At 39.7% G+C, this 72,089-nt stretch overlaps 2 protein-coding genes across 4 annotated transcripts in view; both read left to right on the top strand.

Moving 5' to 3' along the window:
* tkta (transketolase a) overlaps positions 1-16,994 on the top strand; it is a 34,908-nt gene extending 17,914 nt beyond the window's left edge. For all 3 annotated transcript variants that reach the window (XM_062052549.1, XM_062052557.1, XM_062052541.1), the window contains 10 exons: positions 1-143; positions 3,831-3,949; positions 4,027-4,223; positions 4,302-4,466; positions 8,146-8,302; positions 8,593-8,723; positions 8,786-8,869; positions 8,933-9,026; positions 11,014-11,136; positions 16,257-16,994. The exon at positions 1-143 is cut by the window's left edge and continues 49 nt beyond it. In XM_062052549.1, coding sequence (XP_061908533.1) covers positions 1-143; positions 3,831-3,949; positions 4,027-4,223; positions 4,302-4,466; positions 8,146-8,302; positions 8,593-8,723; positions 8,786-8,869; positions 8,933-9,026; positions 11,014-11,136; positions 16,257-16,444 — 1,401 coding nt within the window. In that variant the 3' untranslated portion in view covers positions 16,445-16,994. The remainder of the gene's footprint in view (positions 144-3,830; positions 3,950-4,026; positions 4,224-4,301; positions 4,467-8,145; positions 8,303-8,592; positions 8,724-8,785; positions 8,870-8,932; positions 9,027-11,013; positions 11,137-16,256) is intronic.
* Positions 16,995-28,333: 11,339 nt separating this feature from the next.
* bicd2 (bicaudal D homolog 2 (Drosophila)) lies at positions 28,334-68,190 on the top strand. The gene is made up of 8 exons (XM_062052529.1): positions 28,334-28,989; positions 44,339-44,551; positions 44,690-44,842; positions 44,945-45,388; positions 49,757-50,758; positions 59,625-59,776; positions 60,698-60,929; positions 66,899-68,190. The coding sequence occupies exons 1-8, from the start codon at positions 28,756-28,758 to the stop codon at positions 66,899-66,901; spliced, it is 2,433 nt and encodes an 810-aa protein (XP_061908513.1). The 5' UTR covers positions 28,334-28,755; the 3' UTR covers positions 66,902-68,190.
* Positions 68,191-72,089: the final 3,899 nt, after the last annotated feature.

Raw genomic sequence — 72,089 nt, 5'->3', positions numbered from 1 at the left:
GTGTGGGAAGCCATGTCGTTTGCTTCTCACTACCAACTTGACAACCTGGTGGCCGTCATGGACATCAACCGCCTGAGCCAAAGTGACAACGCACCTTTGCAGCATAACGCCGAGAAATACCAGAGACGCTGTGAAGCTTTCGGGTAACAACGTTCACACTAACGTCAAATTTCACGCATAACTAAAAGTCGGTTGTAGCAAGTTACCTCCTAAGAGATTCTAGAGCAGGGGTTAGCAACCCAAAATGTTGAAAGAGCCATATTGGACCAAAAATACAAAAAAAAAAATCTGTCTGGAGCCGCAAAAAAATTAAAATCCTTATATTAGTGTTATAATGAAGGCAACACATGATGTAAGTGTCTATATTCGTTACATTAGCCTACTATCAAAGGGTGACACAACTCTTCGTTGACAGAAATGTTGTATTTAAATTTTTATTCTACACATTTTTGCAACATTGGAAATCTCTTCTCACAGGATGAGATAACTTCTAGAAATTACTGGCTCGGAATGGCCAAAGGTATAGATGTGTGTTTCCAAGTATAAGGAAATGGCAGGCTGTCTTCTTCTAATGGATTTATTACAATCTTTGCTAGCTGGGTAACGTTTGCTGTGGTCTGGAACAACATGGCACACAAACAGCTATCAGAAATGCAGCCAATATTACATACAGATAATGTGTCATGAGACATGCAAATATAAATTAAATACACATAAGTAAAGGAAATTAAATGAGCTCAAATATACTCAATCAATCAATCAATCAATGTTTATTTATATAGCCCTAAATCACAAGTGTCTCAAAGGGCTGTACAAGCCACAACGACATCCTCGGTACAGAGCCCACATACGGGCAAGGAAAAACTCACCCCAGTGGGACGTCGGTGAATGACTATGAGAAACCTTGGAGAGGACCGCATATGTGGGTAACCCCCCCCCCCCCCCCCCCCCTAGGGGAGACCGAAAGCAATGGATGTCGAGTGGGTCTGACATAACATTGTGAAAGTTATACCTACAAACGAGGCTTAATGACGCAATATGTACATACAGCTAGCCTAAATAGCATGTTAGCATCGATTAGCTTGCAGTCATGGATTGACCAAATATGCCTGATAAGCACTCCTGCAAATCAATAAAATCAACAAAACTCACCTTTGTGCATTCACGCACAGCATAAAATGTTTGGTGGACAAAATGAGACAAAGAAGGAGTGGCATAAAACACGTGGAATCCAGTGAGCCAAGTGGGCCACTTTTGTAAGCGGAACTGCCGCTGCGGGATGAACCTGTGGCAGCATCAGAGAAAGTTGTACATGTAAACAAACTACGATGAGTTCAAGGATCGTTGAAATTGCTTGCCAAATACTCACAACAGTGAAGCATGTATAACATAAACAGTGGGATTTTTAACAATTAGGAAGGTTTGTGTCATGTTTTCTCTCCTACAGAAAATATATTAAAACAAAAACAAAACATTTTTATTAACCTTTTTCCATTTTCACAAGAGGTCCAGGGAGCCACTAGGGCGGCACTAAAGTGCCGCATGCGACTAAGCCGCTGGTTGCTGACCCCCGTTCTAGAGACATCCTTTGCCATTGAGTTGTCTGTTTCAATCAATATAGGGGACATTTGAAAGATGGTGTTTATTTTTTGCCACTATATTGCAGCATCTCAAGTTCTAAAATTAGCCTAAAATGGCAACGCTACACAAACGCGAACAGAAATGCCTTAATGAAAAACACTGAAAATAAAATGTTTTATCCCACATTTATTTTAGCACAAACTAATGCAATGCTTTATGCTAAAATTAAAATGTGGTTGCCTGTCTATCTGTGTTGACCCTGCGATGAGGTGGCAACTTGTCCAGGATGTACCCTGCCACCCGAATGCAGCTGGGATAGGCTCCAGCACCCCGTGAACCCGAGAGGGACAAGCGGTACGTAGAAAATGGATCGGTGGATGGATGGAAAATTAGGATTTAAAAAAAAATGTGTTCACCAGATGGCGCTACTTTTCCTATTCAAAGCATGCAGCAAAATATCTTACTTTAACCGTTTTTTTTGCAAGGGTGCTTTGTTACTGAAATGATAAATGTGTGTCTCTGTCAATGTTGGGTAATAGTGTTTATGTAAACGTTTTATTATTTTAGCTTTATTTATATTTAATGGATTTTTTAAAAACCAAGCGGGTTCATATAAAAACTTTAAAATACTAAAATATGCAATAATATTTAATATGTACATCTCAGACTGAATTAGATCTAAAATACTAATTTAAAGTGGATATTAGTATATAATATATGAACAGCAGTATTTTGTCAGCTGACATGTTTTGTCCGTAGTGCTTGTTTACAATCGGACACAGGAGGAAAAAAGTGTGAAAATTAATGTATCTACCAATCATTTAGCCATCTCAGGGCCTAATAATATCAACAACAACAATAATATTAATAATAATAGTAATAATAGTAACATAATAAAAGTATTTTGTGGATTTTTTAAAAATAAAATATAATTAACATTTCATTTAATTAGTATACAGGCTGACTTTTCTTTTGAGGGACTGACCTATTAAAGTAGAAAAAAGTATGACAATAAAATATTTTGCAACTTTTTGGGGGGGAAGCGTAGATTTTTTGTCCTTATGTGTGGAAAATTGATACGTCTGCCTATAACTGAGCCTAATACTACTACTAATAATAATAATACAAATAATAATAAAATATAAAAAATATGTAATGGAAATTTATTTAAGTGTAAAAGCTTTGAAGCTATGTACTTGTATTTTAGAGGATTTAAAAAATCATTACAAATCCATATAATTAATATGAATTTCAATTTCAGGCTGAATAATAGAAAAAAGAATGACAATAAGATATTTCTACTGCAGTTTTTTTCGACGCTGACATTTTTTGTTCTTATTGCTTTGAATGCTAGTTTGAAATCTGACACTGGCTTAATAATAAAAAGTAATAATACAATATTTTTGGGGAATTTTTTTTTTTTTTTATAAAATAACTTTGAAGGTATGTGAACATACTTTTATTTTAGGGCAGGATTCTCAAAAATTTTTCACCAAGTAACCCTTCAGAAAAAAACTTGTCTCTCCCAGTACCACTATCATGACAACATTAAAATGCAGTAGCAAAGTAGGCCTCAATATTCATTAAAAACAAGGCAAAGTTTTTTAAAACAAGTATATGTAAGGTTGCCACTGCAACTTTACACACTGTTTGAACAGTAATATTGTGGTTAGAAAAATAAAATACTGTTCTTTCATTAAGTGATTTTTTTGGCGTACCAGTAGATAGAGCCCGCGTACCACTAGTGGTACAGGTACCACAGTTTGAGTTTGTTTTAGGGGATTATAAAACGAAATATAATTACATATAATTATTATACATATATATTTCAGGCTGAATTAAAAGACTGACCTATTCAAGTAAAAAAAAACATTTTTACCGCAGTTTGTGGTCATGAGGTGGAAATGTGTGAGGGAATTTTAAGCCCCTATGAACTTTTATGAAGGTAAATGCGCTGTAAAACAGAAGTTCAGAGCTTTAATAAACTGATATTGAATTAAAGGGGAATTGGGTGAAGGGGAGTTTTCAGTAGATGAATTATGTTCAAAAAGTGCCCTAGAAGAAGCCTTGAGGGACACCAGCAGTGACAGAAAATTAGTGTGATTTGAAATATTCTAGTTGGATAAACTGAATTTCTATGGACACATTAGGTAATAAATTATTTGTAAGGCTATTTCATTTGGCGTCCATGTAGCATGAAATATCTGTATAATAATGTATGATAATGTAATACGTGTATGTACATACAGCTGGCATACCATCATTGCGGATGGACACAGCGTGGAGGAGCTGTGCAAGGCTCTGGGCCAACCACGCCATAAGCCCACCGCCATCCTTGCCAAAACCGTCAAGGGCAAAGGCATTCCAGGTAACTGAAAGTCATTAAAAGAAAAGTTACATACAATGTATAGACATCATCTAAGGCACTGTTGGTTGTGGCTTTAGCTGCAGAAGATAAGATGGGCTGGCACTCCAAAACCCTGCCTAAAGACATGGCCGAGATGGTCATGAAGGATCTGCAGAGTCGGATTATGAGCACCAGCAAGCACTTGTACCCGCCTGCTCCCGTAGAGGACTCGCCCCCAGTCAGCCTGAGAAACATCCGCATGGCCAGCGCCCCCGCTTACAAGCCCGGAGAAAAGGTTACCCGTCCGTCTAAGTGCACGCCAACACAAATGTACGGTATTACAGTATATTACCCACGTTTCCTTCTTTCAAAGATTGCCACACGTAAGGCCTACGGGATGGCGATCGCCAAGTTAGGCCGATATAACGAGCGCGTGGTGGCCTTGGACGGGGACACGAACAACCTCACCTACGCGGAGATCTTCAAGAATGAGCATCCCAATCGCTTTGTGGAATGTTACGTTTCTCAGCAGAACATGGTAGGATGATTCACTCCAATTCAACCATTGTACTACATTGGGCACATAATAAAAAATCCCAGTTGTAGTATATATATACTTCTTCCAATTACTCTATTAATATTTTCATATTTTACCCTATATATTATATTATTCTATTTGACTGTCACTTTTTAATGATCATTGTTTTAATTTCTTTGGGTGACTCTACTTTATTGACAATAGTCATAGTTTAGATTCATATCATATAGGCTTTTTGAAGTTAATGAATATGTTTCCTTGCCATAGAAAAGCTGCGTAAACGATTTTATACTATACCATTTCATTCTATCTTCTTTTAAATCTGGATAGAGTCTGCTTTAAACAATGTTAATTGGTTATGGTAGTTTAAAGGGAAACGGCACTTTTTTAAAATTATGCCTATGGTTCACAATCATTATGAAAGACATGACGACAGATGGATTTTTTTTTACTGCATTCTAAATATTAAATACGTTCGATCAAATATCCACTTACAATGGAGCCTATGGGAACCGTTCAATTCTGCCTATAGAGCCTCTAAAAACAGCTAAATACCTCCATTAGGGTTTTATATACATGATGTAAGTATATTTGTAATTATTTGTAATTTGTAATAATATTCAATATTTACGCATTGTGATCATTGTAAACATACGCGGTGCATTAATTTAAAAAACGCATCACAATGTTTGCTTTTTTTTCTTCATCACTGATTTCGGCTCACTGCAGACTTTATGAAAGCCAAAAAATATAATAAAATGTCACTTACGGTACAATGTCTGCTGTCATTGGGATGCCGACTGCTAGGAAGTTCATATATTTCAATATCAAAATATAAATATGTTTTAAAAATTCTAATGTTCAGATTTTTCCTATATTATTGTTATAATTTATTGTTGGTATTTTTTTTTGCTAAACTAAAAAAAAACTAAATATAAATATGTCAAAATCTAATGTAAATTATGTTTTAAAAATGTGTGTTTGTGTGTGTGTGTCTGTGTGATGCTAAACAATCACGGCAAGTGTATTCACAAGTGAAATATTAATAGGAGAAGAGGGCGACACCATCTGGAAGAAGCAAAGTCAAAAGTTGAAGGGTAGATCTGTTAAAATAGGACCAATAAGAAATTACAACATTGTTAATACAAAAAAATATTAATTATCTCGTGGTATGAATAATATCATATCCTTATAAAACCTGACTAGGTCAAAGGTTAAAAAAACCCAACAACTTTATTTGGATTTTATTGACATGACAGTTTGTATTTTGATTGATATAATTTTCCAACACTGTTTATATTTGTTTGTGTAAACACACTCTTCTATTACTCAACTGCACTTCAGAAAAAAAGTAATATTTAAAATGTGTCAAAATGGGGACATTTTAAATTTGTCAAAAGGTGCCCGCCTTTTGTGTTGGCAGTGCTATTATTTTTCTGACAAACACACCACAACACAGTTATTAAACCTCAGGACTTGAATTTTCTCACACAGCTCAACGCAACCCCCGCTGCAACTTTAGGGAGTTTGTAATCACTGCGAAATTTGGTACACGTATTTATCCAGTACAATCCAATCCAAATTGATTTGTAGAGCACTTTAAAAAACAGTGGACCAAAATGTTGTACAGAATAATATTACAATGCATAATAAAAGGCAAAGAAACTAATAAAGACAGCAAGACACAGCTAAAAACACGAGTAAAAATTAAATTAATATGTAAAAACATGGATAAAAAGAATAACAAAAATAAACCCTAATACAAGCAAATAAAATGGACTCAATGAAAATCTAAGCTAAAACCAAATAAAATATGGTTGTCCCTCCATACATTGCACTTCAAATATTGGGGCTTCACCACATTGCAGATTTATTGTGAATATTAAAAAAAAAAGTAAAGCATATTGTACAATTTTCTGGTCCTAAATTAAGCATTTGTAATCATAAAAATGGCTGAATGAACTAAAAAAAAACATTACTAAAGGAGTATAGGCCACTCGATGAGACCCAACCAATCAATATCGCGGCCACTGATTGGTTCAGCCTCAGGCAGCATTATTGGACTATAAGAGGTACTGTAAAATGACTACAGACTGGTTTTTATTGTCTAGAGAAGTGATTCTCAAACTGTGATATGTGTAGCACTAGTGGTACGCAGGCTCCATCTAGAGGTACGCCAATGAAGTCTGTAAATATGTACTTTATATGGAGTATCATTGTTGATTATGTCTGTGCATTGAGTGTAATGTGACAGTGGCCAAACATATCTAATATACTTGTTAAATAAAACCTCTGCTTTGTTTTTAATGAATATTTAGGCCTACTATGCTACCTCTTTCAGAGATGTGTGAAAATGTAAAAAGATGAAGAAAAAAATATATTTTTTGTTTTAATATATTTTCTGTAGTAGAACAAACATGACACAAACCTTCCTAATTGTTAGAAATCCCACTGTTTATATTAAACCTGCTTCACTCAAGAGAGTATTTGGCAAGCACCGTTTTGTCCTACTAATTTAAGCGATCCTTGAACTCATCGTAGTTTGTTTACATGTACAACTTTCTCCGACGCTGCCAAAGAAAGACGTGTTTTATGCCACTCTTTCTTTGTCTAATTTTGTCTAACGTTTGATACCGTGCGTGAATGCACAAAGGTGAGCTTTGATATACTTATATAGCGCTTTTCTACCTTCAAGGTACTCAAAGCGCTTTGACAGTATTTCCACATTTACCCATTCACACACACATTCACACACTGATGGCGGGAGCTGCCGTGCAAGGCGCTAACCAGCAGCCATCAGAGGCAAAGGGTGAAGTGTCTTGCCCAAGGACACAACGGACGTGACTAGGAAGGTAGAAGGTGGGAATTGAACCCCAGTAACCAGCAACACTCCGATTGCTGGCACAGCCACTCTACCAACTTCGCCTTGATGATTTTATTGATTTGCTGGAGTGCCTGATAAGCACTCCAGCAAATCACTATTTGGTCAATCCATGACTGCAGGCTAATCGATGCTAACATGCTATTTAGGCTAGCTGTATGTACATATTGCATCATTATGCCTCGTTTGTAGCTATATTTGAGCTCATTTAATTTCCTTTACGTATGTCCTCTGTGTATTTAATTTATATTTGCACGTCTCATGACACATTATCTGTATGTAATATTGGCTGCATTTCTGATAGTTGTTGGTGTGCCATGTTGTTCCAGGCCCCAGCAAACATTACCCAGCTTGCAAAGATTGTAATAATTCCATTAGAAGAAGACAGCCTACTGTTTCCTTAAACTTGGACACACACATCTATACCTTTGGCCATTCTAAGCCAGTCATTTCCAGTTATCTCACCCTCTGAGAACCGTCCGTTTTACTAATGTTTTCTAATGTTGTAAAAATGTGTAGAATAAAAATTAAAATACAACATTTTTGTCAACGAAGATTTGCGTCAGCCTTTGACAGTAGGCTAATATAGCTAATGTAGACACATCATGTTTTGCCTTCATTATAACACTTACATAAGGCTTTTAATTTGTAGCGGCTCCAGACAGATTTTTTTTTGTATTTTTGGTCCAACATGGCTCTTTCAACATTTTGGGTTGCTGACCCCTGCTCTAGAGGGTTCTCATGGTGTAAAAACATGCTTCATTTTGGATTACTTAATGAGAACATTTATTTCCCCAGGTCAGTGCCGCCATTGGATGTAGCGCCCGCGAGAGGAACATTGTGTTCGCCAGCTCACTGGCATCCTTTTTCAGCCGTGCCTACGAGCAACTCCGCATGGCGGCCATATTGGACAGCAACATCAACGTGTGTGGCTCCCACTGCGGCCTCTCCACCGGTTGGTCATGAGCAATCAATAATCAATCTCCCAACAATCTGTTTCCTCACACTGGTAGTGCTAGTTGTCACATTCTCCCTCTAATCCTGTGTTGTCTTCACAACGAGCCCTCACTTCCTTCCCTCTTTCTCCCTTCCTGGAAGCTGTCCGCAGGGAACCACGTGTTCCTCTGTTGGCGCAGGTACACCGCATGTCCAATACGTCTCCTGCATGCACCTGCCCAGACGTTAAGGATTGTCTCGTCTTCTCCACACTCAGTGAATAGAAATGATTGACAGAATGTATTCCAGGTGAGGAAGGGCCTTCCATGATGGGGTTGGAGGACATGGCAATGTTCAGGGCGCTCCCTATGACCACCATCTTCTATCCCAGTGACGGAGTGTCTACAGAGAAGGCTGTGGAACTGGCGGCATCCACAAAGGTAGGAAAGTGTCATCTTTTTCTGCAAACCCTTGCACTAATCAAGCTCTTCTCTTCCTAAAGGGTGTGTGCTACATCCGGACCAGCCGCCAAGACAGCGCCGTCATCTACAACAGCAATGAAGACTTCCATGTTGGACAGGCTAAGGTAACTAGGAATGTGCTATTAGTAGGGCAGGTGGGAAATATGATCCTCCTTTTTGTCTGCCAGGTGGTGTACCAGAGCAAAGAGGACCAGGTGACTGTGATGGCTGCCGGTGTGACTCTTCATGAGGCTCTGGCTGCAGCTGAACACCTTAAGAAAGGTACTTTAACTAAATTAAAGTGCACTACCTGGCTGCATCCAGCAGGGGCGCTGTTGATTCAGACTCAACTATCGTAAATACTACAACTAGCAACGGAACCAACTTTGGAGTAGCAATACTTTGTCTAAGAAGATGTCTATCCATCCATCCATTTTCTACCGCTTATTCCCTTCGGGGTCGCGGGGGGCGCTGGAGCCTATCTCAGCTACAATCGGGCGGAAGGCGGGGTACACCCTGGACAAGTCGCCACCTCATAATACCTCCAAAACCCAACACCAGTGAAGTTGGCACGTTGTGTAAATCGTAAATAAAAACAGAATACAATGATTTGCTAATCCTTTTCAACCTTTATTCAATTGAATAGACTGCAAAGACAAGTTGCTTAACGTTTGAACTGGAAAACGTTGTTATTTTTTTTAAATATTAGCTCATTTGGAATTTGATGCCTGCAACATGTTTCAAAAAAGCTGGCACAAGTGGCAAAAAAGACTGAGAAAGTTGAGGAATCCTCATCAAACACTCATTTGGAACATCCCACAGGTGAACCAGCTAATTGGGAACAGGTGGGTGCCATGATTGGGTATAAAAGCAGCTTCCATGAAAGGCTCAGTCATTCACAAACAAGGACGGGGCGAGGGTCACCACTTTGTCAACAAATGTGAGAGCAAATTGTCGAACAGTTTAAGAACAACATTTCTCAACAAGCTATTGCAAGGAATTTAGTAGGGATGTCTGATAATGGCTTTTTGCCGATATCCGATATTCCGATATTGTCCAACTCTTTAATTACCGATACCGATATCAACCGATACCGATACTGATATATACAGTTGTGGAATTAACACATTATTATGCCTAATTTGGACAACCAGGTATGGTGAAGATAAGGTCCTTCTTTTTTTTAAATTAATCAAATAAAATAAGATAAATAAATTAAAAACATTTTCTTGAATAAAAAAGAAAGTAAAACAATATAAAATCAGTTACATAGAAACTAGTAATTAATGAAAATGAGTAAAATTAACTGTTAAAGGTTAGTACTATTAGTGGACCAGCAGCACGCACAATCATGTGTGCTTACGGACTGTATCCCTTGCAGACTGTATTGATATATATTGATATATAATGTAGGAAGCAGAATATTAATAACAGAAAGAAACAACCCTTTTGTGTGAATGAGTGTAAATGGGGGAGGGAGGTTTTTTGGGTTGGTGCACTAATTGTAAGTGTATCTTGTGTTTTTTATGTTGATTTAATTAAAAAAAAACAAAAAAAACGATACCGATAATAAAAAAAACGATACCGATAATTTCCGATATTACATTTTAAAGCATTTATCGGCCGATAATATCGGCCGGCCGATATTATCGGACATCTCTAGAATTTAGGGATTTCACCATCTACGGTCCGTGATATCATCAAAGGGTTCAGAGAATCTGGAGAAATCACTGCACATAAGCGGCTAAGCCCGTGACTTTCGATCCCTCAGGCGGTACTGCATCAAAAACCAACATCAGTGTGTAAAGGCCCACATGGGCTCAGAAACACTTCAGAAACCCACTGTCAGTAACTACAGTTTGTCGCTACATCTGTAAGTGCAAGTTAAAACTCTACTATGCAAAGCCAGAGCCATTTATCAACAACACCCAGAAACGCCGCCAGGTTCGCTGGGCCCGAGCTCATCTAAGATGGACTGATGCAAAGTGTTAAAGTGTTCTGTGGTCTGACGAGTCCACATTTCATATTGTTTTTGGAAACTGTGGAGGTAGTGAAAAAATTAAGTTTCTCAGTTCAAACATTAAATATCTTGTCTTTGCAGTCTATTCAATTGAATAGAAGTTAAAAAAGATTTGCAAATCATTGTATTCTGTATTTATTTATGAATTACACAACGTGCCAACTTCACGGGTTTTGGGTTTTTTAATATATGTCGCCAATCAAGATATTTGAACCATCTTTTCCTGTATGTCCTCCATTGTTGATCCAGAGAGGATATCTGTGCGTGTCATTGATCCATTCACAATCAAACCCCTCGATACCAAGACCATCATCGAGCACACGCGTGCCACCAGAGGAAGAATCCTCACTGTGGAGGACCATTACTATGAAGGTAATGTTTATTGTTTATTGTATGGTAGCGGATTCATGTGTGCATGCAGTCAGGGCATCGAACCAGCATCCTCTGGTGTGTTGCGCTGGCACGCCGCCATTGGCTTTCAGAATAAGACACGATGTGCTGGCATTCTCCGATTGGCGGGCTGCACCGTGGCCTCGTTGCACACAAGGTATCGAAAGTCAGAGAGGCAGCGTGCTGTCACTTTTCCTTAGCTCAGCATGTGCCTGCAGGAGCATTTGTGACCTACATAGCACGGGCAGACGCGCCCTGCACTATGTCTGCCCAGGCAGCTAGCTCTCATTGGGATGCCACACGCTTGACTGGACATACAATATAATACATATATACAGTACATACAATCTAATTCATAAATTAAATACAGTCCCTTAAAGGGGAACTGCACTTTTTGGGGAATTTTGCCTATCATCACAATGATTATGAAAGACCTGAGGGCAGATGTTTTTTTTTTTTCATTCATTCTAACTTGTAAACAACATAAATAAAAGTCTGCTTACTGCGAAGCATATGGGAGGTCCTCTTTTTTGCCCATAAAATCCAATAAAAAAAACATCCAAAAAGCACCAACAATACTCCATTTACATTTTGTGACTTGAATATTAACCAAGTATTAGTGATATTGGTATTACAAGCGCTAACGCAGACAAACTATTTATAGCGGCGCCGTGATCACGAGCCTGTGTGCCTATGTTTACATCATCGAGTAGTCAGCTGTTTCGTCACTTCCCTGCTCCCTGGAAGTTTATTGCAGATAATAAATCATGCATCTCACTTGGATTGAAGAAGGCTGAGGATGTATTCCGACAAGTTAGTACCCTTTGACAGCCAATTTAGACTCGGAAAAGGCAAGAACGTCTCGAAAAGACGCTTGGTTTCACCTCCCTTTTCTTTGTGAGGATTATGAGTCATTCTTCATGTAAATGGGAATATATGAACATCCTAGCAATCTGCATACTAATGACAGCCGACCTTGTACAGTAAGTGATGTTTTATTATGTTTGTTGGCTCTCATAAAGTCTGCAGTAAGCAATATTCAGTGAACGTTGTGATGCGTTTTTTAAATTAATGTGCCGCGTATGCTTAAACTGAGCAAAATACGTAAATATTAAATGCTATTATAAATGTGCCTGTTACTACATTACATTTATACTTCACAATGATTCCAAAAATGTGCAGTTCCCCTTTCATACAGTAAATACAACATAATACATAAATACAGTAGATACAATATACTGTAATACATAAATACAGCACTCAAATACAGTACTCAAATACAGTATACAAATACAGTACAGTACATACAATATAACAGTGTTTTTCAACCACTGTGCCGCGGCACACTAGTGTGCCGTGAGATACAGTCTGGTGTGCCGTGGGAGATAATCTAAATTCACCTATTTGGGTTAAAAATATTTTTTGCAAACCAGTAATTATAGTCTGCAAATGATGTGTTGTTGTTGAGTTTCTGTACTGTCTGGAGATCGGCAGACTTACCACGTTATACTCTTCCATATCAGTAGGTGCTTTGTAGATGTCGGAAACAGCGGGAGGCAGTGTGCAGGTAAAAAGGTGTCTTATGCTTTTTCGTGCAGGTAAAAAGGTGTCTAATGCTTATACCAAAAATAAACAAAAGGTGAGTGCCCCTAAGAAAAGGCATTGAAGCTTAGGGAAGGCTATGCAGAACGAAACTAAAACTGAACTGGCTACAAAGTAAACAAAAACAGAATGCTGGACGACAGCAAAGACTTACTGTGGAGCAAAGACGGCGTCCACAATGTACATCCGAACATGACATGACAATCAACAATGTCCCCACAAAGAAGGATAAAAACAACTGAAATATTCTTGATTGCTAAAACAAAGCAGATGCGGGAAATATCGCTCAAAGGAAGACATGAAACTGCTACACGAAAATACCCCAAAAAATAGGAGCGCAAGACAAGAACTAAAACACTACACACAGGAAAACAGCAAAAAAGTCAAAATAAGTCATGGTGTGATGTGACAGTACACCTACTTTGAGACAAGAGCTATATTGATGCATGGTTGGTTATGGTTTAAAGTCATATCCAAAAATTGCGGCGACGACTTTTTACTGTCAACTGAGTTTAGTTTTTTTTAGTGATTTCTGCTGGTGGTGTGCCTCCACATTTTTACAACGCAAAAAATGTGCCTTGGCTCAAAAAAGGTTGAAAAACACTGCAATATAATACATAATTACAGTATATAATACAGTACAGTACATACAATATAATACATAATTACAGTATATAATACAGTACTTAAATACAGTACATATTGTACAATGTAATACATAAATCCAGTGCTTAAATGCAGCACACAAAAACAGTACAGTACATACGATATAATACATAATTACAGTATATATTACAGTACTTAAATACAGTACATACTGTACAATATAATGCTTACATACAGTATATGAATTCAGAATATAAATACAGTACATAAATACAAAACGTACATACAGTAGCACAGTACTTAAATACAGTACAAACTGTAAATGCAGTACATAAACACACTACTTATAAACAGTACATAAATACAGTATATCAATACAGTACTTAAATGCAGTACATAAATACAGTATTTAAAAGCAGTACATCAATACAGTACTTAAATATATTATATAAATCTAGTTAATAAACACAATGCATACAATATAATACATAAATGCAGTACATAAATATAGAATATACAGTACTTAAATAAAGTACATAAATACAGTACTTAAATACAATACATAAATACAGTGCATTAATATAGTATTTAAATGCAGTACAGCAATGCAGTACTGAAATATAGTATATTAATACAGTACATAAATGCAATGCAGTACTTAAATGTAGTATATAAATACAGTACATACATACAATGCATACAATAAAATACATAAATGCAGTACATAAATACAGTATATAAATACAGTACTTACATCCTGTACATACATACAGTACATAAATACAATATATAAAATATATTACATATATTCAGTACTTTACACAATACATAAAAACAGTACTTAAATACAATACATAAATACAGTAAATAAATACAGTGCATCATATAGTAATTAAATACAGTAAATAAATACATAACATACAATACAGTATATAAGTACAGTACATAACCACAGTACTTAAATACAATGCATAAATTTAAGACACAAGTAAAGAACATAAACTTACAAAAATAATGTGTATTATCTACAAATATACATAGAGTATATGTGGAATCAAAAAGAAAATATGGGCCTTTTTAATAACACTAATAATTGGCAATAAAAAAATTATCTCAACCTTAGGTGGCAATTTTAACAGCAAATCAGCCAAGGAAAATAATGATAATAAAAAATATACACTATAGCAGGGGTCACCAACGCGGTGCCCGCGGGCACCAGGTAGCCCGTAAGGACCAGATGAGTAGCCCGCTGGCCTGTTCTAAAAATAGCTCAAATAGCAGCACTTACCAGTGAGCTGACTCTATTTTTTAAATTGTATTTATTTACTAGCAAGCTGGTCTCGCTTTGCCCGACATTTTTAATTCTAAGAGAGACAAAACTCAAATAGAATTTGAAAATCCAAGAAAATATTTTAAAGACTTGGTCTTCACTTGTTTGAATAAATTCATTAATTTTTTTTACTTTGCTTCTTATAACTTTCAGAAAGACAATTTTAGAGAAAAAATACAATCTTAAAAATTATTTTAGGATTTTTCAACACATATACCTTTTAAATTCCTTCCTCTTCTTTCCTGACAATTTAAATCAATGTTCAAGTAAATTTATTTTTTTTATTGTAAAGAATAATAAATACATTTTAATTTAATTCTTCATTTTAGCTTCTGTTTTTTCGACGAAGAATATTTGTAAAATATTTCTTCAAACTTATTACGATTAAAATTCAAAAAAATTATTTTGGCAAATCTAGAAAATTTGTAGAATCAAATTTAAATCTTATTTCAAAGTCTTTTGAATTTCTTTTAAAATTTTTGTTCTGGAAAATCTAGAAGAAATAATGATTTGTCTTTGTTAGAAATATAGCTTGGTCCAATTTGTTATATATTCTAACAAAGTGCAGATTGGATTTTAACCTTGTTAAAACATGTCATCAAAATTCAAAAATTAATCTTAATCAGGAAAAATTACTAATGATGTTCCATAAATTATTTTTTTAAAAAGATTGGAATTAGCTAGTTTTTCTCTTCTTTTTTTCGGTTGAATTTTGAATTTTAAAGAGTCGAAATTGAAGATAAACTATGTTTCAAAATGTAATTGTCATTTTTTTCGTGTTTTGTCTTCTTTTAAACCGTTCAATTAAGTGTAAATATCATTAATTATTAATAATAACAGAGTTAAAGGTAAAATGAGCAAATTGGCTATTTCTGGCAATTTATTTAAGTGTGTATCAAACTGGTAGCCCTTCGCATTAATCACTACCCAAGAAGTAGCTCTTGCTTTCAAAAAGGTTGGTGACCCCTGCACTATAGTATTAATACAATGTGTATATAGTTGCAAACATGGCACATGCTTGGTAAATTACTTTTTTTTTTAAATTAATATATATATATATATGTATATTTATATGTATATATATATTTTTTCATATAATATATTTTATTTCTTTATATTTTTGGAATAAAGCTATTTTAACATCACTTCACCGTACCGTATATAGTCAAATGTATTGCAATTAAAATAAAGGAATTCTATTCTGGTAAATCATTTTGATAAACATATCATCTTTATTTACATAGTTCTATTTTATGTTTTTTTTAATTATTCTATAATTGTTTTTATATATTTTAAAATCTATTTAATAACACTATCCTCACTGCACTTACAGTCAAGTACACTGCAATTTAATCTGGTAAATCTTATTAAATAAAAATAGTCTATATATTTGCATATTTTTTATGACATTTTTTAAAGTGTTTTGCATTGGGTTCTATTCAATTCTAGTAAATTATTTAATATGTATGTTGGGTACAATAACGTATATTTCCTTCTTGAAACGTTAATTTCCTACGACGGCGTGTTAGCGGACATCTTGCATGATATATTTTTTTCCCCGTAGGTGGTCTTGGGGAAGCCGTCTGCTCAGCGGTGGTCAACGAGTCGGGCTTCAGTCTGCATCGTCTGGCCGTGTCTCACGTCCCGCACAGCGGAAAACCTCAAGAGCTGCTCAAGATCTACGGCATCGATCGCGACGCCATCGCTCAGGCCATACGCAAGATGCTCAGCACCTCCACCAACGCCAAGTAAAAGTCCTCCCCTCGTCACGCCCGTTTATGATCAAACCTCTTAACCGGGGGGTGTCCAAACAAGGGCCACTACAGAAAAAAATGACTATGTTTGATATCTTATTAAACACTAAAGTTTCACTATTGTGGGTTGAGATATAATGAGAAGCTATCAAAGATAGCTTACTAATTATTACTGCTAGCGTGGTATCTTTTTCTCTTATCTTCATTTTACATAAACAATATTCCCTAAGGGCCAATAAAAACCAGACTGAGGGCCACACTTTGGACACCCCTGTCTTAAACAGTCACTGGACACCAAATCCTCTCCATTCTTGCACTGTGAATTCTCTAATGTGTTTCCTAAAGTTTGTGATTGTGATTATGTGATGTACACTTCAAGGTAGAATTTCACTTTTGCTATTATTTCATACATTCAACACACACACACACACACACACACACACACACACACACACACACACACACACACACACACACACACACACACACACACACACACACACACACACACACACACACACACACACACACACACACACACACACACATACATGCTCCCCACACCTGTTTTTACATGTTGTGATGCTTTCATGTGTTTTCTGGAGAATGCTTTTGAAGTAACCTCATTAAGGTGGTGGTGTTTTTTTCAATTTTTGGAATATATACTGTATCGTTCCATATGTAGTGCCCACAATTGGGTGGCAGGGTTAGTGTTAACGTAGTTGTCATGACGACAGTGTCAGAAAGAAACAAAGTTGTTTGTAGAAGTTAGTGGAGAAAAAAAGATATCAAACAAATGTAGTTTGGTGAAAGGTTGCCCCAAAACCACACATACGCATGTTTTAGACATTTCCAATGTAGCAGAGTGTGTTGTGTTGTTGATTTGTCATCAGCCTCACACTTTGTTTAGTGCACACTTGGCACCAGCAGTGTAATCATGTGTTTTTTTAAGAGATGGAAATTTGGTTGTGACCGTGAAGGCAGACTCACATCTAACTTGTCATCCTAAGAATTGTTACTTGAAGTTTTGTAAGTACTAATCTTCATGTAATAAAACCCTCTACATTTGACTCCTTGTGTTTGCATGCACTTATATTATTGTTATTATTTACCTTCTAAGTAAATGATGACGCCTTGACATAAAAATATTTTAGATAATTTTTATTTATATTAAAATAAGACAACTTTATTTATTCATAACAATTAGATTATTTAATCATGATTCATTTTATTGTAATTGTATTAGTGTAATAAGTATTTTTATAGCATTTTATGCCCAATGGAAAAAATAATAGTTACATTACTTAAGAAAAACATTATATAAAAAATGGGCTGCAGCATTAAAATAAAGTTGTTAAATAACAAGAAAATAATTAATTAGATAAAAATAACAACACAATGTGCCACATCATCATGGAATGTTCATTTAATTAAGTTGTTAAATGATTTAATTTATGAAATACAAATTATGTTAAAGAATTTTAAAAAGTCTTGAAATAAAAACACAGTATTGTTTATTTAAAAAAATATATTTTATAGGTCCACTAATAGATTTGTTTAAAATTTGAGTTATGCATATTTTTTCTTTATTTTTCTTTATTTTAGACGTAGACTTAGACAAACTTTAATGATCTACATGGGAAATTGTTCCACACAGTAGCTCAGTTATAAAGGATGGAAAGGATAAGGTTGGAAAGGATCATGCACACAAGTGCACAAAAAGAGGGCGAAAACAAAAGGTATAAAGTAGACTAAAAATGTACCATAGTGGCAATATAAAATATAACATATATATAATATTTACATATTATATATATATATAGTATATAATATATACTGATATATTAAATTATTATTATTATATTATATTATTACATAATATATAACAAATCCCAATTACCATGTACAATATTACAGTATATGTAACAGCTGCAGCAAAAAAAAAAGGGTAGATCCAGCAGAAAATATACATCCTAAACAACATTTTTTTGTTTTGTTTCAGTTTGTTTATTCATTTAATATTTATTAGTGAATTGTTTCAATGTACACAGCTTAAAGGGGAACTGCACTTTTTTTTGGGCAATTTTGCCTATCGTTAACAATCATTATGAAAGACAAAACGACGGATGTATTTTATAATGCATTCTAACTTGTAAATAAACGTAAATAAAAGTCTGTTCACAGCGCAACCAATGAAAGGGCCTCTATTCTGCCCATAAAACCAAATAAATAACCATCCAAAAACCACCAACAATACTCCCATTTACATTTCAAGACTTGAATATTAACCAAATATTAGTGATATTGTTATTATAAGCGCTAACGCAGACAAACTATTTATAGCGGCGCCGTACAAGCTTGTGTGGCTATGTCGACATCTGTGGCTGGTGCACTGCTTTCTCGCGTCGGAGCTCGTAGAGGTTTATTATAGATCATAAATCATGCCTCTCACCTGGCGAGTAGAAGGATGAGGACGTAATATTCCAAGTTGGTACACTTTGACAGCCAATTTAGACCCTGAAATGGTGAGAACAACACAAGAAGACGCTTGGTTCTACCCCCATTTTCTTCGCGAGGATTATGAGTCATTCTTCATCTAAACAGGAATACAACAAGATTCTATAAGTCGGCATCCTAACGACAGCAGACCTTGTACAGTAAGTGATGTTTTATTATGTTTGTTGGCTGTCATGAAGTCTGCAGTGAGTAATAATCAGTGATGTTGAAGAAAAAAGCGAACGTAGTGATGCGTTTTTGAAATTAATATAAATGTTAATATGAATGTGTCCGTTACTACATTACATATGTACTTGCAGTGTGTATATAAAACCTCAATGGAGGTGTTTGGATGTTTTTTAATGGCTTTGTAGGCAGAATAGAGCGACTCCAATAGGCTCCATTGTAAGGGGAACTGCACTTTTTTGGAATCATTCACAATCCTTATGTAAGACAAGCACACATATGGTTTTCTTTTTGTATGCATTCTAAATATCAAATTAATGAGATCCAAAGTCCGCTTACAATGGAGCCTACTTGTCGAATAATGTCTGCATCCTTCTAGTATCAAGGTGAAAGGCATGATTTACGATTTAGAATAAATTTTCACAAGCTTCGAGGCGAGAAAGCAGCTCACCAGCTGATGTCAAAAAAGCAGCATGAGCTAGTTACCTCTCTCTGATTACAGTGCCGCTATAAATAGATTGTCTGCTTTAGCGCTTATAATAACAATATCACTAATTCTTGGTTAATATTCAAGTCACAGAATGTAAATGGAGCATTGTTAGTTGGATGGTTATTTAGAGGGCTTTATGACATGATCTGGCAGCTCTGCTGCTGCCTATCTGCCTTTTGTTGTAGTGCCTAGTTTCTGGGTCATGGGATGGAGCCACCTGCACACATGACGCTTATTTCCTCTTGACTACATAAAGGGGAACTGCACTTTTTTTGGAATTTTGCCTATCGTTCACAATCATTATGAAATACATGACGACGGATGGATTTTTTTTAATGCATTAAAAATATTAAATAAACGTAAATAAAAGTCTGCTTACAATGGAGCTTATGGGAGCCGTTCAATTTTGCGTACAGAGCCTCTAAAAAACATCCAATTACCTCCACTAAGGTTTTACATACATGATGTAAATATAAATGTAATGTAGTAACAGGCACATTTTTAATAACATTTAATATTTACGTATTTTGCTCATTGTAAGCAGGGCCGGCCCGTGGCATAGGCCGTATAGGCAAATGCTAAGGGCGCCCTCCATCAGGGAGCGCCACGCCAGTGCCACAAATGTTGGAGGAGGAAAAAAATAAAAAATAAAAAAAAAGTTGGTACTATTATTTCTAAATACATAAAATAATCCCACGTTAATTAAAATGCAAAGTAAAGCCTATTTAATAGAAATATTATTTGTTACAACATTACGCCCCCTTTAATGATAATGCAAGCATGTTTAACACATATAGTTAATATTGTTAATATTAGACGAAAGAGCACTCTCTTTCGCTCCCGATCGGGAATTCAAACAACTGCTCGGATTATCCCACACTTCCTCCTTTTTCTACTGTGGATCACGGATTTATATTTTAAACCTCCTCGGATACTTTACCCTCTTGAAAATGAGAGTCAAGAACGCGAAATGGACATACACAGTGACTTTTATCTCCACGACAATACATCAGCGAAGCACCTTGGCTTTGGAGCTAACGTGTTAGCATCGTGCTTGACTGGCCATCGAGGCAAAGGGAACATGCCCCTGACTGGAAGGATAGACAGAAAGTCAATAATACTACTATTACTTCTACTATCAGGAGACACTGAACTCAACCCTGGACCTGCAACAACACGGTTAATGTTGTCCCGACTGGCGAAGACTAGCAATGCTACTGCTAGCGTCGCCATCGAAGCTAACTCGGCTACCGGCTCATCTCAGCTCAAGCTCACCTGTGCTCCAGCGATCGGCGGCTCGGCGGAGGACTTCGCCCCGTTCATTGACACGGTCGGAGGCTCGGCGGCGGCGGTGGAGGACGACCCAGTCATCGGAGAAGACATCGACTCAGCGGCGGTGAACGACGCAGCGGCGGCGGTGGACGGCGAACCAGTCATCGATGATGGCGGGGAACTGCACGAGATGGCGGGGGTCCACGCGGCCTCTCCCCGGTCCACGACGGTCGAGGACGCGGAATACACTGGATTTAGAGGCGCCTTTACAAAAACATTTTCGTTATTCTCTTTGTCCTCAAAAAAGCCAGGCAAAAGGAAATCCACCCCCAGCAACCCTACCTGGCCTCCCCCTCTCCCCCTCTCCAACTCCGCCCCTCCCCCTCCCCCTCCCTCCCCCTTCACCTGGAGGAAGATGCCTCTCTCTCTCTCTCCTGTCTCTCCCTTCTCTTCTTCAACTTCAACAGCAATAACAACCAAGAACTTTTCTGGTCAGTACCACAACACAGCGGAGTCTGATGCTCTTTTTGGTTCCAGTGGACTACACATCATCCACCTTAATGTGAACAGCCTCTCTGGAGCCAAACTCGACCAAATCAGAGAAATGTTCCTCAACACGAAGGTAAAAATGTTGTGTTTCTCTGAAACCAAATTTGATCAAAGTATTTCTGACTCAGAGATAGAAATAGAAAACTTTTCGGTTATCAGAAAGGATAGGAATAAACACGGTGGGGGCGTTTGTATGTATATTCACCAAGATATAAAATACATAACTCGCACTGATCATAACCACAATGACCTGGAATCTGTGTGGGCGGAAATCAAATTTAAAAACGCTAAGCCGGTACTAATAGGGACTGTTTATAGACCCCCTAATCAGAGTGATTTCTATGGGGCTTTGGAAGAATGCTTGGCAGGGACAGACAACGTGGAGAAAATTATAACTGGGGATCTGAACACAGATATTCAACGCAAAGATGCGCCTGTCTTCAGATCCTTCAGCAAGTTTTGTAATCTGCACGGTCTTTCCCAGCTAATAGCGCTACCCACAAGGGTGTGTGATTCCACCCAATCAACCATAGATCTCATTCTCACTTCAGACCGGCCTAAAATAAAAAATAGTGGGGTCATGATCTGTGGTCTTAGCGACCACTATCTAACCTTCTGCACCCGCAAAATAGCTAAACCCAAAACCAATGGCCACATAACAGCCCAATCCAGATCCCTCAAAAAATACTCCAATGACAATTTCAATTTAAAATTAGATGAGTGGGACTGGACCCCTGTGCTCGCGAGCAACCTGGCCGATGTTGCTTGGGATCGCTTCAAAACGGCGTTCCTAAAGATACTAAATGACATGGCTCCCATGAAAACAGTCAGGATCAAAGCCCGCTCGGAACCATGGATGAATCCGGACCTATTAGCTGCCATTAAAGACAGAGACAGAAAATACTCTGAATACCAAAAATGTAAAACAGAAGTAGATAAACAACCCAATAACATCAACCTCAAATTACTCCTTTCAACTCTCAAAAAGCAATGCAATAAATTAAGAAATAACCAACCTGATTAAATCCTTTAAAAAAAATTACATTAACGACAAAATAGAGGAAAACACAAATAAGCCACGTGAGCTCTGGAAAATTCTCAACAACCAGCTTCCTGGTTGCAGCCAGAAACTTAAAACAAGACTCACCAACATCAGCATCAAGGAGGGTGACTCCCTCCGCCCTGAGATCGGTAGGTTGGAGTTCAAATCCCAGCCGAGTCATACCAAAGACTATAAAAATGGGACCCATAACCTCCCTGCTTGGCACTCAGCAACAAAGGGTTGGAGTTGGGGGTTAAATCACCAAAATGATTCCCGGGCGCGGCGCCGCTGCTGCCCACTGCTCCCCAAGGGGATGGGACAAATGCAGAGGACAAATTTCACCACATCTAGTGTGTGTGTGACAATCATTGGTACTTTAATCTTTAATCTTTAATCATTACAGACAAAATGGAGGTAGCTAGCAGACTTAGCATCTTTTTCACCAGCATAGCCGCGGCTCTTGTCGGCAAGCTGTCCCGCCACTCTGGTCGCTTTGGTGTTGAACACATTAAAGCCTTCTACGGAGGGCTGGGAGTATCCAACGATGATTTCAAATTAGAAATGGTCACAGCTGATGAGGTGTTTAAAAAATTGAGCGCGCTCCACCCTAACAAGGCCACCGGCCTTGATAATATTCCCTCCAGATTCCTCAGGGACTCTGCCTCCATCATTGCCCCGATCATCACGCACATAATAAACCTATCAATTACACAAGGCCAAGTACCAAAAGATTTTAAGATAGCAAGAGTAACTCCCCTCTTTAAAAAAGGAAGCAAATTGGAACCTGGCAACTACCGACCTGTTTCTATTCTCAGCTCCATTTCGAAAGTAATGGAGAAAATAGTTTATGAACAGGTCGATAGTTACCTTGCCACTAATAAACTCATGTACAAATTCCAATCCGGCTTCAGAACTAACCACTCAACTGACACATGTCTTCTCTATCTGACCGACCACATCAAACATGAGGTGGACGCGGGCAAATACTGCGGCATGGTCATGCTGTTTTTGTTTGCGGATGACTCTGCCCTGCTGGTATCCGGCAAGGACAAGTCACAGGTGGAGAAAATCCTCAGTGCTGAGCTGTGTAGAACTTGCACCTGGCTCGCTGACAACAAGCTATCCATACACTTGGGTAAAACAGAATCCATCCTGTTTGGGTCCCACATCAACCTTAAGAAAGTCAATGACTTCACCATAAAAGTGGGTGACATTGTTATCACCAGGAAAGATGAGGTCACCTACCTAGGTTCCATTCTGAGGCTAACCTTTCCTGTGATAAAATGGCAACCAAGGTAATCAGAAAGGTTAACCAACGAACGAGATTTCTCTACAGAATCTCCTCTCTGGTCAACAAAAGCACCTTGAGGATTCTGGCGGGAACTCTCGTTCAACCCTTTTTCGATTACGCATGCACCTCCTGGTACCCTAGCACCTCCAAAACCCTCAAATCTAAACTCCAAACATCTCAGAACAAGCTAGTCAGGTTACTTCTAGACCTCCACCCCAGATCCCACCTCACTCATACCCACTTCTCTAAAGTGGGAAGCTCAAGGTGGAGGACAGAGTTAAACAACTTGCACTGAGCCTAGTCTATAAAATCCACTACACCTCCCTGATACCGAAGTACATGTCAAACTACTTCCTTAACGTAAATGACCGCCATAACCACAACACCAGGGGCAGCTCCACTAACCACGTTAAACCCAGATTCCGAACTAACAAAGGTCTTAACTCATTCTCTTTCTATGCCACATCAATGTGGAATGCGCTCCCAACAGGTATAAAAAGAAAGGGCATCTCTATCCTCCTTCAAAACCGCACTAAAAGTTCACCTCCAGGCAGCTACAACCCTAAACTAACACCCTCCCCGGATTGCTAATAATCAAATGTAAACAATCAAATGCAGATACTTTTTCTTATGCCTTCTGATCTCTCTCTCTCTCTCTCTCTCTCTCTCTCTCTCTCTCTCTCTCTCTCTCTCTCTCTCTCTCTCTCTCTCTCTCTCTCTCTCTCTCTCTCTCTCTCTCTCGCTCTCTTTCTCTCTCTCTCTCTCTCTCGCTGTCTTTCTCTCTCTCTCTCTCTCTATATGTCCACTACTTGCTGTCCATATCCTACCCCCCACCCGCTCCACACCCCTGATTGTAAATAATGTAAATAATTCAATGTGATTATCTTGTGTGATGACTGTATTATGATGATAGTATATATGATAGTATATATCTGTATCATGAATCAATTTAAGTGGACCCCGACTTAAACAAGTTGAAAAACTTATTCGGGTGTTACCATTTAGTGGTCAATTGTACGGAATATGTACTTCACTGTGCAACCTACTAATAAAAGTCTCAATCAATCAATCAATCCCCCGGCACGGTGCGCCCCCTCCCTTCCCGTATCATGACTCTTTTTGGACGTTACCACATAAAAAAATCAACATAAGATGTCAAAACGGACAAAACTGTCAGGTGCCCAGGGGAGAAAAGAAGGGGAGAAACGAGAAAAAGACAGAGGTAGCAGGTAGGTAACGTTAGCCTACATGAAATTATTTGTCTGTTACAGAATGTGATAGTAACCTGTCTTTTTAGCATTAAGCTAATGTTACATGATTCGGCAATTGCTAATCAATAAATAGCTAGTTCTGTTTTAACGTCGGGTTAATATTGTGGAGGGGTCTAAATTGTTATGGAAAATAATAATGTAACGTTAGGTAATTACAGTACTCCCTGGTGTACAGTAATTTGTAAGTCAATCTAGTTAATGCAATATTAAAAAGCACAAATAGAGAACTCTGTAGGATCCCCTTTTTTTGTAATATAGTTGTTAAAGTCATACTGGTTTGATATCTTGTTTTGTGCAGTGCCTTATTTATATTGTATTTTTAATTTATTTTATGCAACTTGTTGACACGTTTTATTTTGTGTTTATGTACGTAAAAAATATTGTATTTCATATATTCATTTTTTATTTTTTGTATTCATTTATTTATCCATATTTTTTTAAATCTTGTTAACTATTCTGATTGTTAATTTGCTTTCTTTAAGTAAAAAAAAAGGTCAAAGACAAAGCTATTCGGTTTCTTGTGAGTATATACACTTCACTGCCGATGGGAGGGGGCGCCACCTAAAATCTTGCCTAGGGCGCCAGATTGGTTAGGGCCGGGCCTGATTGTAAGCATACGCAGGATTAATTTTAAAAACGCATCACGACGTTCACTTTTTTTTTTCTTCATAGCTGATTACTACTCACTGCAGATTTATGAGAGCCAATATAAATAATAAAACATCACTTACTGTACAAGGTCTGCTGTCATTAGGATGCTGACTGCTAGGATATTCATATATTCCCATTTAGATTAAAAATGTCTCATAATCCTCGCAAAGAAACGTGGTGGGGGGAACAAGCGTCGTTTGTGTGGTCCTCACCAGTTCCAGGTCCGAAACGGCTGTCAAAGTGTCCCAACTTGTCAGATTATATTCTCAGCCATCTACTTTTCAGGTGAGAGGCATGCTTTATGATCTTCAATACATTTACAGGGAGCAGGAAAACAAGGAGCAGCAGACTTTTTTGAGTGCTCTATTTGGTATTATTTCTTATTATTTCTTCTCTGCATTGGGGTTCTACTCTGGCAGAGCTGATCGTTACACTTTATGGGCGCACTAGAGGACCTTCCATTGTAAGATGACTTTTATTTATGTTTATGTACGACTTTGAATGCATTAAAAATACATCTGTCTTCTTGTCTCTCATAATAATTGTGAACATTTGTAAAGGCCCTTTTTTTTTGTGTGTGTGCAATTGCCCTTTAAGTGACACTAAATGACCATTTAAATAACCGCATTAGCATGAAAAGTCCTGAAAAAGTCATTAAATTATAAAATAAACATGAGATGAAATAATAAAGGTTTTAAATAATAACAACAACTAAAAAGATACAAATAGGAATACATAATGTGCGGATCACCATGAAAAGTTAATTAAGTAAAGTGGTTACCGGTATGTCATTTAATTTTAATAGTGAAGTGAAGTGAACTACATTTATATAGCGCTTTTCTCTAGTGACTCAAAGCGCTTTACATAGTGAAACCCAATATCTAAGTTACATTTAAACCAGTGTGGGTGGCACTGGGAGCAGGTGGGTAAAGTGTCTTGCCCAAGGACACAACGGCAGTAACTAGGATGGCGGATGTGGGGATCGAACCTGCAACCCTTAAGTTGCTGGCACGGCCGCTCTACCAACCGAGCTATACCGCCCCGTAATACAAATTACATTAAATATTTTTTTAAAAATCAGGATAATAAATATTTCGGTAATGTGTCTAATATTTTATTCATTCATTATATTTGATATTTGTACATATAAATACAGTACAGGCCAAAAGTTTGGACACATCTTTTCCTCATGCAATACGTTTTCTTTATTTTCATGACTATTTACATTGTAGATTGTCACTGAAGGCATCAAAACTATGAATGAACACATGTGGAGTTATCCATCCATCCATCCATCCATTTTCTACCGCTTGTCCCGTTGGGGGCCGCAGGGGTGCTGGAGTGGAGTTATGTACTTAACAAAAAAAGGTGAAATAACTCAAAACATGTTTTGTATTCTAGTTTCTTCAAAATAGCCACCCTTTGCTCTGATTACTTTTTCGCACATTCTTGGCATTCTCTTGATAAGCTTCAAGACGACCTGAAATGGTTTTCACTTCACAGGTGTGCTTGAAGCTCATAGAGAGAATACCAAGAGTGTGCAAATCAGTAATCAGAGCAAAGGGTGCATATTTTCAAGAAACTAGAATATAAAACTTGTTTTCAGTTATTTCACGTTTTTTTGTTAAGTACATAACTCCACATGTGTTCATTCATAGTTTTGATGCCTTCAGTGACAATCAACAAAAACGCATTGAATGAGGAGAAGGTGTGTCCAAACTTTTGGCCTGTACTGTATATTCTTTCTTTTTAATATTTATTAGTAAATTGTATTTTGTTTGTGTTTTGTTTATTGTACACAGCTTAAGTGGCCACTAAATGATCATTTCAATGAAAATGACAATACATAATGTGCTGCATTATGATGTAAATAATCAAATGTAAATAATCAATTGTAGATACTTTTTCTTATGCTTTCTGATCTCTCTCTCTCTATGTCCACTACTTGCTGTACATATCCTACCAAGTCAGTCCTACACTGTTTCAATGTCAATTTCTCTGTTGATGCAATTGTTGATGACTGAAATGTTTATCAACCAAACCTAACCCCCCTCCACATCCCACACCCCGGATCGTAAGTAATGTAAATAATTCAATGTATATACTCTGATGATTATCTTGTGTGATGACTGTATTATAATGATAGTATATATCTGTATCATGAATCAATTGATGGACCCCGACTTAAACAAGTTGAAAAACTTATTCGGGTGTTACCAAAATTTAGTGGTCAATTGTACGGAATATGTACTTCACTGTGCAATCTACTAATACAATTCTCAATCCATCAAAAATCATTACCATGAAAAGTCCATGAAATAAAATAATGTAATCGTTTTTAAATCTATGAAATACATGAAATCAAGTAACTTTAAACAAGTCAAAAAAAAATACACAGCCTTGTTTATGAAATAGTCAAGTTGTATTGAATAGGCCCAACATAATTTTTAAAGATTTAATGTTCATAGTTGTACATTTTAAAATGTTTTTCACATTTTAGATCATAATATTTTATCTATTTAATCGGCTTTTATTTATTTTTAAAAAAAAAAGCTTTGCGAATACAGTTGCTATTTAATTTTCAACCTGTAGATAGCAGCACTGCACTGATCTAGTTGCATTATGCATGGCCGCACGGTTCCATCAGAACAGCGCAGTGTGTTTTGGGTTTTGTAGTCTATAACCAATTGAAGTCTATACGTGAGTGGCGGAATTAAAACTACATTTCCCTTTCCGTCGAAGCTCATTCGAATGCCGTGCGGGGGCATTTTTTTCCTCTCGGCTCGATTATCTCAACTCAAGTTTCGTCTGTCAGCTTCAAGAATAGAACAACCCAGGAAAAGTAATTGAGAATGGAATGGAAGCCGCCACGTCCAGCTGGAGGTTCGGAGATGTAAAATCATGGTGGTAGAGCACAGTGAAGTCCCAACAATGCGCTTCAGAAGCAGTACAGGGCAGTGATTCCAAGTCCTGCTCGCCTTCTCCCCTTTCACTCCCGCGGCTACTTTAGCAAAGGGCTGGGTCCCTTTTTTTTGTACAGCTGCGGTTCGCCGACATTTCCATGGAGGGCCAGGACTACCCCGAAGCGGTGCTGGTGACGGAGGCCGGGCCGCAGTGGCTCCGATCCGAGCTGGAACGACTTTCTCGGGAGCTGCGAGAAACAACGAAGGAGAAGATCCAGGCGGCGGAATACGGACTGGCGGTGCTGGAGGAGAAGCAGCAGCTCAAGCAGCGATTTGATGAGCTGGAGACGGAGTACGAGTCGGTCCGGCAGGAGCTGCATCAGCTAAAAGAGGTACTATAAGCTTTTATAATATAATATCTAGTAATATAGTATTTACAGTGCCAGAGGCAATACTGTGTTGTCCCACGGACGTGAACGTCTCATTGGAAAACCACCCCGTTTGTATGCGTACCGGTATGTCTAAATCTCGCTTTGTTTTAAATTATTTACGTTTTACCTCTATTATTTAGAATACACTCTCCCTGCAAAGAGCTATATTTAGACATTTAACAAAAAAACGGTCTTTCCAAAAATAAAGTACAGTAACGCAATTTAACAATATTAATATTTACACTGCGATGGTTTGCCTCCCTTTTAACTAAATATAAGAAATCCCTCACTGTTTTGCAAGAAAAAAACTCCAACAATCAAGAAATTATTGTTATCATATCATAATTATGATTGGCTCGTGTAATAGCCACCTATTACATATTGTGCAGGTGTTACGAGTGAGGCTAAAATTGCCAGAGATTACACATGATTATTTCCCAAATGTTTGAAAGCAGCATATGACCCTTAGAGGGACAAGCGGTAAAATATGGATGGATGTGAATGGATAGTTTCCTCACCCTGATGGAGCACCAAGTGCTGTCTGTACTTGTTCCAGGTATGCAATGCTGTGTTCTGTGGGGTTTAGACACTTACTTTGTAGCAAACCTGAAATGATAATCCGAATCAGAAATAGTTTATTAATCCCGAGGGGAAATAAACATTTTCAGCACAAACCCATTCAAGATCAGACAAACATTACAGGGAGACAGAACAGGATCGCTGACGGGTCTGCCAACTTCCGGCGCCCCTTACAAAAAAGGTGAGATACAGGTAAACAATGGGGCTGGGGGGGGGGGGGGGGAATCGGTCTAAGCCTGGGCCCCAGACTGAGGCCAAGGGAAAAACGAGGCCAAGGGAAAAAACAACTCATAGCCATAGCACACATCCCTCTTACATGTGTGTAAGAGGGAAACATCAAAGAACACACAGGACATTAAAGACATTAAAAGAGCAGAGCTGATGCAACCAGCCACTTCTACATACAACTATGAATAAAAAGTAAAAGAAACATATACACTGGGGTGGCCTCTGCGGTGTTCCACGCCATCGTCTGCTGGGGTGGAGGGCGCATGGCCAGAGACAGGAGCAGACCCAACAAAGCAACCAAGAGAGCCGACTCCACTCTCGGCCGCCCACTAACTCGACCAGTGTCCAGTCCGCATGGTTGAGCGAGGATGCGTCTAAGGAGACTGAGGTGTCCGATACCTGCTCATTCAGCCAAGACACTGTGAAGCCTGTCCGTCCCGGCACTCAGTGCTAGCTCCGCAGCGCTGTCTCTTCATCTGCATCTCCTCCAGTCTCTCCAAACGGACTCTGGTGTGGCAGAAACCGATAACACGGCAGCAACAATTAATTTGATTAGAAAAAAGCTGCGATTTATATTCTGTTGTTTTGATTAATAGTTTAATGAGTGTAACTAAATAAAAAAAGTATCAAAGATAGAGTGGATTGCATGCCCTAAACTTAAAATGCACAAACAGAGTAGTTTTCATACCGCCACATTTTTATTTATCTTAATGCACATATGTTAAAGGCCTACTGAAATGAATTTTTTTTATTTAAACGGGGATAGCAGATCTATTCTATGTGTCATACTTGATCATTTCGCGATATTGCCATATTTTTGCTGAAAGGATTTAGTATAGAACAACGACGATAAAGATTGCAACTTTTGGTATCTGATAAAAAAAAGGCTTGCACCTACCGGAAGTAGCGTGACGTAGTCAGTTGAACATATACGCAAAGTTCCCTATTGTTTACAATGATGGCCGCATGAAGTGAGAGAGATTCGGACCGAGAAAGCGACAATTTCCCCATTAATTTGAGCGAGGATGAAAGATTTGTGGATGAGTAAAGTGCAAGTGAAGGACTAGTGGGGAGTTGAAGCTATTCAGATAGGGAAGATGCTGTGAGAGCCGGGGGTGACCTGATATTCAGCTGGGAATGACTACAACAGTAAATAAACACAAGACATATATATACTCTATTAGCCACAACACAACCAGGCTTATATTTAATATGCCACAAATTAATCCTGCATAAAAACACCTGCGTGTTTGTTATGCTAGCTCCTAGCTCCTCTGCTAGCTCCTAGCTCCATAGAACACGCCAATACAATTCAAACACCTGATCAACACACACAATCACTCAGCCCAAAAGACCGTTTACCTAACCCAAGGTTCATAAAGCTTATATATTTTTAAAAAGTTACGTACGTGACGCGCACATACGGTCAAGTTATCGAATGTTTAGCAGCCAAGGCTGCATACTCACGGTACCTGATATTCAGCTGGGAATGACTACAACAGTAAATAAACACAAGACATATATATACTCTATTAGCCAGAACACAACCAGGCTTATATTTAATATGCCACAAATTAATCCTGCATAATAACACCTGCGTGTTTGTTATGCTAGCTCCTAGCTCCTCTGCTAGCTCCTAGCTCCATAGAACACGCCAATACAATTCAAACACCCGATCAACACACACAATCACTCAGCCCAAAAGACCGTTCACCTAACCCAAGGTTCATAAAGCTTATATATTTTTAAAAAGTTACGTACGTGACGCGCACGTACGGTACGGTACGTGTTATGCTAGCTCCTAGCTCCTCTGCTAGCTCCTAGCTCCATAGAACACGCCAATACAATTCAAACACATGATCAACACACACAATCACTCAGCCCAAAAGACCGTTCACCTAACCCAAGGTTCATAAAGCTTATATATTTAAAAAAAGTTACGTACATACGCAAAAAAAAGCCAAAGCTGCATACTCACAGTAGCACGTCTGCGTCTTTGTCATCCAAATCAAAGTAATCCTGGTAAGAGTCTGTGTTGTCCCAGTTCTCTACAGGCGTCTGTGTATCCAAATCAAAAGTCCTCCTGGTTAGAGTCTCTGTTATCCGAGTTCTTCCATCTTGACTGCATCTTTCGGGAATGTAAACAAAGAAGCGCCGGCTGTGTACTGTTGTGGCTGACTACGTTCGAAAAATACGTCCATTTCGCACCGACAACTTTCTTCTTTGCTTGCTCGGCTTCCTTCTCCATAATGCAATGAACATGATTGAAACAGATTCACGAACACAGATGTCCAGAATACTGTGGAATTATGAAATGAAAACAGAGCTTTTTCGTATCGGCTTCAATGTGGAAGGCATACCCGTGTTCGTCGGGCTACGTCACACGCATACGTCATCCTCAGAGGCGTTTCGAACCGGAAGTTTAGCGGCAAATTTAAAATGTCACTTTATAAGTTAACCCGGCCGTATTGGCATGTGTTATAATGTTAAGATTTCATCATTGATATATAAACTATCAGACTGCGTGGTCGGTAGTAGTGGGTTTCAGTAGGCCTTTAAAAGTGCAATTTCAATGGTGACGTTGTGTATTTATTGTGCATTACGGTGTTCCCCTCATTATTTACCATACCTCCCTGCTTGGCACTCAGCATCAAGGGTTGGGGGTTAAATCACCAAAATGATTCCCGAGCGAGCCACCGCTGCTGCTCACTGCTCCCCTCACCTCCCAAGGGGTGGAACAAAGGGATGGGTCAAATGCAGATGTTAATTTCACCACACCTAGTGTGTGTGTGACTATCAGTGGTACTTTAACTTAACCTTAATACAGTGTATAACAGTGTATTTTGATTTACTTAACTGTTGATATAACTTATCTATTTTTACTTTGTACTTTTTTGTACACCTTTTTTCTTTTACAATCCCATTCCATTTTTTGTAAAATGTTTTCTTGTCTTTCTTTTTGTAGAAGCTGTTTCAGGAAGAAACACACAAAAATGTCAATGTATCTATACTGTCCTGTGCCTGTGCAAAGCCAAACATCTACTTTTTTCTATTATTATATTAAAAAAAAAAAAAAAAATCATGGCAAGCAGAAAAAACTTTATTTCAACAACTTTTTATATATATTTTGTTTTATATTTGTTATATATTGTATATATTATATAATACTATAATATATCAGTATAAATTATATACTGTATATATAATATGTAAATATTACATATATGTTATATTTTATATTGTTACTATGGTACATTTTTTGTCTACTTTATACCTTTTGTTTTCGCCCTGTTTTTGTGCCCTTGTGTGCACAATCCTTTCCATCGTTATCCTTTCCAGCCTTTGTAAGTGAGCTACTGTGTGGAACAATTTCCCTTGTGGATCAATAAAGTTTGTCCAAGTCCAAGTCTAAAAAAATTCCCCTAAAATGCACATTGAGGCTACAAATTGGCTTTTATTTCGATTACTTGAGCAAACTAATCGATGAGTAGCTGCAGCCCTAATAACAATAATTATAATAATGCACTTAAAAGTTCTACACATTCCTCCCACATCCTGAATGACAACAGCCCTCTGTACCCTATAGTCACTTCCCTTTGCAAAGGAACCACTAGTTTGTCTGAGTTTGATAGTTTTTGGTGTAATAATCCACAGTTTTGTTGAGTATTTCAAATCATTTGGAAACACTAATGAAACTGGTGTTAGCATAATTAGCTGTTGCAACACGATTTGGTAATCATCGTCCCCGTATGACGTCTTTCATGGCGTAAATCAAAGTAATTTGACTCACTGCTGTGGCTCATTGTAAATCACGGTCTCATGATGTTGACCTACTTCCCTATTGAGTGGCGTGACTGGCCGGGGCCTGGTGTCAAAATCAATTGTTAGGTTTTTATGAAAAAACGGTTGAATCATTGTGTTGTGTTGTGTTGGGACAGTTACGGACAATTCTCAGCTATTCTGTCTATATTAATATTTTCACAATTACTAAGTTTGTATAATGACATTTTTTACCGGCCCGAATAAAGTTATTGGTGTTTATGGTGGTCACTCATCCTGTCTTGTCAACACGTATGCGCAGCGAGCGTGTGCACATATACAAAAGCAGTCCATGAGAAACAACAAACAATTTGTTGTTATGGTAGACTATACACTCAATTAGGGCTGGGCGATATATCAAATATACTCGATATATCGCGGGTTTGTCTCTGTGCGATATAGAAAATGACTATATCGTGAGTATTCGAGTACACGTTCTCACGCAGTTGCTTTTAGCTGCGGGCATTACACTTCAGGCTTTTTTCACTCTTTCTTGTCTTTCCTTCTCACAGAGACATAAAACAAGCGCACCTTGTTACATACGTCACATACTGTCGCACATGCAACGTCATACGCCCTCGCCAAGCAGAGAGGTAGCGGCATGGTTAAAGTTAGCTGTAGCAGGTGGTGCAAGCGGAGCGGTGCGAGTGGTAATACAAGAGAAAGAAAGATGCGTCTTTGGTAACAAATGGAGGAAGAATTAATTCCCAAGAAAAACAGCACGGGGTCCATCGTCTGGTGGTGGTTTGGCTTCAAGCGGGAAGATGTTGAACAGACAACCGTAATCCAATCCATCCATCCATTTTCTACCGCTTATTCCCTTTGGGGTCGCGGGGGGCGCTGGAGCCTATCTCAGCTACAATCGGGCGGAAGGCGGGGTACACCCTGGACAAGTCGCCACCTCATCGCAGGGCCAACACAGATAGACAGACAACATTCACACTCACATTCACACACTAGGGCCCATTTAGTGTTGCCAATCAGCCTATCCCCAGGTGCATGTTTTTGGAGGTGGGAGGAAGCCGGAGTACCCGGAGGGAACCCACGCAGTCACGGAGAGAACATGCAAACTCCACACAGAAAGATCCCGAGGCCGGGATTGAACTCACGACTACTCAGGACCTTCGTATTGTGAGGCAGACGCACTAACCCCTCTTCCACCGTGCTGCCGTAATCCAATCCAATCCACATTATTTATATAGCACATTTAAACAACAAAAATGTTTCCAAAGTGCTGCACACCAATATTAAAAACAATATTAAAAACAATATTCAAATATTATCCTTTGCTCCATCAATGACTAAATAAAAACAAAAAATAAATAAATATAAAACCAATATAAAACCAATATAAAAATAAATATGATTAAAAACTATTTTAAAGGGTAAACCAATTAAAACAGTAAATAGAAATCAAAATTTATAAAAAACACAGAGGACAACAGAGGACAGAGGACCACACAACTCACGTAGTGTTAAAAGCCAAAGTATAAAAGTGGGTCTTAAGACGAGACTTAAAACACTCCACTGTGGGAGCAGTTTGAACGTGGAGGGGCAGAGTGTTCCATAGCTTAGGGCCGACCACAGAGAAGGCCCTGTCTCCCCTGGATTTAAGTCTGGTCTTGGGCACCACGAGCTGGAGCTGGCTCTCGGACCTCAGAGCGCACGCAGGAGTGTAAATTTGGATGAGGTCCGAGATATACTGAAGGGCCAGTCCATGTAAAGCTTTAAAAACAAACAGCAAGGTTTTAAAATCAATTCTAAAATGAACAGGAAGCCAGCTAAAGTGGCACTAAAATGGCAGAGCTGCCAGAATCAGACCTTAAAAGCAAGTCATTAAAAACCTTTAAAAGTGCAGATTCAGTACTATGCAAAGCTTTGTATCCAGACTGAAATAGATCTAAAGTGCTATTTTCATCTAAAAAAGGCTGCAGTTGCGCCAAAACACATTTCTCCAAAATTTTTGACACAAAAGGTAATTTGGAAATGGGCCGATAATTTGACAAACTTGTAGGATCAAGACCTGTTTTTTTGATTAAAGGCTCAACAACAGCTCTTTTACAAAAAGAGGGCACACTGCCAGAAATCAAGCTGCTGTTGATGATGTCCCTAACAGACAAGTCAATAGAATACCAGACTTCTTTAAAAAAGCAAGGGGGGACTGGGTCTGTGGGACAGGACGAGGGTTTTGGTTTGTCAACTATTCCTATAAGCTCAGGCATGGACACAGGCTCGAACTGACAAAACACAGCCGAGTACAATAGAATAGAAGCAACCTTGTCGTTAAAAAAGCAGAGAAATGTTTCACAAATTTCACTTGTCATCTTCATTGAAGTGGCTGGATTCGTATTAAGAACACAACTAATAGTTTTAAAAAGAACACATGGCTTGCTGATGTTACGTCTTGGTCGCATGGCTGCGCTGGTAGCGTTCCTTCCAAGGCAGAAGACAAGCAGGAGGAGCGTGCAGGTAAGATTAAAGTATTTTTAATAAATAAAAGGCAGGACAAAAATACAAGACTGAGGACGTTAGCAAGCGTGGAGCTTAACAAAACACAAAATGCCACCAAGGGTGAAAAACGAATGCTAGCGTGTACAAAATCAGCGAGGAGAAAAACCAGGGGAACATAAATGTTGCCTATCGCAAACATTGACCCAGCAACTATTGCTGGATGACAGGAAACTATAAAAGGGAGTGATTAACCAAAACACCTGGTGGGAACACTAATTGCTAAACTAAGACAGGTGAGGAGAATCAGTGTCCATGGAAACCAACAGTAAACAGGGAAAGAGGGTGCACCCAGGAAACAGACTAAAACAGAAACATTACCAACATAAATCATGCCATGATCCGGGTAACGGATCATGACATAACCCCCCCCCCCCTTAAGGGACGGATCCCAGACGTCCCAAACTAGAAACCCCTCCCCTACAAAAAAAACCCAGAATAAGTCAAAAGTCACGGGAGGGTGGAGGGAGGACTTGGTGGTGGGCCGCCAGGCCATGTGTCCCCGAAGCCACCAGGGACAAGCAAGGTGGCGGCGGCGGGTAGATTGTCGCCGCAATCTTCGTGGCGGGTGACCTCTGAACGGCCATGTCTGTGGCCGTTGAGGAGGCGGACGAGACTGACGCCAGAACCTCAGCAGTCTTTGAGTCCTGCACCCAAGTCCGGGGCGTCGTTGCTGTTGGCGCCAAAGGCGTCCATGAATAGTCCAGAGATGACGAGGTGGGCGGCGCCGTGGTGCGGCCCGCCGGACACGAGGAGGTGGGCGGCGCCGAGGTGCGACCCGCCGGACACAAGGAGGTGGGCGGCGTCGTGGTGCGGCCCGCCGGACACGAGGAGGTGGGCACGTCGTAGGTGAGGCAGGCGTGGAAGCCGTGGGAGGCGGCGTCGCCGTGGAAACAGGAGGCGGCGGAGCCAGAGGCGAAGCAGGCGGCTCGTCTGCCGGCGTGGGCGGAGCCAGAGGCGAATCAGGCGGCTTGTTTGCCGGTGTGGGCGGAGCCAGAGGCAAAGCAGGCGGCTCGTCTGCCGGCGTGGGCAGAGCCAGAGGCGAAGCAGGCGGCTCGTCTGCCGGCATGTGGATTTGCCTCCCCTCAGACACCGCCTGCAGGCAAGTGTCCAGAAAGGCGCGAGCCGCGCACACGCACAAGGCCAGCTCCCAAGCTTCCTAGAGCCCCCCCCCCCTCAGGAAGCAGATTCCAGATGCTAGATGGAGCTGGTGGGAGGGGGGCGGTTGTGCGAGTCCAACGGGAGCAGAGGGCACGGGCGGGTGGGCTCTAGGAAGCTTGGGAGCTGGCCTTGTGCGTGTGCGCGGCTCGCGCCTTTCTGGACACTTGCCTGCAGGTGGTGTCTGAGGGGAGGCAAATCCACACGGGAAGAGCCTGGTAGTCAACGTTGGGGGGAAAGTGTCTGTGACGTCACCGCGCGACAGGCACGAGTCTCGGCGGCACTTGACGAGATCCCAAGCATTGTATACATCGGAAAGGTGGGAGTTGATCATACCAGGATTATGTTGACAGGCCGAGTGAAGGGAAGATGCCTGTGGGTAAAGTGCTGAGGAGGACATCCGGGTGGCTTGCGAGTGGGGGAGGAAGCGGCTTTCTGCGTCCGTCAACTTCGCCAGAAGTTGCCCCCATGCCACCATAGCGTTGGAAGGGAGATCTTCTTCTGACAGCTCCGCTTCGTCCTCGCACTCCCATGGCTGGGTGTCCGCTCTGAGCTCCAGGAGGATATCTTGCTTGTCCTTGTTGGAAAAGAACACTTCGTCTGGCTGGGTCAATCTGTTACGTCTTGGTCGCATAGTGCGCCGGGAAGCCACGGAAAGCCGGGCAAGGAGTGCCCTAACTCTCACCAGCTGGCCGCCACGTTTGCCGCGGCGCCGGTGACGCCTTCGCCGGGGGAGAGGAGCCAGGGGGCGGGAAAGGAAGGCAGGAATCCGGCTGGGTGAGTACGGCGCCTGGGACTTCGAAAAACCAACATCAAAATTGACCATATCCGTGAGAGAGGGACAAAGATCCAACAGCGTTTGGCGATCATACACAAGCAGTGAGTTGACAGAGACGACAACAGACGCGAACAGCACAAAAACAAACAGAGCTGACAGCGAGAGACGGCAGGCCAAAGCACATACCGGCGCCATCTTGGATTTCCCACAATCTGTAATATATAATATGTAAAGTATGCGGCAAAAGCGTTGCTACAAACAGTAGCAGCACTACTAATTTGTAGCATCATTTGAAAAGTCACCCGCTAGAGAATAAAGAGTGCTTGAAACTCTGCATGTCAACATCTGCGGCCCAATCGAGCCCGGCGTCTTCCATTTCCAGATCAACACTGTATGAAAAAAATAGTCAAAAACAGGAGATAACGTCCGCAGTAACCTACCACATAGCGAAGGACATACACAATTTGATTTCCTGTTATGCAGCTAATTTTTATTTTACAGTTTTTTAAATATCTTGTGTGACATCATGCACAAAAGTGCACTTTATTTGTTTTAAAATATTGTAGTGGCATTCTGTACAAAAAGTGTTTTGTTTTTTTATTTAGTGTTGTTTTGATATGTCATCTTAGTGACATCATGCACAAAAGTGCACTAATAGCTTGTTTTCAAATGTCTGACAATCTTGCACTTTCTGTTTTAGACATGACATGAATGTTTGTGCCACTGCTTAATAACCGTTTAATAAATACAGTTTTGGTAAATTGACTTAGTTATGATTTCCCTCTCTGCATGAAAGTTTAAAATTAGCATATTAATGCAGTATGAACAAGAATGTGTTACTGTAGACACATAGAATCATCATACTGGTGTGATTATATGCATCAAGTGTTAATTCAAGGCTAAGGCAAAATATCGAGATATATATCGTGTATCGTGCGTGACATGGCCTAAAAATATCAAGATATTAATCGCCCAGCCCTACATTCAATGATAGCTAACACTAACTATCCAAATCACTATCATTAGCTAACAACATCCAAAACTAATGCACATGTTACGTACGTACACAGTTACATCATTACGTCCCAGAAGCCTTAAGAGGACGGGATACAATGCTTAAAATACAGTGGAAAGTTAGCATTCTAGTCTAGACATCTGTGTAAATGTTGCAAATGTAATCGCCCTGAGAAGGCAGATGTTTGAGTTATACAGATACGAGGACACAACTTTGTTCTGGTCACGTCTGTAATGACTGCCAGGAACAAATCAAACACCAAACATGTACAAGTACACAGTATTGCAACAAACATTCATAAAATGCACTCCAGCATTATCATATGAATATACATTCAAATAACAATCGAGTAGGTTCTCCATTTCTTTGCACTAATAGACTTTACCTTAGTGTAACAGTATTTGAAGATGTCTCAACAAGTAAATACAGAGGTTCACCCAATACAGTAGGCCTATATTGTTTGAGTAACAAAAGTCACTTATCCTTCTTTAATATTAAACAAATTACACTGTACTAGTCCCAGAAACTGTAGTAAATACACATTTCAGCAGAAATATACACAGATAATAATTAACTACGCACAGTACCTTTCTATATATTGAAACTACAGGAGCTAGTAAAGTTACAGACATTATTTGTTATGTTTAAGGCTAAAAGTAAAACATTACCAGCAAATTTACCAAAAATTTTTGTCATCACTTCTGAGAATGAAGAGCATAGAAGAAAAGCTCATTTCAAACGTCACTATTCAAGGACAACTTTAAAACAAATGTGTATATCAGGTGTGGGGGTTAAACTATGGAATTCTCTTTACAATGAGATAAAAGATTGTAGAAATATATTCCAATTGAAAAAATATGTAAAGACAGAACCATAAGATCATATGGACAGCCGTAAGTGTCTACATTTTTCTTTATATTTATTATTTTACTTATTTTTTGTCTGGTTTTGTATCATCCCGTGAGGTGTATATTACTTTTTTTGTTCGGTTTGTACTTCATGAAGTTTTGCACTTGTTTTTTGTGTGTGTTTTTTGTTTGTTTTCATTATATTTGGATGTATTTGTTTGGTTTGTATGCTTGTGAATCTGGGCTATCCATGAAGTAAGACTACTTATTATGTTGAAGGGGGCAGGAAATATAAGATTTTCTTCATCCTGTTCCTTCTCAAGCATCCATCCATCCATTTTCTACCGCTTGTCCCGTTCGGGGTCGCGGACGGGACAAGCTGGAGCCTATCTCAGCTGCATTTGGACGGAAGGCGGGGTACACCCTGGACAAGTCGACACCTCATCGCAGGGCCAACACAGATAGACAGACAACATTCACACTCACATTCACACACTAAAGCATAGGTGTGTAAATATGTGTTCAGTTGCTAAAGTTTAATTGTCTATTGATCAAAAATGCACATCAATGAAGGAGATAAATAAAAAATTTAATGAAATATATTTAACACTATTGATGCACTTAGCATCAGCTTCGACAACGACAGTGCAATTAGCTTTAGCATTAGCTTGGTCATGTATAAAGCCTCGTCGACTGAAAAGACACATATCATAAAAATATACCCTTTCAAACAATTTACATAAAGACACTTGTACCTGAGAAGGGAGATATTTTAGTTATACAGATACGAGGACACAACTTTGTTCTGCTTACTTCTGTAATGACTGCAAGGAGGAAGTCGGGTGTCCTCTAGTATAGCTCCCAGCACAACGTGCCCCCTGCTGGAGCCCTCCAGTACTACAATGGCTCTCATTAATGCTCGCATTACAATAAAATTAGCTCCATATAATACAAATTACTGTGCTTTACTGTTGCCACTAACAATAACACATTTTAAGATTGCAAATATAAAATGACATACTAATACAACTCAAGAGCTTACTCTGCTACTTACTATCACTGCATTCTACTAGTGACTAAATGTACATCCTGTCACACAAACATCTCCTTTAATAAGCCCCTTTCATACTTATGGGACAAATGGTCGTCAGTCCTTTTTTTGTTTTTGGGTTATTAAAGATTCTTTTACAAGCCAATCAAAGTTCACACTTTGGATGGGCGATATGGCTTAAAATCTATATTGCGATATATGTTGCAGCCTCCTGCTATCAAGATATGTATCACAGTGTGTCATTAATTTGGGATGTAAATGATTATAGAACGGCCTCTCAATTTAGCTGTTGGCGGATGCAATAGCGTATTGCGTAATTTCCGATTGCATTATTTTCTTAAAACTGTTATTAATCTATTTTCTAATTTACAGGTAGTAATAATATCTCGTTACTTTCAGTTGTAACATGTTTATATCCACACTTCCGTTAAAATGTAATAATCATTTATTCTTTTGTTATTTGGATACTTTACAGTTTACATTAGTTTAGGGCGGTACTACAAATTTGGATATCGATCTAATACCTAGGAATTACAGCGGCAGTATTGGTCTTATCAATGTAGATAATTATACTTCAAATTTTCTATTTTGATACTTTCTATTTTTACGGTCATTGAATTATTACATTTTTGATCACGATTACAATCAGACAAAAACACATGATGGCGGTGTAACAATATCATTTAAATACTTCAATTATTTCCTTTTTCCCTTTTTAGGGATGTAACAAGAAATGGTTATAATGATAACCACAATTAGTATTACTGTTCTCAAAATACAATGTTGGAAAAACCGGGATTGATAATTGCACTTTGATAAACTCCTGGACTGACTGGTGCCAGCTCGCTAGCTTAAATGCTGACATGAAAACAAAAGACATTAACTTCTTTACTTATTAAAAAATGACATATCCCAATCTAAACTTTTATAAACACATTACTGTCTGAGCAACTAAGATATCCAATTGTGAAAATTACACCTACAAGCTGTGCTCTCTTAGAAAATAGTGATCGAGCATTACGAGACAAAGGCTTTTTTATTGTGCGCTCAAAGACCGCTTAGCAGAGCAGGACTCCGCTTAACTGGCAGCTGGGTGCATCAATTTTGTGCTGTTTTTATGTCTTTCATGTACTTTGTTGTATTTGATGTTTCCCCTTTTGAATTCATGTATTTTTACCTTATTTTGTGGACTTTTTATATCTGCTTTGCAACCACAAAATGTCCCCATTGTGGGATGAATAAAGTTAATTCTATCCTATCCACTCAATGCCTGCTAGAAATTAAAATCATATTAATAGATTTTATTTGTCACACACTTTTCATTGAAATTAATCTTAAAGTGCTACAGTGCAAACTAATATTTGAAACAATAAAACGCTTAGCCATTAAAACAAATAAAATACTAAGACTAAAACACTATCAGTGAGGCATAAGAAACAGAAAACATGCAAAATAGTGTCTTTTCTAACACGGTTTTTATCCATCGATCCATCCATTTTCTACCGCTTGTCCCTTCTATTTTAGTTATTAAAATAACTAACTTGGTCAAAAGATATCAGTGTGTTTATGAATACTTTTTGAGCACATTCAACAATACTGCAAAAACAATGATAACCATGATCATTTTGGTCACAATAACTGTGATATGAAATTTTCATATCGTTACATACATATTCCCTTTTATTACATACAATATTTTGAGCAAAATAAATTCAATAGTCCAACTAAACCTCAGCAAAAACTACCTTTGGATATTATGTAAACTGGGGTTTGCCCTTAAAGTCCTCCTGTGTCCAAGTACTTGTTTTCTGAGTTTGTAAACAATAACAAAAACATCAACAAAAAATATTGCCCTAATCACTATAGTATCAACCATATACTGATGCTTTACTGTTTATTGTTACTGTCACCACTGTTTGTATTTGAGAGCTCTAGCTTAGCGGTTAGCTTGACTTGTTGTATCCCCCACAGTGTGTAGTGTAGCATGTTTAGCTATTCCTATCCTCCAGTGGTTATGATACTTGTAAAGAAACTTATTTTACAAAACCCAAAACCAGTGAAGTTGGCACGTTGTGTAAATCGTAAATAAAAACAGAATAGAATGATTTGCAAACCCTTTTCAACTTATATTCAATTGAATAGACTGCAAAGACAAGATATTTAAGGTTCGAACTGAGAAACTTATTTTTGTTTTGCAAACGATCATTAACTTTGAATTTAATGGCAGCAACACATTGCAAAAACTTTTTTTTTTTACCACTGTGTTACATAGCCTTTCCTTTTAACAACACTCAATAAACGTTTGGGATTTTAATTTTTAATTTTTGAAGCTTTTCAGGTGGAATTCTTTCCCATTCTTACTTGATGTACAGCTTAAGTTGTTCAACAGTCCAGAGTCTCTGTTGTGGTATTTTAGGCTTCATATTGTGCCACACGTTTTCAATGGGAGACAAGTCTGGACTACAGGCTTTACTATGAAACCACGCTGTTGTAACACGTAGCTTGGCGTTGTCTAGCTGAAATAAGCAGGGGCGTCCATGATAACGTTGCTTGGATGGTAACATACATTGCTCCAAAACCTGTATGTACCTTTCAGCATTAATGGTGCCTTCACAGATGTGTAAGTTACCCATGCCTTGGGTATAAATACACCCCAATACCATCACAGATGCTGGCTTTTGAACTTTGCGGATGGTTCTTTTCCTCTTTGTTCCGGAGGACACGACGTCCACAGTTTCCAAAAACAATTTGAAATGTGGACTTGTCAGACCACAGAACAATTTTCCACTTTGCATCAGTCCATCTTAGACAAGCTTGGGCCCAGCGAAGCCGGCGGCGTTTCTGGTTGTTGTTGATAAATGGCTTTCATTTTGCACAGTATAGAGTTTTAAGTTGCGCTTACAGATGTGGCGACGAACTGTAGTTACTGACAGTGGTTTTCAAAAGTGTTCCTGAGCCCATGGAGTGATATCCTTTACACGCTGATGTCGCTTTTTGATGCAGTACCGCCTGAGGGATCGAAGGTCTGTAATATCATCGCTTACGTGCTGTGATTACTCCATTGCATTTAGGTCGCCTTCGTTTATTGTCTCTATCAGATTTGCAGGACTCTGCAAGAATTTGTCAACAACAATCACAATATGGCGATAGTACTAAAAGCTCTATCACCGGCCAAATTTATACATAATTATTATATCTTCTATCTTATATATCATTTATTATATCTTCTGTATGGCACAACACTAGTTGATGCTGCAGGAGAGGCCATAAGTTTGCTTTAAGGTTTTTCTGTACTATCCCTGATTATTATGATGTATCTCCTTCAGGCTTTTGGGCAAGTGCACTCCGCCCACAGGAAGGTGGCAGCAGATGGAGAGAGCAGGGAAGAGTCGTTGATCTTGGAGTCGGCCAGCAAGGAGGCTCAGTACCAGCAGAAGATCCTGGAGCAGCACAATGAGCTTCGACAGGCCAAAGCGTCCATCGCCAGCGCGCAGGCTGAGAATGAGCGCCTGTCACACATCGCCCTGGAAACAAGAGAGGTGACATTCTTTAGAACACTCACCGACTTTTCATAATGTGGTCAAAATTCCAAATTGTACCTTATCTGGGGCATAGATCCCAAAAAGAAGGCTCATGTTTTATAACGTATTTCTATTCTTTGTTTCTCGGCTGTGAAGACTTCAGAGCTGGCGGAGCTGCAGCGCAGTCAGCTGCGAGATGACATCAGGGAATATAAGGTGCGGGAGTCGCGGCTGCTGCAGGACTACAGCGAGCTGGAAGAGGAGAACATCTCTCTGCAGAAGCAAGTGTCTGTGCTGAGACAGAACCAGGTGAGCATGGACTGTTGATGTCAAAAATGCACTTTTATTTTGTTTATAAGCACATAACAGTTTTCTTTTAAACTGCCATTCTTCTTCTTTATACCCTTTCAGGTGGAATTTGAAGGCCTCAAGCATGAGATCCGTCGTCTCGAGGAGGACTCGCAGTGCGTACACGGCCAGATGGAGGACGCCGTGCGGCTGAGGGAGATCGCCGAGCGTCAGCTGACTGAGGCCTTGGAGACGATCAAAACGGAGCGTGAGCAGAAGGCCACACTGCGCAAGGAACTCTTGCACTACGTGACCATCGGGGGCTCCGTGTACAACGGCTCTTTCAACGTCTCCTTCGACAACCTCAAACTCCATGATGACGCCTCCGCCATCTCTGAGCTGGACCACGACGAGCTGATCCGCGGCTTCGAGAACGGCCTGATCAACAACGACTCCGCCGCGGGAAACAGAGGAGACGACTTCAAGCCCGCTCCCAGCCTGGTGGACGACCTCCTGAGCGAGCTCAACATTTCGGAGATCCAGAAACTCAAACAGCAGCTTGCGCAGGTAGGAGAGCCTTCAAATATGCTTTGATCCTGCTGTCCTAAGAAATACAAAGGACATAAACAAAGCCTCCTTTTTAATTGCGGAATACACGCAGGGCGGGCTTATCTTGCTAGAGGTGAGTCTGTATTATTTTTCCTTCAAGAAGTTTTTAAAAGTTAAAATGTCAGGAGCTTGAGCGTTTTTTCTCTCAAAAGTGGAATAAACAAGAGGAGATGATTGAATTTTTTACACCTATGGTGCTCGTTAACAGGCCCTGGGACACATACTAATGTTAGAACATCATCAAAAAGCCAGTTTTGCTTAATAGGGGACATAATAAAAATGTTTTGTTTTGTTTTTTAAATCTCAGGGACCTTAAAGTACCAGCAGAATGGAAAAACAAGTTGCCTCTATATTGAAGCTATTATCATAAATAACTGATGTATAACACCTAAAAAACTTACAAAGTTTGCGAGTAAATAGATGTGATCAAAATAGCATCGGTCTCACGGAGATTCCCGACCCATTTTAAGAGCTAATGAGCAAGCCAGTCATGTGATATGTGACGTAGGGGTGGGAACCACAGATCCCTTCCCCACCAACAACAATGCAAATCATGCAGACTTTGTGAGAGTCAACAACAATGACTTTGGAAAAAATTATGATCCAAAAACTAATATTTTTTAGTCTGAATATAAGGAGGATGAGCTACAAGTTTTAGAAGCTGTGTTCTAAATAGATCCAGCTTTAGTGAAACACTAAGCATCATGTAGCAGTATTGCTAAGTGCTTAACAATAAATACAAACTACAAACATAATAAACTGATCGCTTACTGTACAGTGTCTGCTCTCATTGTGATGACGACTGATAGGATGTCCATATCTTCCCGTTTAGATGAAGAATTAATCATAGTCCATGCAAAGGGTTAAAAGGAAAAGTTGCTGCCTGCAGAGACCGTCTTCGGTTGTCGTGTCTTTGTCTCCATCTCCGGGTAGAAATTGAATGTCACAGATGAACAACTTCTGGATTAAGGGCTAAATCCTATTATTATCCAGATGAGAGGCATGATTTATAATCTAGAATATTTTAACAAGCAATGCAGCAGCAGTAGCAGCAGGACATCGGCCATCATAATGCTGCAGCATAAGCTAGTTACCTCTGTTATCATTGCGCCGCTAAAAAATAGTTTGTCTGCGTTAGCGCTTATATAACAATATCGCTAATATTTGGTTAATATTCAGGTCACGATTTGTAAATAGAGTATTGTTGGCAGGGTTTGAAAGGTTATCTAGAGGGCTCTCCGGGTGGAATAGAGAGCTCCCATTGACTCAATTGTTAGCTGACTTTTTTATTTTTTATTTACGACTTAGAATGCATAAAAAAAGACAATGAATTTAGAATGATAGACAGAACAACTCACATGCCTGAGTATGACTGACATGCTGATATGGTCAGATTGCAGAAGTGTTACCACCATGACGTCATCCCAACCCGAATCTACGGAAATTGCCAAAGATGTTCGCAGCAAAATATTCAATATGGCCGTTTGAAATTGTAGCATTTTGTGATGTTTAAACAATATTTTCACATCCTTTGTGAATTTGGAAATACAATTGAATATGGTTTAACAATTTAGCATATAAAGTCAACTTTTTTTTCCATTCTACTGGTACTTTAATCTAATTGGAAAAGTGATGCGTGACCTGAAAGGAGCCACGGTCAAGGGATGATCTTGCAATTTGACACATTTGGAGCACTTTTGTGATGGATAGTGTGCAAATATAGCCAAGTCAAAATATATCATGTTGATAGACTGAATGATGTTATAATGAGTTGCAAACATTTCACTGCAGGGTGTAACAGTAGTTTCCACAGGACTGCAATCTCTTTGTGGCTGTGGCTTTGGGGGAGGGGGTTACATAATGTTGTTGTCTAATTTGCATAACTGGCCACAGCATATATGCATGTTAATTTTATACAGGCTGTGAGCAAAAAACATAAAAAGCAAAACAAAGAAAGTAATTTTAATTGTTTTTCTTTTTATTTGTCAGACTGCTTTTAGATGTGATTGGCACCAGATACCTGCTTTCATGTCAGAGTCTCTAAATCACAGGTGTCAAACTCAAGGCCCGGAGCCAAATCTGGCCCGCCACATTATTCAATGTGGCCCGGGAAAGCCTGTAAATAATATGCGTTAATAAATTGCAAAAATGTTTCTTACTAAATATATTTCTTCTTTCCCTTTCGACATAGAAAATCATGTACTGCATGGAATTGCATATCTTTTAAAATTCAATATTATAAAAATGTAAATATTTTATTATGTATTCCAAAAATATTTTGTTGTTAAAAGAAAGATAAATACTGTACTTAAATAACTGCTGGACTTATGATTTCAAAACAAATTGTAGACTGTAAATTTGACAATAGATTTTATGGTGAGTTTTTTACCGCAAAAACAACTTTAGTTCTGTTTTTTTCCATATACAGCAAGATACTAAAACATTAAAAAACAAACGAAAAAAACATTAAAACAAGATTTTATGGTAAAAAAACCAAAACCGGCAGCTCTGTTGCTTGAATTTTACCGCTAAGAACATTGGTATTGTTTTTCCATTACATTCTATTTATTGAAATTTTATATGCTGTAAAAAAAACCACAGCTTTTACTGTAAAATTCTGGTGACTGAGCTGCCAGTTTTTTTAAAAGTAAAATTTCAATATTTTTTTTGCAGCTTATGTAAAAAAATATATTGTTAAGTTAAAGTTAAAGTACCAATGATTGTCACACACACACTAGGTGTGGTGAAATTTGTCCTCTGCATTTGACCCATCCCCTTGTTCACCCCCTGGGAGGTGAGGGCAGCAGTGAGCAGCAGCGGTGGCCACGCCCGGGAATCATTTCACCCCCAATTCCAACCCTTGATGCTGAGTGCCAAGCAGGGAGGTAATGGGTCCCATTTTTATAGTCTTTGGTATAACTCGACCGGGGTTTGAATTCACGACCTACCGATCTCAGGGCGGACACTCTAACCACAAGGCCACTGAGCAGGTTAATGTGTGTATATATATATATATATATATATATATATATATATATATATATATATATATATATATATATATATATATATATATATATATATATATATATATATATATATATATATATATATATATATTATATGATTCGATTCAATATCGATTCTTGGGGTCACAATTCGATTCAAAATCGATTTCTTTTCAATTCAACACGATTCTCGATTCAAAAACGATTTTTTTCCCGATTCAAAACGATTCTCTATTCATTCAATACATAGGATTTCAGCAGGATCTACCCCAGTCTGCTGACATCTAAGCAGAGTAGTAGATAGCTTTTATAATTGTAAAGGACAATGTTTTATCAACTGATTGCAATAATGTAAATTTGTTTTAACTATTAAATGAACCAAAAATATGACTTATTTTATCTTTGTGAAAATATTGGACATAGTGTGTTGTCAAGCTTATGAGATGCGATGCAAGTGTAAGCCACTGTGACACTATTGTTCATTTTTATTTATTTTTTATAAATGTCTAATGATAATGTCAATGACGGATTTTTAATCATTGCTATGTTGAAATTGTAACTAATATTGATACTGTTGTTGATAATATTCATTTTTGTTTCACTACTTTTGGTTTGTTCTGTGTCGTGTTTGTGTCTCCTATCAATTGCTCTGTTTATTGCAGTTCTGAGTGTTGCTGGGTCGGGTTTGGTTTTGGAATTGGATTGCATTGTTATGGTATTGATGTGTATTGTTTTGTTGGATTGATTAATTTTAAAAAATAAAATAAAATAAAATAAATTTAGATTCTCATTTTTTAAAAATGAGAATCGATTCTGAATCGCGATTCGAATTCGAATCGATTTTTCCCACACCCCTAATATACAGTACATGTATACTCATATATTACTCATTGTTAAAATCGTCCCTCTGAGGGCAACCATAACTGCGACGTGGCCCTCAATGAAAACGAGTTTGACACCCTTGCTCTAAATTGTCTAATAATACCAGAAAAAGTCGCAAGATATGTTGCTAGTTGTTATTTGAAAAACAGAATTTAAGTGAATCTGAATTCTCGCTAAATATAGTGACCAAGTCATTAAGTTGGCAATACTGACCTTTCTTGCTACGTCTTCTTATTCTCGGGCAGACCAGGTGCGTCTGAGGTGTGTTAAGAACAGTGTTACGATGCTGTCTACCGTGCGCTGTTGTAGCGACAAGCTACATTCACAGGCAGTCCCATTATAATGTGTTTGAGCGAGGGGCAACAAGTTGCGCCTAATATATTTGTGGTGAGCCACCACAAATAAATAAATATGTTTTTTTCTGCTATTTGTGTAGGTGGAGAGGGAAAAAATGGCGCTCATCAACACTCTGCAGGAGAACCAGAAGCAGCTGGAACATGCCTATGGCACCGTGTCCGAGCAAAAGGAAACGGTCAACAGACTCACAGAGAACCTCAGCGCCATCAGGAAGCTCCAGGCCAGCAAGGAGCGCCAGTCTGCGCACGACGGCGAGAAGGAGCGAGACAGCCACGAAGACGGAGACTACTACGAGCTGGACATCAATGGGCCTGAGATCCTGAAGTGTAAATACACCGTGGCTGTGTCTGAAGCGGGCGAGCTGAGGCAGGAGCTGAAGACGGTGAGGGCACAGTACGAGAACTGCCAAAGCCAGTATCAGGAGGAACGAGCGCGGCTGGAGAACGACCTCCAGGAGGTGAGGTCCAGGTTGGCGTCCTTGGAGAAGATCAGCCAAACGGATAAACTTGAAGTGGCCCGCCTGGAGAATGAGCTGCGTCTGGTCTCTGCCGCTGCAGGAGAATCACTTGGCAGCCTCAACGTGGCTCAAGACGAGCTCATAGCTTTCAGCGAGGAGCTGGCCAATCTCTACAACCACGTCTGCATGTGCAACAACGAGACCCCCAACCGTGTCATGCTGGACTACTACAAGGAGGGCAAGGCCTTGGTGCGACGAGGGCAAGAAGCCAAGGACCCCCACTCCTCTGTACTCCTCACCAACGGACTTATTTCCGAGACCGAAACCGGGAAGTCCGACTCGGCCCCGGAGCCCCGCCCGGCGCTCCGCCTAGAGCCTCGCCCGGAGCCCATGAACGTCTACAACCTTGTCGCCATCATTGGAGACCAGATCCGCCACCTGCAGCAGGCAGTGGACCGCACCACCGAGCTCTGCCGCCAGAGGATGGCCAATCTGGAACTGAGCACCGTGGCGGATAAGGACAAGGAGGCTTGCATGGCGGAGATCCTCAAGCTGAAGTCCTTGCTCAGCACCAAGAGAGAGCAGATCGCCACGCTCAGAGCTGTGCTCAAAGCCAACAAGCAGGTATGCTTGCACTCACCTGGGCCATTCCATCCAGTAATTTGCCAATAGTGTAACTCAAAATAAACTAGGGCTACAACGATTCATCGATTGAATTGATTGATTTGATTAGCTGCAATAGAGTGAGTGCACACGCTGGGATCTGTTTATTTTTTGAAAATTTTAACAACGCACACATGTTGAAAGTGCAAATTCAATGTTGATGATTTGAATGTATTAGAACAAATATGGAGGTTATGGCAAGCAGAAAAATCACTGTTTATTTCAAATATTTTCCCTAAAATACACAGTGAGGCTATAAAGTGTGTTTTACCAGATTACTTGATTAATCAAACAAACTATTCGATAGATTACTTGATTACTGCACCGCTAAGATAAATGTTTAAAAAATGCCTTTGTTGTAACTCTAAATCTGATAATACACACATTCACGAGTTCTATATGTGTATTGCACATCTCACAAAACGTTGTTTCATATCTGTGCGAAGTTCCCTAAGTAGAAGATGACTCAATTGAGTAGCATGACTGAGTTTTAGGATTGAATTATAAAAACAGTACTATACGTGAACTATACATGCTAATAGCATGTTGACACTAAGCAAAATAAAGTTATTAAGCAAACATTGTATTTTAGAAATAAATAAGTCACATCAAAAATTTAGGTAACAGGACTGTCCTGAGACCCCTTTTTAGTCAAACATGATGTAATATACAAAAAAATAAATGAGTGACTTTATTTTGGACTATTAGAGGATCTGAATGATGCAACTTCCTGTGGACCATGTGACCAGGGGAATATTCTAAATTTTTTAGAGGAGGAACTTTTTGTGCCTCGGACTTATTTCCTGTTACCCCCCCCAAAGAACAACTTTATTAACATTAACAAAGTATTTAAAGTTCATCTATTTGCCTGAAATTTAAACAAAAATAATTATTTAAACTATAAACATTTTTTGACCGACTTAAACCATTTGATACAGAAAAGTACAAAAAAATTAACTCAATAAACGAACAATTAAACTCAAAGTGATCAGCAACATTAACTCAGGAGCACAATGTAATAATATATGATCTACAAAACAAGAATTAATGAAACAATTTGTGCAGATTTTTTTTTTTAACCAAAATGAGGAAATCAAGATTAATGGCTATTAAGAAAATGTTTTGTAGTGCACAGCTTTTCTAAGCGGGGTTTGAAAAATTATACTGATAAAGCATGTTTGCCGGGGAAACAAGTCAGCAGCGCAGAGACGTCACTAACTGATGCACAGAGGAGTGGTCCACCCTGGGTCCCGAATTGGAACAGCTAGCGTGTCCTCCGTGGTCACCTGATAACCTCTCCACGCAGGAGAGGGGGGCAGAGCAAAAAAGAGAGACGGCAGATCAACTGGTCTAAAAATGGTTCTATTTAAAGGCTATAGTATACAAATGAGTTTTAAGATGGGACCTAAATGTTTCTACTGAGGTAGCATCTCTTACTGTTACCGGAAGGGCATTCCAGAGTACTGGAGCCCGATAAGAAAACGCTCTAAAGCCCGCAGACTTTTTTTGGGATCTGGGAATCACTAATAAGCCACAGTTTTTTGAACGCATATTTCTTGCCGGGTCATATGGTACAATACAATCAGTAAGATAGGATGGAGCTAGACCGTGTAGTATTTTATACGTAAGTAGTAAAACCTTAAAGTCACACCTTAAGTGCACAGGAAGCCAGTGCAGGTGAGCCAGTATAGGCGTAATACGATTACAGTTTCTTGTCCTTGTCAAAAGTCTAGCAGCCGCTTTTTGTACTAACTGTAATCTTTTAATGCTAGACATATGGAGACCTAAAAATAATACGTTACAGTAATCGAGGCGAGACGTAACGAATGCATGAATAATGATCTCAGCGTTGGCGGTGGACAAAATGGGACACATTTTAGCGATATTATGTATGAAAGAAGGCTGTTTTAGTAACGCTCTTAATGTGTGACTCAAATAAGAGAGTTGGGTCGAAGATAATACTGAGATTCTTTACAGAGTCGCTTTGTATAATTGTTTGGTTGTCATCTGGTAAGGTGGTATTATTAAATAGGTGCCGGTGTCTAGCAGGACCGATAATCAGCATTTCCGTTTTCTTAGCGTTAAGATGCAAAAATTTGCCTCCAGGTGACTACAATCTGGCGTGTTGGTCAGCTTTAGGCTAGCTTTAAAATATATTAAATGTTAACATTTGTATTTCAAATGTAACCTTCCTCTGGTTACAGTATAATGTCAACACAACCATAGAAAACACTCAAACAATCAATGTAAACAACATTTTAAAACCACATTGAGCACTTAACAGTAGCTGCGTTTCCATTACACCTAGAAATGCGCAAAACCCAAATATTGCAATAAGAAACTGGTAATAGAAACACCCATATTTTGAAAAACCTCTGAAATACAGCTGAAACATTTTTACACTCTCATGCGATGGTTTTTCAGACGTTTCCTTTTTGAAGTCGCAAAAGCATGATGGAAACACTTTTTTCGCAATTACAGGGCACCTAAACACCAGACATGACGGTTCCGTGAATTCCTCATTCACAATTCTCTCCCAAAAATCCCTTATTCGTGGCCGCTGACATACGTAAGGACATTGCCTTTGAGCGATCACCCGATCACAGCTCCAAAACCATGGAATCGCAAAGCGTCCATCTTTCTCAAAGTGGAGTCTTGCGGGACGAGATTTAATGAGAATTACGGTTCAACGCAAAACACCCTAAATGGAAATACATACAAATCGCAAATGTACTTTGTTAAAATTTTACAAATATCACGTTTATTTTGCCAAAAACTGCAATGGAAATGCAACTAATAACCTCTTAAAATTAAGGTAAACAATAAGGAATTCGTAAGAAATGGTAAATAAAGTTTAACAAAATAGTGCAAAGTGTGAAAATGTAAACAGAGAAACCTGAGAGGAAATATTTTCTGGAGTTTTAATGCTAAGAAGTTACGGCTGTGCTCTAAAGGGTGAGCTCGGCTAGGGTGGTTTGGAATTAACAGTCTTGCATCATTTGAAAAATACCAAAACATCTGCCATACTGTCGAGGTGACATTTCCGTTTTTTATAGTCAATTTCTTCGCTCTCTTCAGCACTCCTTTTTTAGTTTCTCTTCTCACTCCATATAAAGAATCAACTGTGGGACAAGCTAATGCAACCAAACTTGATAGTTGACAATGTTACCCGATTGGCTGTTAGCGTGTCAGTCCCACTGACTAGTGATCACTTCCTTCGACGCTTGGTTACCAGAGAGTGGGTGCCTTTGTTCGTGTAACCAACCTTGCTTCGCAACTTCCGGTTTCTTCCGACATAATAGGTAGAAAAAAAAATCAAACATTATATCGCGATATTAGACTTAGACTTAGACTTCCTTTTTATTGTCATTCAAATTTGAACTTTACAGTACAGATAAGAACAAAATTTCGTTGCATTAGCTCATGGTAGTGCAGGATAAAATAGCAATAAGGTGCAAATACAAATAAATGGATTATTGTACAGATAAATATATTGCACTTTTGCATATGCATCCACGTTAATGGATGTATGTTATATTATCTTTATATTCCAGTGAGTTAATCCATTTTATGGGGTAATTGAGGGGATTATTATGATGCGTTAAAGAGTCTTATGGCCTGAGGGAAGAAGCTGTTACAGAATTGATTGATTGAATTGATTGAAACTTTTATTAGTAGATTGCACAGTTCAGTACATATTCTGTACAATTGACCACTAAATGGTAACACCCGAATACGTTTTTCAACTTGTTTAGGTCGGGGTCCACGTGATCAATTCATGGTATCCACGTAATCAATTCAACCTGGAGGTTCTGCTACGGAAGCTGCGGAACCTCTTTCTAGAGTCCAGCAGTGAAAACAGTCCTTGGTGGGCGTGGGAGGAGTCTCTGCAGATGTTCTGAGCCCTGGTCAGGCAGCGGCTTTTTGCGATCTCCTAGATAGGAGGAAGAGGAGTCCTGATGATCTTTTCCGCTGTCCTCACCACTCTCTGCAGAGACTTCCAGTCTGAGGCTCTGCAGGCTCCAGTCCAGACAGAGATGCAGTTGGTCAGTAGGCTCTCTATAGTGCCTCTGTAGAATGTGGTGAGAATGGGGGGAGGGAGCTGTGCTCTTTTCATCCGACGCAGAAAGTGCATGCGCTGCTGAGCTCTTTTTACAAGAGCTGTGGTGTGTAGGGACCTGGACATATTGTCTTACCACCTCCACCGCTGTGCCGTTAATGAAGAGTGGAGTGTGGCTGGACTTGTGCTTCCTGAAGTCGACGATGATCTCCTTGGTCTTGTCGACGTTCAGGACCAGGTTGTTGGTTCTGCACCAGTCAACCAGATGTTTCACCTCCTCCCTGTAGTCCCATGTCGTTGTCACGGAGGAGGCCCACTACTGTTGTGTCGTCCGCATACTTCACAATGTGGTTAGTAGTGGACCTGGCGCAGCAGTCATGGGTCATCAACGTGAACAGCAGCGTACTCAGGATGCAGCCCTGGGGGTAGCCGGTGCTCAGGGAGATGGCACTAAGGCTGCAGCTAACGATTATTTTTCTATCGATTAATCTATAGATTATTTTTTTCGATTAATCGGTTAATCTATAGATTATTTTTTTTTCGATTAATCTATAGATTATTTTTCCTTTTACCGATTATTTTTTTATTCAAAATGAAGATGAAAAAATAAATGTAGGCCCGTTTTTTCAAAAGGCATGGCTTTTATTTACAAAAAAAAAGAAGTATGGCCACTCAGTCAACATTGACAACAACATGACTAAATATTCTGTAACAATGTAAACATTTAAAACTTTTAACATTTAACAAAATTAAAAGTAGCTTATTTGCTTTTTAATGTGCAAATATAAAAGTCAACATCCAGTGCAAATCTTAATATTCTGCAATAGTATAAGCATTTCAAAAGTAAAAGTATTGCTTATTTTGCTTTAAAATGTGCAAAAATAAAGATAAACATCCAATACAAAAAAGTGCAAAACGAAATATTCTGTAACAACAGTGTAAACATTTCAACAAAAGTGAAAGTATTGCTTGTTTGCTAAAATGTGCAAAAATAAAGATAAACATCCAATACAAAAAAGTGCCAATCTAAATATTCTGGAGCACTGTAAACATTAAGTATTGCTTTTAAAATGTGCAAAATAAACATCCAGTCCAACACAGTACACAATAACCAATTATACTCATTCCAGTGAGTGACTAACAGTTGTAATGAAGAAAGGTTAGCATGTCTACATGTTTGGTTCTTTTCTTGTTTACAATATTCCCAGCAGCTGAAAATAGGCGCTCAGAAGGGATCGATGTGGCTGGAACTGAGAGGTAATTAGCCTTCACCTCAAGCCAGGACTGCGAGTGAGCTGAGCTGCAGTTTATATTTCTAGAAGGTCAACGGGCTCATAGTGATGTTACTAGTAGTTGACTGGGAGGTGTTTATTATCATTTGGGGAGAGTCCGCTGCCTGATGCTCACCTGCTAAACACCTATCTGCTCCACGCTGAAGCGCTGACTACATGCGCTCTGAATACACACTGCTGATTGGCTGATAATGCTTCGTGTGTACCAATCAGATGGTTGTGTGGGTGGGACAATGCTGCGTGTGTACCAATCAGATGGTTGTGTGGGTGGGACAATGCTGCGTGCTGAGACAGAGGCAGAGGAGCGAAGCAGCTTGGTAAGACTTTAGCAGCTAAAGTTAGCTTTAGCTTAGAAACTCGTTCGGTACACCCCCGTGCCGAACCGAAAGCCCTGTACCGAAACGGTTCAATACAAAACACGTACCGTTACACCCCTAGCAGATACAAATGACACATTCATGTTTTTATGTAATGATGACAACGTATGCTCGCGCGGACGATTGACGAGTTGATGGTTTTCTTTTCAAATGTTCGTTCATAGCCGTTGTGCTGCTATGATAGGCCATTTCCGCTCGACACAGTGTGCATACAACAACATTATTAGGCCGTTTATTGAAATACTCCCACACTTTTGACCACTTTTGGCATGCTTTTCCCCCCTCGCTCGCACCGCTCACATCGTCTGCTTTGATCGTCTGCTTTGCGGTCCGCCATGACGGTAGTGTGACGTAAATATGCGACGCGTCGATGCACAAAAACGGCGTCGACGTATTTACATAACCGATGACGTCGACTATGTCGACGCGTCGTTTCAGCCTTAGATGGCACTGGTGGTGTTGTTGCCCACTCTCACAGACTGGGGTCTGTCTGTGAGGAAGTCAAGCAGCCAGTTGCATAGGGGGGTACTGAATCCAAGGGGGGCCAGTTTGCTCACCAAGTGCTGCGGGATGATGGTGTTGAACGCCGAGCTGAAGTCCAGAAACAACATCTGCATGTGTGTGTCCTTTCTTCCAGATGTTTTAAGCTCAGGTGGAGTGCAGAGGAGATGGCGTCCTCTGTGAAGTGGTTAGGGCGATAAGCAAACTGGTATGGGTCAAATGTGGGGGGAAGTCTGGAGAAAATGTATCCCTTTACCAGCCTCTCGAAGCACTTCATTATGTTGGGGGTGAGTGCCACGGGGCGATTATCATTGAGGGAGGAGATTGTGGGGTTTTTTAGGTACTGGAATGATTGTGGCCGTCCTAAAACATGATGGTACCACAGCCTGGGTCAGCGAGGTGTTGAAGATGTCTGTGAGAACCCCAGCCAGCTGGTCTGCACATCCCTTTAGGACCCTGCCCGGAATGTCATCAGGTCCCGCTGCTTTCCGGGGGTTCACTCTCCTCAGGGTTCTCCGGACATCCGCTGTGTCCAGGTTGAGCGGCTGCTCATCAGGGTGAGGGATGGATTTCCTCGCCGGAGTGGTGTTAAGTGCCTCAAACCTCGCAAAGTGGTTGTTGAGGTTGTTCAGAAAGCTGATGCTGTTGTCAAAGGGATGGGGGGTAGCTTTATAGTCCGTGATGACATGTATGCCCTGCCAAATTTGTTTAGTGTTCGTGGGGTTCTCGAAGAAGTCCCGCACGACTGTGAGCACGCTTTGGAACCCCAATGGCACGGTTCAGGTTAGCTCTGGCTGTTTTAAGTGCCACCATGTCGCCAGATTTAAAAGCGTTGTTCCGAGCCTTCAGCATTGCACGTACCTCACAGTTCATCCAGGGTTTCTCGTTGGCCCGTGTGGGGATGTTCTTGATCACACTAACATCCTTCATGCACTTCTGAATGTATGTGGACACAGACTCTGCATACTCCTCCACACTTGTGTGATGATTTTCGGTGGCAGCTGCCTTGAACATGTCCCAGTCTGTGCTTTCGAAGTAGTCTTGTAATGCTTCCATTGCTCCCTCTGGCCAGGTGCTCACCTGCTTCACTGTAGCTTGCTTTCTAAACAGCAGAGGCTTGTATGCAGGAATTAGCATCACAGAGAGATGGTCTGAGGAGCCGAGGTGGGCGGGGTGCAGCTTTGAATGCCAGCTTGATGTTGCTGTGGACCATGTCTAGCTTGCTTCCACCCCTGGTTGCAAAATTCACATATTGATGGAAATGGGGGAACACACTTTTCATGTTAGCTTGATTAAAGTCCCCTGCCATGATGACAACGCCCTCTCGATGTGTAGATTGCAGTTCATTGATGGAGCAGTACAAAGCATTCAAAGCTTCTTTGGTGTTGGCACTGGAAGAAATGTACGCGGCTGTGAAGATCATAGCACTGAATTCCCGGGGTAAATAAAATGGCCTGCATTTTATAGTTAATAGTTCTACATCGGGAGAGCAGTAACATGAGACTATCTTCCCATTGTTGCACCAGTTGTTGTTGGTGAATATGTAAACACTGCCGCCTCGGGATTTACCGGTGAGAGTACTGCTTCTGTCCGACCGAAACATTGTTAGCCCCTCGATGCTAACTGCCTCGCCCGGAACGGATGGTTTCAGCCACGTTTCTAAGAGAAATATGGCACAGCAGTCATTCATCTCCCTTCTTGCATTTAAATCCAGCTTCAGGTAGTCTTCTTAGTTTAGTTTATTATTTATTCGGTCAGTGGTCAACAAAATAAACATACAGTTTTACAAAAACAAACAGTTGTGACGTGTACAAACAGTCCAGTTTGTTTTCCAGGGAACGGACATTTTTGAAAGCAGGATGGAAAGAAGCTGCGTTTTGTGAGCATTAGCTTTTAGCTTTGTTGTTAGCCCCGCTCGCCATCCCCGTTTCTGCTTCCGATCACACCGCTTACCTCTCCCCCGTCGATGGTCCCCGCTGGTACTTGGCTCCGCTGCGTCACAGGCCGCTGGGTGTAGCCGGCGTAGTATTCCCATGCTACAGAGGAGGTCCAGCGTATACGCATCTTTTGGTCTAAAACTGTTCGATTTATTTACATCTTAAATTGTCTGGCGGTCGTATGTTACTATGGAGTGACTACGCTGGAAGTTAACTTTGAAATTTTCAGAATTTACCGATATATTTTCCAAAAGAGTTCCATTACTACCACAAGCCTCTGCAGCCGAGCAGGGCGCCGCCATCTTGAGATATATACTGATACTTAATCTCACATACATGTGCTTTTCAGTCCCTAAAGGTGTGTACCAAAGGTCGTGGTGATCAACTCCAGCTAAACACCTTAAAGTTACACTGGGTGTTTTTGTAGAGCATGTTGAACTGTTTGAGAAATTTCAAGTCAATCCGACTGATGGAGCTCAAAGCAACACAGTAGGGGGTGCATGTTTTGACAAATGTTCAATATTTCGTGTTCAGCGTTTTGCTAGTAAAAGAGTTAGCTTCCACATGAAAAGACTGTACATACACACATTATGATGATGCGGTGCACTGCAAACTGTACATCGTTATAACTGTATGGTGATTTATATGCTGATTCTGCAGACAGCTGAGGTTGCCCTGGCCAACCTGAAAAGCAAATATGACAGCGAGAAGGCCATGGTGAGGGAGACCATGATGAAGCTCCGCAATGAACTCAAGGCTTTAAAAGAAGACGCCGCTACCTTCTCCTCCCTCAGAGCCATGTTTGCTTCAAGGTATGCATTAATCAAAATGTAATTACATATATTCAGATTTTCGTTTAGTTTTTCATTTACCGGTAGTTATTATCGTTAGTATACAGTACAGTCCAAAAATTTATTTTCATGACTATTTACATTGTAGATTGTCACTGAAGGCATCAAAACTATGAATGAACACATGTGGAGTTATGTACTTAACAAAAAAAGGGGAAATAACTGAAAACATGTTTTATATTCTAGTTTCTTCAAAATAGCCACCCTTTGCTGTGATTACTTTTTCGCACACTCTTGGCATTTTCTCGATAAGCTTAAGAGGTAGTCACCTGAAATGGTTTTCACTTCATGTTTTATATTCTAGTTTATTCAAAATAGCCACCCTTTGCTCTGATTACTGCTTTGCACACTCTTGGCATTCTCTCAATGAGCTTCAAGCACACCTGTGAAGTGAAAACCATTTCAGGTGACTACCTCTTGAAGCTCATCGAGAGAATGCCAAAAGTGTGCAAAGCCGTAATCAGAGCAAAGGGTGGCTATTTTGAAGAAACTAAAATATAAAACGTGTTCAGTTATTTCACCTTTTTTTGTTAAGTACATAACTCCACATGTGTTCATTCATAGTTTTGATGCCTTCAGTGACAATCTACAATGTAAATAGTCATGAAAATAAAAAAACCGCATTGAATGAGAAGGTGTGTCCAAACATATGGCCTGTACTGTATGTGTCTGTCTATCTAATAACACATCATACAAACAAGCATGAATATGGCAAAGGCACAAGGCATTGTGGGAAGCGTCTGATGTAATATTCATCTTCCATCTGGAAAGTGCATTTGACTCATGGTGAGCATTGTCTGTGCGTTCCTAAAGAAGAGGCTAGATGGCACCCCCTGCTGGTGGTAAGGTTAATAATCTCATTTCCTCCCTGTCTCCTCTCAGGTGCGACGAGTACGTGACGCAGCTGGACGACATGCAGCGGCAGCTGGCGGCGGCCGAGGACGAGAAGAAGACCCTGAACTCTCTGTTACGAATGGCCATCCAGCAGAAACTGGCCCTCACGCAGCGTCTGGAGGACCTGGAGTTTGACCACGAGCAGGCGCGGCGTAGTACGGCCACACTAGCGGGGGGGAAGAGCAAGACCAAGGGCAAAGGAGCCTCTTCCAGCCATCAAGTATGTCGTATTGTAACTATATATTTGTTTGTGATAACTGCTGCAGCTATGAATTCAGCAGAGGGCGCTGTCTGTAGTTGTTTGTTTGTAGACACCTAGTGGCCACAATAATTCATGAAGTTAATGCAACTGGGATAGGCTCCAGCACCCCCCGCAACCCGAGAGGGACAAGCGTTAGAAAATGGATGGATGGATGGATGGAAGTTCTAGACCAGGGGTGTCAAACTCATTTTAGCTCAGGGGCCGCATTTAGGAAAATCTATTCCCACGTGGGCCGGACGGGTTAAATCCTGGCATAATAACTTAAAGGCCTACTGAAAGCCACTACTACCAACCACGCAGTCTGATAGTTTATATATCAATGATGAAATCTTAACATTGCAACACATGCCAATATGGCCGGGTTAACTTATGAAGTGCAATTTTAAAATTCCCGCCACACTTCCGGTTGAAAAACTCCTTTGGATATAATTTATGCGCGTGACGTCACCAAAGCAACGGAAGTGGTTGGACCCCATCGGACCCGATAGAAAAGCCTCTTGTTTTCTTCGACAAAATTCCACATTATTCTGGACATCTGTGTTGGTGAATCTTTTGCAATTTGTTTAATGAACAATGGAGACTGCAAAGAAGAACGTTGTAGGTGGGATCGATCGGTGTCTTAGCGGCTAAGTACAATACTGTAATATCTGTGATATTTGCATTAGTGTACTGTCTTTAAGGGTTTGGGGAACGCGCATGCGCGAGTGAGTTGGCGGAGAACTTGTGTGTGTGAGCGTGAGTTTTGGCTAACAGCAGCTCGTGTATGTGTGTGCGTTACTTTTTGAACTACAACCAGTTACCGCTTTTTAATAAAGCGATTGAGCAGCGCTTCCTCGTCTGTGTGACTCCTTCTCCACTGCGGGGCATTACAATACTTACCGCAACACAACAAGGACTACTTACTACGCCTAGCCGATGCTTGCCGCCAAACCCACGGATGAAGTCCTTCGTCGTGCCGTTGATCGCTGGAATGCAGGTGAGCACGGCTGTTGATGGGTTTCTATCTTCATTTGAGAACGATGCTACGCGCTAGCTCAGTAGCTAAGTGTGTCACCGATGTATTGTCTTGGAGATAAGTCACTTTAAATGTCCATTTCGCGTGCTCGACTCTCATTTTCAAGAGGATATAGTATCCGAGGTGGTTTAAAATACAAATCCGTGATTCACAATAGAAAAAGGAGAGAGTACATAGTTCTGTGAGGTCTGGTTGCTAAGTTAGCTTCAATGGCGTCGTTAGCACAGCATTGTTAACCTTCGCCAGCCTGGAAAGCGTTAACGGTGTATTTACATGTCCACGGTTTAATAGTATTGTTGATTTTCTATCTATCCTTCCAGTCAGGGGTTTATTTATTTTGTTTCTATCTTCATTTGAGAACGATGCTATCGCGCTAGCTCAGTAGCTAAGTGTGTCACCGATGTATTGTCTTGGAGATAAGTCACTTTAAATGTCCATTTCGCGTGCTCGACTCTCATTTTCAAGAGGATATAGTATCCGAGGTGGTTTAAAATACAAATCCGTGATTCACAATAGAAAAAGGAGAGAGTACATAGTTCTGTGAGGTCTGGTTGCTAAGTTGCTAAGTTAGCTTCAATGGCGTCGTTAGCACAGCATTGTTAACCTTCGCCAGCCTGGAAAGCATTAACCGTGTATTTACATGTCCACGGTTTAATAGTATTGTTGATTTTCTATCTATCCTTCCAGTCAGGGGTTTATTTTTTTTGTTTCTATATGCAGTTAAAGCACGATGCTATCACGTTAGCTCGTAGCTAAAGCATTTCGCCGATGTATTGTCGTGGAGATAAAAGGCACTGAATGTCCATTTCGCGTTCTCGACTCTCATTTTCAAGAGGATATAGTGTCCGAGGTGGTTTAAAATACAAATCCGTGATCCACAATATAAAAAGGAGAGTGTGGAATCCAATGAGCCAGCTTGTACCTAAGTTACGGTCAGAGCGAAAAAAGATACGTCCATCACTGCCTCTCAAGTCGTTCACTGTAACGTTCCTCATCTACGAATCTTTCATCCTCGCTCAAATTAATGGGGTAATCATCACTTTCTCGGTCCGAATCTCTCTCGCTCCATTGTAAACAATGGGGAATTGTGAGGAATACTAGCTCCTGTGACGTCACGCTACTTCCGGTACAGGCAAGGCTTTTTTTTATCAGCGAGCAAAAGTTGCGAACTTTATCGTCGATTTTCTCTACTAAATCCTTTCAGCAAAAATATGGCAATATCGCGAAATGATCAAGTATGACACATAGAATGGATCTGCTATTCCCGTTTAAATAAACAAAAATCATTTCAGTAGGCCTTTAAAAATACAACTCCGACAACTTCAGATTTTCTTTTTTTGTTTTACTTCGGCCCAAAATAGAACAAGCACATTCTGAAAATGTACACATCACAAATAATCCTCTTGACAAAACACTTCAAGTTAGTTGAAAATTCTAAGGATAAAAATCGGTGTCGTTTCAAAAACTCCGTGAAGAACACAATGAACTTAGAATCTCAGTGTATCTACAAAGCAATTAAACTTTAAGTCACAGCCCATCTAGCCCTTAAATAAAAAGTATTCTATGATCAACTACCTCAGCTCAGTGGCCTTGTGGTTAGACTGTCCGCCCTGAGACTGGAAGGTCTTGAGTTCCCTGCTTGATTCCTGAGCGTGGCGCATGCTGCTGCTCACTGCTCTCCTCACCTCCCAGGGAGTGAACAAAGGGATGGGTCAAATGCAGAGGACACATTTCACCACACCCAGTGTGTGTGTGACAAACTTTGGGACTTTAACTTAACTTTAACTCATTTGTCATTTCCACATATTAATCCTTTGCTAACTCAACAAACCATACAAACTGAGGTACAAACTATTCAAGAGGGTTGAGTTACTCCCTGCCTTCTAGGCATTACTGTGTAACGATAGGAAAATAAAATCTGTGCAATGTGTGAACAATTTCAACAAAGCAACAATAACAACTTTAAAGACTGACAGTATTGCAGTAAATCACACACTGTTCACTTTCTTTGAATTTACACAGAAGACAATCATTTTCACAGAACTACATCAATGTGCAGTGTCTCATGCAGCATTTTAAGTGGGGTTACCAATTTTACTCCCGTTTGTTTTATGTTGGGTCGACGCTTTAGAGTGTACCTCTTGCTTGGTATACAGTATACAATAAACTATTTGCTTGCCTAACAGAATTACTATAGCGACATCCAGTGGACACATTTAGAACAGCAGTTTCTCTCATTTAAAAATGCAGCTCAATTTTACATTTAGGAAACTCGTCTCGCAGGCCGCGTTGAACCTGTTCGCGGGCCTGATGCGGGCCGCGTGTTTGACATCTCCGCTCTAGATGCAGTAAAATGAATGACGTGGACACGTTTGTTACTGGATACTTTCTAACAGGCTTCTCTGCCTTGGAGACGTCGTATGTGTAAGTAATATGCAACTATATATACCTGTTTATATTGACAAATGTGCTGTTTTAGACTGAAATATTGTTCAACCAAGGACACTTACTACGTATGTCTAACGCAGGGTTGTCACACGTACGGCCCGCGAACAGGTTTTGTCCGGCCCTCGGGATGAGTGTGCAAAGTATAAAAATGAGCCGGAATTTTTGAATGAAAAAAACCGCTGTTCTAAATGTGTCTACTAGATGTCACAATAGCAATTATTTGTATCTTTGTAGATCATGGGTGTGAAACTCTGGCCCACGGGCCAATTTTGACCCACCGTGTAATTTCACTTGGCCCTTGAGGCGATATCAAATTAACACTAAAGCTGGCCCGTCGATTATATATTGCGGCGGTGCCACGGTAACACCGCATTCACCGCTAATTCTAATACTTGCCAACCCTCCCAGGAGTCTTCCAAACTTCAGTGCCCCTCCCGAAAATCGTCACATCTGCTTTTCAGCCAGTCCAACGAGTGCTGGCCCAGTCACATACTATGTGCGGCTTCTGCAAGCAGACACAAGTGAATGCAACGCATACTTCATCAACAGCGATACAGGTCACACTGAGGGTAGCCGAATAAAAAACTTTAACACTGTTAGAAATATACACCACACTGTGAATCCACACCAAACAAGAATGACAAACACATTTCGGGAGAACATCCGCACCGTAACACAACATAAACACAACAGAACAAATACCCAGAACCCTTTGCAGCACTAACTCTTCCGGGACGCTACAAGGTCTGTGTGGGGGGTGGGGGGGGTTGGTGGTAGCAGGGGTGTATTTTGTAGCGTCCCGGAAGAGTTAGTGCTGCAAAGGATTGTGGGTGTTTGTTCTGTTGTGTTACGGTGCGGATGTTCTCCCGAAATGTGTTTGTCATTCTTGTTTGGTGTGGATTCACAGTGTGGCGTATATTTCTAACAGTGTTAAAGTTTTTTATACTGGCACCCTCAGTGTAACCTGTATCGCTGTTGATGAAGTATGCGTTGCATTCACTCGTGTGTGCGTACAGAAGCTGCACATATCTTGTGACTGGGTCTGAACGATGTTAGAATGGATGAAAAGTTGACGTGACGATAGCTCGTAGAGTACGTTAAAGGCAGTGCATATAAGGCACGCCCCCAAGACTGTGGTCTGGGTGGACTACGAGATATAATGACTGATGAACACCTTCGTTCGATAATGAAGGTTGCCTCAGCTCAAAGCCTGAGCCCCGACATGAATGAACTAGCATCCAAGAAAAGATGCCAGGTATCTGGCTTGGGCACATCAGATTAGATCAGTGTGATGCAAACTGAGCAGTTTAAAGTCCTGAATGGTTGGTTTATTCATTGTTATTTTATTTTCAAATTTATTAGCCTGTGGAAAAAGTTAATGTTGATATTTACCTCAGAAGGCTGCAAATAGAAAAGAGGCATTCAATTTGTATTTAAATTGTATTTGATATGCCATTTGATATTTTTTAATTATTATTATTATTATTTGAAACTCGATTTTGCATATCACTATAAAGTTATAGAAGCCTTGCTTGTTCAATATTCAATGCAAAACTTGTTTGGGTCCCTATTAAAAGGTTAATTTGTTCAACCTTGGCCCGCGGCTTTGTTCAGTTTTAAATTTTGGCCCACTCTGTATTTGAGTTTGACACCCCTGTTGTAGATGATGCTACATATGTATAAAAAATAAACCACATGTTCACCAGTCAAGGAAAATGAGCAAACTACATAAATAACATCTTGTACCGTAATTTGATTTTGATATCATTTTTTTATCTTGATAGATTGAAAATTAACACCAATGAGTTGACTGATGAACATTATCACATAATTTATTCAGAAAGTATGAATAACGACAAATAAAGATAGAATGCTATTAACCGCAACATGTAAGTGTAAAAAAAAAAATATTATGATTTGGACATTTTCAGAATGTGCTTGTTCTATTTTTAAACAAAGAAAACAATCTGAAGTTGTCTTTATTTTTAAGTTCTCGTGCCGTGATTTTACCAGTCCGGTCCACTTGAGAGTAGATTTTTTTTCATGTGGCCCCCGATCTAAAATGAGTTTGACACCCCTGGTCTAGCGTGTGTGCTATTGTGCTTGGCTGTTGTTTACCTGCTAGCTCCTAGTAGCCTATAGCATACCTTGTTTACCTTTTGTAAATTACTTGATTAATATAGAAGAAAAGATCAACCTTGTGTGCTTATTGAATGACATTTAGATGTTAACTGGCTGTCCAACTTTGCAGAAGTAAACACGCTGCAGGACTGTTTTTGTCAGACGTTTATATGCAAGTTTATAAAATCCTGGTAAGAATTTTATGAACAAATGGTGAAAGTGACCTTTTTGTTAGCGTGCATGTAAATCTGCACCGCACAGTATAGTAACTTCTCTGCTATCAATCAGCAATTGATTAAAAAAACAATTCCTCTGCTTGTCTATCCTTTTTTTCCCCCTACAGTAAATCTCCCAAGTGTCCTTTAGGAGTGTGATCAGTGCACAGTTTCCAGACGAGACAAAGACACCAGCGCTCCCGATATCCTCACATGTTCCACGTCCCGCCAGCACCAGATCATATACCACATGACAAGGGCCTTGTTTTAAAGTGCCAAAACTCCGCAAGCTGTTTTGTTGCAGCATCAAATGTCCTTGCAGTCTTCCAGGAATGGATGCCACTATGATGACTGAAACAATGAAAGGCTCACCAGTGTTGTTACTTGGAGAATGCGTTTCCTGTGTGTGTGTGTGTGTGTGTGTGTGTGTGTGTGTGTGTGTGTGTGTGTGTGTGTGTGTGTGTGTGTGTGTGTGTGTGTGTGTGTGTGTGTGTGTGTGTGTGTGTGTGTGTGTGTGTGTGTGTGTGTGTGTGTGTGTGTGTGTGTGTGTGTGTGTGTGTGTGTGTGTGTGTGTTTCCCTGACTCAGCACTTTGTGTTTTACTTGGTGGTGCTTTTTTTTTCAAAGCTGCTTTTTAGTCTTTTTTAGTATTATGAAATATTTCTTTTTACAGGAAATGCATGTTCATCCACCAGGTTTATTTTAGTCCTTGAACTACTTTGTAAGTATTTATTTTGTGTCAGGAAGTCACTTTATTATGTTATTTTTATTCTCATGCAGTAAACCTGGATTTGTAACACACTGCTTGGAATAATGAGAAATGAGGCTCATTTGTATTGGGTTGATTAATCATTATTAAGCTATTAAGGCTTAATAGAAACAAAAATAATGTTCAGCATAATCTTCAATAACAGACACAGGACTTTGAATTCATGGTCCTAATTCAATGTGTTACAAAGTGGGTTCTCCTCTATAGTCAAAGTATGCTTGTCATTGGTAAGTAATAATGGAAACTTTATTTAATGATTTCTAAGTTAAGGTCTGATGTTAATAGTATTCATTCCCAGAAGAATTTTAATGTATTTGTTTTAATACAACCTTTTTTTTAATGCTTTGCTTTGTCTTATAAACAGTTCACCTACAGTGCCATTATTTTGTGTGATGATTTAAGTGCAATTTCCAGTAGTGGAGAGGATAAATCCTAACCATGCCAAGTAAAAATATGTTACACAAAGTTTTTCATTTTCTTTCTGCTGGAGCCATGTTTTGTTACAATACCGTATTAACAGTTCTTGTTCAGTTGAACGGAGACAGATGGTCAACATTTCTTGAATAATCGTGGTTAAGAGCTAGCAAAAGTCCTCACTACAGAAAACTGCTAACAGTGCTGACTGGTGATGAAATAAAAGTCATGTAACTCACACTGTTATGTCCTGAAGTGTTGTTTATTGGAAATGTGACATTTGCGAATAAATCGAGTCTTGAACGGCCCTTTTGAAGTGAACGTGTTACGCTTGGGTCGCATGTTTATGTGCGGGTCGTTCTCCCAAGATGCAGCAGGAACTCCGGAGGCAAGGTGCGGGTAAGACAGTGATTTATTGTCCATAAATCAGTCAACGTACCAACAAACAAAACAAAGCAAACCTCCATAAATCAGTCAACGTACCAACAAACAAAGCAAACGTGCCGACAGCACGGTGAGCTAAGGCGAAACTTAGCACAGGAATCAAAAGCATGGGTGACAAACGTAATGTTGCACGAAGAAAACAAGACAGCCAGACCGAGTGTGGCGAAAGGCAAGTATAAATAGCTCTCTGATTAGTGCTCGGGAGCAGGTGAGCGTCCCACACACTAATCAGAGGCAGGTGAAAATAATCAGCTTCCATGACAACCAAGAAACACAAACCCAGGGGTGCTGAAACAGAACTAAGGGAGTCTTAAACTAAAACAAAACATGATCCGAGCAACGGATCATCACAGAACGAGCTTGATCTAAAAATGTATTCGCCCCGCGGGAACGCTTTTGGGCTTGGTCTGTCCACAACTGATTACTACACGTAAACACTTATATTTGTGGTTATCGTAAGGATATGAGTTTGAAATTATTTAAGCCTTTATCATGTCCGATAAATAACAGAGTTGGTCATTTCTTTGGTAATAATGAGATTGTAAAGGAGTATTACTTGTGATGTACTAAAACCTATTTTTTGTTTAGAAGCTACATACAATAATAACTGTTCTTTGTTCATTGAGTTTCATATATGATAATAAGTATACTGTACTGTAAACGTGTTGAAGTAAGAATCTGAAATCAACCCCAAACGACATTTTAGTGGTTCCAAATAATTGTTTGATATTGACACATACATCTCCTTACCGCAGACCTGGGCAAATTAAGGCCCGGGGTCCGCATGCGGCCTGTTAAGCTTTTCAATCTGACCTGCCGGATATTCCCAAATCATTTTTTAGATTTTTAAGATGGAAACTGTAGCTGCCATCATGATGTGCAGTGATGTTTTCAAATGACCGTAAGTCTTGAACTATACAAAGTATTTCAATGCTTGGAATCTGTGCTTTTGCATGATATACTAGTTACTATGGTAATCTAATTAGTTACTATGGTTATCTAATTAGTTACTATGGTAATCTAAGTCACAGCAGCTCAGACGAGGTACCAAGCAGTGTGGGCGGGGAGCGTTTCCACAGAGTGTTTCCAGAGTGGCCTGAAATGCGGGTGTCAGGGACAGACGCGGAGGGAGATTTTCAAAGAAAGTTCTAAAGCTTAGTGATATATCAGATATATCAGATTGTAGGTTTGAGCTGCTTTTTTTGTTTTTTTTTCTTATCAAAGAAATTGTGTAAAATGCTGAATACAGGTACATGATCACCTGTGTCATTGACTAGTAGTCCTGCTGTTATTTGATTCTCCGGTTGATTGGTGAAAATGTTATCTATTAGTGTGGCAAAGTCTACTGTTATTCTGTTTGGTTTTGTGATGAAGCGAAAGCAATTATTGCTGTACATTCTATTATAAAATCTGTTGTTTTGGTACTGTCCATGGGGTTCAGAAGATTAATATTAAAATCATTGCACACAATATGGAGCTTGTTTGACTTACTAAACAAATAATACATTTTTTGATTCAATGTGTCTAGACATGATCCAGGCGTTCTATAAGCACAACTAACACACACACATATATATATATATATATATATATTAGGGCTGGGCAACGATTAAACATTTTAATCATAGTTAATCACACTATTTCTCTGATTAATCACGATTAACTGCATTGTATACGTAAAACCCAATAATGAATTAAAAAGTAGTGTGTAGTGCACCTTTATTGGAATATTCTCCCATATGAACAAAAGTGCCAAAACATTTGTTGTGCAAACACAATTTAAATCAGTACTTGTTAAACAGTAGCAGTTAAATAGCATATTTTATGAAAATCAACTCAAAAAATGTCAATACAAACATTCAAGTTTATTGCCACTGCCAGGGTATTTTAGTTATCCTGTTTGTTATGGAAAATAAATATAATCTACATACAAATCCCAGAGCCACAATCATAACATCCGAACAGGCAATTTCTGAGGTAACAGCAGAAACATTTTCCTCTAATTTTCCTTTCTTCCATAATGCCTCTCCTCTGTTTTCATTATAGACAGAACATGTGAATGCAGCACCCACCTTTCATCAATATAATGCACTGTAACTCCGAGGTAATTATGCTTACCGATTGATGTCCAGCAGTCCCCGCTGACAGCAACTACAGCTGCACGTTGTAAAGTTGTCACTTTTACAGTCCTCTCCTTTTCATACAACTCGTGTATTCTTGGTGCGTCTTGATGGCGGCTCATACGTGCTGTCACTTGTTGCGTCTTCCACAACACTAATGGGCCTACAGTCTGTAACTATCCACTTCGCTATGGCATTTGTTAGCTTCTCTTGCTCTGGTTTATCTATATTTCTCCCGCACGCTGCATTTAACGTAGTCTGCCGAAGCCTGGCTCCACTTTCTGCTTTGTTGAATGGTTTGCTCGCATCAACAGTGTGCTTCGCGTTAAGGTGATATTTTAGACTGGAAGTACTCCTGTGATAAGAAAATTCAGCTTGGCAGTTGCTACAAACCACTTTGCTTCTGTCAACTCCGCCGCCTAGAAGTACTTTATAATGAAAATGACCATGCAAAAGTTCTGTTGAGCTACCCTTCTTCTCCATGCTTGTTTTGTTTTCTTCCGCGTTCTCCTTCCTTTTCCGCAGGAGCCAGCAATAGGCGTTAACAAAATAAAAGCATGTAAAAAAAACATACGCAATGGGTGAGGGCCGACATCCGGGCAACTGAGCTACATACGGGTTCTTCGAGCCATAGCAACCAGACTGGCGTTTAAAACAAACCGTTGCCATTACTCTTTAACCTGTCGACCTACGTCATTCTGCCTCCAAAATGCCGAAAAACTGTGTTTTTTTTGGTTGTGCTAACCACAACTGGAAACAGGGAAAACAAAGGTTGTATTTTGTTCTGCCAAGGCGTGATAAAAGCCCACAGAGACGAGACAAATGGCTCGCAGCTTTACACTGGGAAAACGAGGACGGTTCTCACTGGAGTCCCCCAAAGTCCCGGGTCGTGTGTTCGGATCACTTCGTTTCTGGTAAATATATGGAACAAAAATCCACCTTCTTAACCACAACTTGGCTATACGTCCGTGCTAATGTTGTACTTGTTGAATTTTTACCTTATAAGTTCGACAGCTGAAGTTGTTGTTGTACAAAAATAACATGAGGTATATACTATATAGTCTATAGCCTAGCTAGCTATTTTCGAAAACCGGACAACGAGAGGATACCAAAGGCAGCGTTAAGATGGACACCACCGGGAAAACGTAAGCCAGGGCGGCCAAAGAACACCTGGCGAAGAACAGTTGAAGGGGAGCTGAAAGAGATGAAGCTTACATGGGGCGAGGCACAGAGACGAGCACAGCAGCGAGATGAATGGCGTCGAGTCGTCGAAGCCTTATTTCCCATCCGGGAAGAAGAGGATTAAGTTAAGTAAGTAATATACTATATAGTCTATAGCCTAGCTAGCTATTTTCGAAAACCGGTTTCGTTTAAATTTGCACTTAACAGTTGGGTTTTTAAAAACCAATAAACCCTATAATTTTCATGTTGCCATTCAATACATGTAGCCCTCAAATCTCTCAATATTTTATACACTAACACTTGATCTTGTTGTTGATAACTTCCACGTCTCTTAGTAGCGCGCAGGCTAAGCTAACTAGCAAGCTAAGCTAAACCTGAGAAGCTTTAAAGT

The sequence above is a fragment of the Entelurus aequoreus genome, linkage group LG01 (genome assembly GCF_033978785.1).
Source record: "Entelurus aequoreus isolate RoL-2023_Sb linkage group LG01, RoL_Eaeq_v1.1, whole genome shotgun sequence".
Lineage (NCBI taxonomy): Eukaryota > Metazoa > Chordata > Actinopteri > Syngnathiformes > Syngnathidae > Entelurus > Entelurus aequoreus.
Note: the sequence above shows the minus strand (reverse complement) of the source record. Positions and strands in the feature narration are given on the sequence as shown.

Excerpts from the sequence above, each read along its gene's own strand:
- bicd2 (XM_062052529.1), top strand. The coding sequence starts at position 28,756 with ATGGAGGGCCAGGACTACCCCGAAGCGGTGCTGGTGACGGAGGCCGGG. Across the intron at positions 44,843-44,944 it reads CTGTGCTGAGACAGAACCAG|GTGGAATTTGAAGGCCTCAA; the intron begins GTGAGCATGGAC and ends ATACCCTTTCAG. Across the intron at positions 45,389-49,756 it reads TCAAACAGCAGCTTGCGCAG|GTGGAGAGGGAAAAAATGGC; the intron begins GTAGGAGAGCCT and ends CTATTTGTGTAG.